Here is a 64,171-nt window from a genome sequence, read left to right on the forward strand (position 1 = left end):
GGTAGAAAAGCCCCTGGTTTCCGCCCCCAGTACCACCAAAAATAAATAAATAAATAAATAAATAAATAAATAAATAAATAAATAAATAAAGTCAAGCCAGAAGAAAATCCCAAATAAAATCAACTAAAATAGAAACAAAGTGGCTGGTGGTAGAGGCCCCTGCCTAGCATGTGTGAGACCCTGGGTTCCATTCCCAGCACCACACACACAAAAGTATAGAATAGAAAAGCAGATTCAAATTAGTGGTCCTTAGCCGGGTGTGGTGGCACACGCTTGTAATCCCCGCGCTTGGGAGGTGGAGACAGGAGGATCGCATAGGTTTGAAGCCAGCCGCGCTGGCTTAAGAGACCCTGTTTCCAAATGAAAATATAAAAAATAGGTCTGGGAGTGCAGCCTGGAGGTAGAAGGGCTTCCAGGAACCCCAGTACCAAAAAAAAAAAAAAAATTAGTGGTCCTTATTGAAAATAAAGTATATGGGGTTTCATTACACTCAACATATGCTTTTCGACTGTTTACACAGAGCATGGAAATAGCTGTGTAAAGAGGCAGTTTCTATAGTTTGAGATTACACAGATCATGACATTTTCATACATTTTATTTTATTACTAAACATTTAAAGTAATCAACATATTATAGAAAATGTTAACACCTAAGTGTATATATTTAATACCCAGTTTAAGAAATATACAATATTACCTCATTGACATCACTAAAATACCCCTCTTGAGAATGACGTGATGTCTCATGTGAGAGCAATAGTCAGGAACCATCTCACCGACCTTGAGGAGACCCGCTGGAGGGAAAGAGCAAAGGGTGAGCGCAAACCTCAGCTGTGACAGAGATGACCTACCTGCTAACTTAGTACTACTTCAGAAAACAAGCTTCTCTTAAGTCGTACTTCTACTTAAAACCAATCCTCTCACCCTTTTTTTTTTGGGGGGGTACTGGGTATTGAACCCAGGGAGGTTTCACCTCTGAGCTACACCCCCAGCTCTATTTTTTTTTAAAACAGGGTCTCACTAAGTAGAAGAGGGCCTCCCTAAGTGGCCAAGGCTAGCCATGAGCCTGTGATCCTCTTGTCTTAGTCTCCCAAGTACTGGGATTACAAGTGTGTGCCACCACTTCCACACTAAACCAAACCCTTTCTCACCTACTTGCCATCTTTTCAGCAATTCTCTGATCTCTCCTACGTTATGCCTTTTATCAAGTACTCAGCACAATAAGTGAATGAAAGGTCTACCCCTATTCCATCACTGAAATTGTAAAACACTTGCAACAAAGAGATTCTAAAAGCTTTCATAGAATGGAACCCAAAATGGCTTACACACAAAGAAAGGGTTTCCAGGAACCTCAGTACCACAAATGAATAAATAAATAAATAAATAAATAAATAAATAAATAAATATAGGTGTCTGGGAGTGTAGCCCAGAGGTAGAAGGGTTTCCAGAAACCCCAGTACAAAAAAAAATGGGCATAAGATAGAGAGAAATACAGCAAGTGATGTGGGCATGTATTTATGTATCACTTTGAATCTCATTATGATGTATAATTGCAATGCACCAATAAAAGTATAAAAATAAATAAAAACTTTGACAACCTAAAAAATTAGGTGTAATCAATGTACATACTCCATGTAGTTTTTGTGTGAAGTTCATATGGTATAATATATACATATGAGACAGATGTGATGGCACACACTTGTATTCTCAGTACTTGGAAGGCTGAGACAGGAGGATCTCAGGTTCTTGGCCGGCTTCAGCTAGTTAATGAGGCCCTCCGAAACTTAGTGACACCCTGTTTCAAAATTAAAAAAATAGTGCCGGGCATGGTGGCACAAACTTGTAATCCCTGTACTTGGGAGGCTGAGACAGGAGGATCACAGGTTCAAAGCCAAACTTGACAACTTAGAGAGGCCCACTGCAACTTAAAGAGACCCTGTTTTGTTTTTTGTTTTTGGTGGTACTGGGGTTCCTGGAAACCCTTCTACCTCCAGGTTATACTCCCAGACATATCATATATATATATATATATATATATATATATATATATACATATATATATATTAAAATATATTTTATATATATATATTTTTATATATAACATATAACATATAATATATATAAATATATATATTTTGGGGGGGGGGAAACAGGGTCTCTTAAGCCAGCAAGGCTGGCTTCGAGCCTGTGTGATCCTCCTGTCTCTGCCTCCCAAGCATGGGGATTACAAGCGTGTGCCACCATGCCCGATGAGACCCTGTTTTGAAATAAGAAATAAAATCAGGCTGGGGGTTTAGCTCAGAGGTAGAATGCTTTAGGGTTTGCCGGAGCCAGCCAGCAAGAGTACGGGTTCTGAAGTGAGGCGTGAGGATGAAGAATTTTAAATTCTAACGTGGGGGAGCCGCCAGCTTACTATCTCTTCTGGTCGACCCCTGTTCGTGGGTCAGTATTTCCTACGGGTCGATGACTATGCCTGGATCAGTATTCTCTATTGCGCGGACACTCCTGGCCAACGCAACTTCTGGGTCAATCTCATCTTTATTGTGCCGACGCTGGGTTTGTTTTTCCAAAGGTATTTATACACAGCTACAGGTCAATCAACATTCTCGTGCTACCACCGCCAGAATACAATAAAGACCAATACAAAACACACATTACAGATAGCCCTATCAGTACCCTCGTGTCATCACCACCTGATCCTCTCTCAGACCTCTTTGAACTCTCCATAACCCCAAACCTTGTTGACTCTGGGCGAAAGACAGTCAGCTGAGTCAGAGACACTAATCTAGGGGAAGGCCTTAATGGCTCCCAACAAGGGTTCAATCCCCAGTATCACATAAAATAAAATTAAAATAAAAAAATAAAAAAGGCTGGAAATGTAGCTCAGAGGTAGAATGCCCCTGGGTTCAATCCCCAGTACCATGAAAGAAAGAAAGAAAGAAAGAGTCAGGGATATCCTTACAAAGAAAAATAAAGAGTAAGACTTGTTGGCCATGGTAATCCCAGTACTTGGGAGGCTGAGACAGGAGGGTTGCACGTTCACAGCCAACCTCAGAAACTAAGCGAGGCCCTCTGCAACTTAGTGAGACTGTTTCAAAATAAAATAGGGCTGGAGATGTATCTCAGATGTAGAAGGCCCCTGGGTTCAATCTTCAGTACCAAGAAAGAAGAAAGAGAAAGAAGAAAGAAAGAAAGAAAGAAAGAAAGAAAGAAAGAAAGAAAGAAAGAAAGAAAGAAAGAAAGAAAGAAAGAAAGGAGAGGGAGGGAGGGAGGGAGGGAGGGGGAGAGAGAGAGAGAGAGAGAGAGAGAGAGAGAGAGAGAGAGAGAGAGTTAGTTTCCAGAATGGAGGAGCCTGGGAGGAGTCTATTGCAGCTTTCTAAGGCCACGGGAATAGAGACATGAAGGCAGATTCCATAGATATCAGAACTAGACTGCACAGGATTTACTGATGACTTAGATGAGGAAGGAAGGAAGGCAGTCAGGCAGGCAGGCAGGCAGGCAGGGGAAGAAGGCTCAGACTGATCCCAAGTTCCTGTCTTGGGCAACTGGGCTGGATAGTGATGGGTCAGTACACAAGATCAGAAACAGGGAGAGAAGCACCTGTTGACTCTGCAGCCTCAGAAAACTGCTTCTGTCCCAGCCATTCTGTAAAACAGACCTGGCACACATCATTATTTCCTAGCCGCCAGATCTGATGAGTTCTTTGACTCTTTCTTAGCTGACTGTAATCCCTCTTTCACAACTCTCCTCTCCTCTCTGGGCTCCTGTGAAACCACTCTCTTCTAACTCCTATACTATGTTTACTATTCGTTTTCTTTGTCCTTTTCTGGTTTCTCTTCCTCTGCCCAATAATTTTTCTTTCATACTGAAAATTTTGCCAGGGGCATTCTACCTCCAAGCTACAGCTCCAACCCTTTATTTTTCTTTTGCTTTTTTTGTGTGTGGTATTGAGGATTAAACCCAGGGGCATTCTTCCTCTCAGCTATAGCCCCAGTCCTATTTAATTTTTTTATTTTGAAACAGGATCTGGCAGGCATGGTGGTGCATGCTTGTGATCCCAGTACTTGGGAGGCTGAGACAGAAGGATAACAGTTTCAAAGTCAAAGTCAGCCCCAGCAACCAGCAACCTAATGAGAACCTGTTTCCAAATAGGAAATAAAATCAGGCTGGTTTCCAGGAACCACAGTACCACCAAAAAAAAAAAAAAAAAAAAGGTCTGGGAGTATAGCCCAGAGGTAGAAAGCGCCTGGGTTCCACCCCCAGTACCACAAAAAAAATTAATAAAATTAAATTAACCATCATACACATGTTCATTTATTGTGGAATAAATGAACGAGTTAAAGAAAGACTTGAATTTACCACATTGATACAGAATAGATTATTCTTGTGTCTGGAGTATGGTACAGGGGATGGAACCCAGGAGCCTTCTACCTCTGGGCTAGACCCCAGCCCTAATTTTTTTTATTTGTTTTTGTTTTTGTTGTCTTGGTGGTACTAGGGGTGGAACCCAGGGGCATTCTACCTCTAAGCTACACCCCAGCCCTATTTTTTATTTTTTATTTTGAAACAGGGTTTCACTAAGTTTCAGAGTCCCTCACTCAGTAGTTGAGGCTGGCCACAGACCAGCACTCAAAAGTACTGGGATTACAAGAGTGTGTAATCCCACCAGGCTTATCCTTTATTTTTTGAAACAGGGTCTCACTAAGTTGTGGAATGCCTAACTATTTGCTGAGGCTGCCCTTGAACCTGTGATCCTCCTGTCTCAGCCTCCTAAATACTGGGATTACACATGCACTGCCACTCTGGATAGACCATCTTTTTAGATGCTAAAAACATCCGGAACTACAATAGGAATTGAAGTGGAAGGGAGGTCCTTAAAGGTAGGTGTCCAAATCTTCAAAGAGCTTGGGGAAAGGAATTTGGGTTGATACACCCCAAAGGGTTGGAGGATGGTCTAGCCAGGTAATAAGGTTTTGAACCTATGAGGATGGAAGCACAATGGGAATCAAACAGAATGGCAACACTGCCCCCCAGTGGCCCTTGCAGCAGAGGCCTCTATGTTGGAGTGCTTACAAAGAATAGCCTTTTCATATTGTGTAGTTCTGGACTATGAACTGTGCCTGCCAGACACACCTTAATTTACCTTATCTAACTCTCACAAAACCTCTTATAAAGATATGCCATATAGTTTAGAGGTTAAACACACAGACTCAACTGGGCATGGTGGCAGAGATCTGATCCAATCCACCCTGATCTATTGAAGAAATCTCCCCAAAGTGTAGAATGCTACCACCGCACATGCTCGGGAATTTGGGACAACATGCTGTGTGAAAAAGGTGCTCGGAAGAGAACTGAGATGGCGGTGGCAGTGGCAGCGGTGGCCAGTATTTGGGAGAGGCAGAGATCCAATCCAATCCACCTTAAAATTTTAAAGAAATCTCCCCAAAGGTAGACCGCTACTGCCGCACATGCTCAGGAATTCTGGAAAACATGCTGTGTGGGAAAGGTGTTCAGGAGAGAATCGAGATGGCGGTGGCGGCAGTGGAGGAAGCAGCGACCAGTATTTGGAGGGGCAGACAGATCCAGTCCAGTCCACTTTGAACTTTTGAGGAAATCTCCCCAAAAGTAGACTGCTCCTGCCACACATGCTCAGGAATTCTGGACAACATGCTAAGTGGTAAAAGGGTCTGGGGCGTATCAGAGGGAGCTCCACATAGCCAGGTTGGGCCAACACGCTGAGTGTTCTGGGAGACATCAGCCCTCATAGCCACCACGCTCCTCTGAGCAGCGTGGAAGGGCAGCGTGTGCATGGGGCAGCAGAGCCTGCTCTCTGAAGTAAAGCTGTGGACCTCTGCCTTCGGAGGGGAGACAAAAATTCATTGCCACTAGGTATTCGGGGTCCCAGTTTTTGCAAAAGACATGTACTTCTTTCTCATATTAAAAAAAAAAAAAAAAGCTGGGCGTGGTGGCGCACGCTTGTAATCCCCACGCTTGGGAAGCTGAGACAGGAGGATCGCACAGGTTCGAAGCCAGCCTCAGCTACTTAGTTTGGCTTTCAGCAACTTAGTGAGACCCTGTTTCCAAATAAAATATTTTTAAAAAAAGGGTCTGGGAGTATAGTCCGGAGGTAGAAAGCCTCTGGTTCCACCCCCAGTACCACCAAAATAAATAAATTAATTAATTAATAATAAAAAAAGAAGAAGAACGCTGGGCATGGTGGCACACGCTTGTAATTCCCCAGCTTGGGATGCAGAGACAGTAGGATCACGGAGGTTTGAAGCCAGCCTCGCTGGCTTAAGAGACCCTGTGTCCAAATAAAAATATATTTAAAAAAATAAGTCTCTGAGAGTATAGCCCGGAGGTAGAAGAGTTTCCAGGAACCCCAGTACCACCAAAAAAAAAAAAAAAAAAAAAGGAAGAAAAAAGGAAACATCTGTAGACGACCTGCTCACAGTGACAGAGACCAGAGCCCACTACACAGCAAGGCTGGTGCCAGGGCCTCTGAGGCCAGGATAAGAGCCTGCCAGGCGGTTAAGTACTGGGGCCAGTGAGGCCAGGATCAGAGCCTGCCATGCAGGGAGGCCAGTGCTGGGCCAGCAAGGCCGGGATAGGACCCTGCCTTAAGATAAGGCCAGTGGCGGGGCCAGCAAGGCCAAGATCGGAGCCTGCCATGAGGCAAGTTCCGTGCTAAGGCCACCGAGGCCAAGATTGGAGCCTACCACATGTTATGGCCAGTGCTGGGGCCTTAGAGGCCGGATCAGAGCCTCTCATGAGGCAAGGCCAGTGCGGGGACCACTGAGGCCGGGATTAGAGCCTGCGGAGCAGCGAGGCTGGTACCGGGGCCTTCGAGAGTGGGATTGGAGCTTGCAATGCGGCATCAACATAGAAATATCACAGAAAATAAAAACTCAGATCCTTTCCCTAATATGCAAAAACTAGAAAGAAATGGTTAATAGGAGAAAATCTAGTTGAAGAAAGAGCCTATGTAGGAGCAATTAAGGTGACCTATCACAGGGGATGGAATAGAGGAAGATGGAATCTCTTTAAAGCACATGATGTACTTGAACAAATCTATCAAAGTCATTCACTAAATCAACATGGGATCGAGGGAGGGGGAGGGAATGGGATGGGGATTTAATAAAAGCTAATTGGATGATGTGTGCTTGTATATCCTCACAAGTCTTGTATTCCATTGAGATGTTTGACTATAATGCACCAATAAAAATATATTAAATTTAAAAAACCCAGAATCTCACTAAGTAGCTGAGTCTGGCCGTGAACATTCGATCCTCTTGTCTCAGCCTCCCAAACACTGGGATTATAAGCATGAGTCACATGCCTGGCTATGATGAATAAATTCTTAAAACAATACTTAATGGCAGAGAAAAAGTTTTACAGATGTTAGCCATAATTATTCCCTTTTCCCAGATAAGAAAACTGCTAGGTAAATAAAGCATTGTCTTAAGTCTATTGAGACTACTGTAAGAAAATATCATAAACAAGTTGACTTACAAAGAGCAAAAATTTATTTCTCACAGTTCTGGAGGCTAGAAATCCAAGATCATGGCATCCACAGAGTCAGTGTCTGTTAATGTGTATAGATGGTGCCTTCTAGCTGTGTTCTCATGTGATGAAAGGGAAAGGTAACTCTCTGGAGCCCCCTCTTTGTTTTTACAGTACTGGGGATGGAACCCAGGGATATTCTACCTCCAAACTACATCCCCAGCCCTATTTTTTTTCCAGGTCTGAGGATGGAACCCAGGGGCATTTGACCTCCAAGCTATACCTGCCCTATTTTTTATTCTTTAATTTGAAACAGGGTCTCACTGAGTTGAGGAGGGCCTCATTAAGTAGCCAAGGCTGTCTGCGAACTGCGATCCTCCAGTCTCAGCCTCCCAAATACTGGTAATACAAGCGTGAACCACCACGCCTAGCTCCCTAGCTCTATTTTTTATTCTTTATTTTGAAACAGGGTCTCACTAAGTTGCAGAAGGCCTCACTGAGTAGCTGAGGCTGGCCTCAAACCTACAATCCTCCTATCTCAATCTTCCAAGTAATGGGATTACAACATGTGCCACTATGCCCAGCTCTTCACTTGCTTTGAGTTAGTTGCTTTTATCATCAATTTTAGAAGTCACATAGCTAAGCAATATATTTTTATTAATAGTGCTATAGAGCCGGGCGTGGTGGCACACGCTTGTAATCCCTGCGCTTGGGAGGCAGAGACAGGAGGATCGCGCAGGTTCGAAGCCAGCCACACGCGCTGGCTTAGGAGACCCTGTTTCCAAAAAAAAAAAAAAAAAAAAATGTAAAAATAGGTCTGGGAGTGTAACCCAGAGGTAGAAGGGCTTCCAGGAACCCCAGTACCACCAAAAAAAAAAAAAAATAGTGCTATAGATACCCTCTCTTACCTTACATATAAGTCACAATGGTAATGATTGCCTATGTTGTTTTCAAGGAACTTAAAAATAGTTTCTAAGGAGGATCGCGCAGGTTCGAAGCCAGCCGCGTGCGCTGCCTTAGGAGACCCTGTTTCCAAATAAAAATGTAAAAATAGGTCTGGGAGTATAGCCCAGAGGTAGAAGGGCTTCCAGGAACCCCAGTACCACAAAAAAAAATAGTTTCTAAAAAATTTTTGGTTGCCCAGCATGGTGGCACAGGCTTGTTATCCCAGTACCTGGGAAGCAGAGAGAGGAGGATGCAGCCTCAACTACTTAGTGAGGCCCTTCGCAACTCAGTGAGGCACTCAAAAAGCAAAAAGAGCCGGGCGTGGTGGCGCAGGCTTGTAATCCCCGCGCTTGGGAGGCAGAGACAGGAGGATGGCACAGGTTCGAAGCCAGCCTCACTGGCTTAAAAGACCCTGTTTCCAAATCAAAATATATTTAAAAAAAAAAATAGGTCTGGGAATGTAGCCCGGAGGTAGAAGGGTTTTCAGGAATCCCAGTACCACCAAAAAATAAAAATAAAAAAATAAAAAGACTAAACACTAGTACTGGGGGTGCAGTTTGGAGGTAAAATACCCCTGCGTTCCATCTCTGGTACTCAGGGATGGGGGTAAAAGTCTTGGGGAGTGGGGGTGGGGTAAAGTTCCAGGAAAGAACATTATGAAGCACTCCTGTTACTATTGTTGAAAAAAAACTCCTCACAAGGAAATTCACCAAGCAGGGCACATGTGTACCCAGTATTTGGGAAGCTGGGACAGGAGCATCACATGTTCGAAGCCAGCCTTGGCAACTTAGCAAAGCTTTCAGTGACTTTGTGAAACTCTGTTTTCCAAATAAAAATAAAAAATAGAATAGAGAAAAGAGCCGGGCATGGTGGTGCACGCTTGTAATCTCCGTGCTTGGGAGGCTGAGACAGGAGGATCGCACAGGTTCAAAGCCAGCCTCAGCTGGCTTAAGAGACCCTTTTTCCAAATAAAATATAAAATAGGTCTGAGAGTGTAGCCCAGGGGTAAAAGGCCCCTGGGGTCCATCCCCAGTACCACCAAAAAAAAAAAAAAAAAAGGAAAAAAAAAATCACCCTACCCAAACAGGATGCGTAAGGGCTGGGAAAAATTAACTAAGTTTTGTGGAGGAAGCCAGATCTCTAGAAATACTCAAGTAAGTATGCTCTGCCCAGAGCCCATTTTGAACACTTTGCCCACAGAGGTTGGGAGATCGTGGACATTTTCAGGAGACTCTAGTCTCTTCTTGCTCTTTTACTATTACTTTTTCTGTAACAAATAAAATTCTTTAAAATAACAGTTTTCAAGTAACACAACACTGATGTGATTTTCAGACTGCCCATCCCAGTCTACAGTTACAATGAGATGTATCTTTACATAGTAAGACTGATTGGCAGAATGGGCTTTCTTCAAGTTTTATTGCAGGGTGTTGTCACACACACACACACACACACACACACACACACAGACCCATAGGTGGGTTAACTAGGAGTGGGACATCCTATGTGATTGGTTAAGGGGAAACATAATTACTTTTCTCTGGTTTGACCGAAATTATAAAGCTCCCCATGATTCTGCAAGCTTTCTCTAACTCATATTTTAGTATTACTGGATATTCTGTTTGAGAGACTAAAAATAAGTAGACAATGTCCAGACCACATATAAAAATAGAACTCTAAATTGAATGGAATAGAGAACCCAGAAATAAACTCATGTATTTACAGCCAATTGATTTTTGACAAAGGTGCCAAGAACATATATTGGACAAAGGACAAACTCTTCACAATAAATGGTGCTGGGAAAACTATATATCCAAATGCAGAAGAATGAAATGAGACCCCTATCTCTCGCCAAATACAAAAATCAACTCAAGCCAGGCATGGTGGCGCACGCTTGTAATCCCAGCATTTGGGAGGTTGAGACCGGAGGATCGCAGTTCGCGGACAGCCTCAGCTACTTAGTGAGGCCCTCTGCAACTCAGTGAGACCCGGTTTCAAAATAAAGAATAAAAGCTGAGCATGGTGGCACACGCTTGTAATCCCCGCGCTTGGGAGGCTGAGACAGGAGGATCGCACAGGTTCGAAGCCAGCCTCAGCTACTTAGTGAGGCTCTCAGCAACTTAGTGAGATCCTGTTTCAAATAAAGTATAAAAAAAATAGGTCTGGGAGTGTAGCCCGGAGGTAGAAAACCCCTGGGTTCCACCCCTAGTACCACAAAAAATAAAGAAAGAATAAAAAAAAAAAATAGGGCAGGGGGTGTAGCTCAGAGGTCGAATGCCCCTGGGTTCCAATCCCAGACCCGCAAAAAAAAAAAAAAAAAAAAAAAAAAAAAAAAAAAATCAATTCAAATCGGGAGGCTAAGAAAAGAAGATCAAAGGTTCAAGGTCAGCCTTCACAATTTAGCCAGACTCTCTGCAGCTTAGAAAAACCCTGTTTCAAAATTAAAAAAAAAAAAAAAAATAGGCCGGGTGTGTTGGCGCACACTTGTAATCCCAGCATTTGAGAGGCTGAGACAGAAGGATCTCAGGTTCTTGGCCAGCCTCAGCTACTCAGTGAGGCCCTTTGCAACTCAGTGAGACCTTGTTTCAAAATGAAGAATTTAAAAAAAATAGGGCTGGGGATATAGCTCGGAAGTAGAATGCCCTGGGTTCCATCTCCAGTACTACAAAATAAAATAAATAAATAAAAATAAATAAATAAAAAATAAAAAGGGACAAGCATGGTGGTACACGCGTGTAATCCCAGTACTTGGGAGGCTGAGACAGAAGGATTGCAGGTTTGCTGCCAGCCTCAGCTACTTAGTGAGGCCCTCCACAACTTACTGAGACCCTATTTCAAAATAAAGAATAAAAATAGGGCTGGAAACTGGGCGTGGTGGTGCACAGTTGTAGTCCCAACACTTGAGAGGCTGAGGCAGGAGAATCGCACAGGTTCGAAGCCGGCCTCAGCTACTTAGTGAGGCTCTCAGCAACTTAGTGAGACCCTGTTTCCAAATAAAGTATAAAAAAGGTCTGGGAGTATAGCCGAGAGGTAAAGGCCCCTAGGTTCCACCCCCAGTATCCGTCTCCCCCCCCAAAAAAAAAATAGGGCTGGAGCCAGGCATGGTGGCACACACTTGTAATCTCAGAGATTCAAAGCCAGCCTCAGCTACTTAGTGAGGTTCTTTGCAACTCATTGAGACTCTGTTTCAAAATAAAGAATAACAAATAGGACTGGGGGTGTTGCTTGGAGGTAGAGTGCCCTTGGGTTCTATCCCCAGTTGTGCAAATAAATAAATAAATAGATAAATAAGGATAGAGGCATAGCTCAGAGGCAAAATGCCCCCGGTTCAAGACTCAGTACAAAAAAAAAAAAAAAATCAACTCAAAATGGATGGAAGTGGCTCATGTTTGTAATCACATTGCCTCAGTTGGGAAACTGAGACAGGAGGATCGGGGATCACAAGCTCAAGACCAACCTCAGCAACTTAGGAAGAACCTGTTTCAAATTTTAAAAACAAAAATAAAAAGGCTGAGGGAAGCTGGTCCTGGTGGCACATGCTTATAATCCCAGTACTTGGGAGGCTGAAACAGGAGGATCACAGGTTCATGGCCAGCCTCAGCTACATAGTGAGGTCCTCTACAACTTAGTGAGATCCTGTTTCAAAATAAAGAATGAAATAGGAGCCAGGTATGGTGGCACATGCTTTTAATCCCCGCATTTGGTAGGCTGAGATGGAAAGATCGCAGGTTCAAGGGCAGCATCGCTACTTAGTGAGGCCCTCTGCAATTTAGTGAGACCCTTTTTCAGAATAGAGAATAAAATATAGGACTGGGGATGCAGCTCTGAGGTAGAATGCCCCTGGGTTTTGTCCCCAGGACCCCGCCCCCCAGAGACATACAAATGGCAAGTAATTATATGAAAAAATGGTGACTAGGAGCCAGGTGTGGTAGTGCACACTTGTAATCCCAATACTTGGGAGAATGAGACAGGAGGATCAGGGTTGGAGGTCGGCCCCAGCTACTTAGTGTTTCAAAAACAAAGAATAAAAAATAGGACTGGAGGTATAGCTCGGGGGTAGAATGTCCCTGGGTTCAATCCCTAGCACCACACACAAACAAAAAAATGCTGAATATGACTAATAATTGGAGATGTGCAAATCAAAACCACAATGAGATATCATCTCACCCCAGTTAGAATGACTAGCATTAGAAAGACAAAAAATAGCCAGCCATGGTGGTGCACACCAGTACTTGGGAGGCTGAGACAGGGGATCGGAGGTTCACAGCCAGCGTCAGCTACTTACAAAATAAATAATAAAAAAATAGGGCTGGAGGTGTAGCACAGAGGTAGAATGGCCCTGGGTTCAATCACCAGTACTAAAATAAATTAATAAATTAATTAATTAATAGAAAAAAAGGGCTGGGGTCATAGCTCAGAGGTAGAAAGCCTCTAGGTTTAATCCCCAGTACCACAAAATAAATAAAAAGACAACAAATAAACGCTAATAAAAGAAAAGTAAGCCGGGCGTGGTGGCGCATGCTTGTAATCCCAGCATTCGGGAGGCTGAGACCGGAGGATCGCGGTTCGCGGACAGCCTCAGCTACTTAGTGAGGCCCTCTGCAACTCAGTGAGACCCGGTTTCAAAATAAAAAGAATAAAAAATAGGGCAGGGGGTGTAGCTCAGAGGTCGAATGCCCCTGGGTTCTACCCCCAGACCCGCAAAAAAAAAAAGAAAGAAAGAAAAGGAAATTGTAATACACTGTTGGTGGGTGTGTAAAATTAGTAGAGCATGGAAAATAGTATGATGGTTCCTCAAAAAACTAAAAATAAGCCAGGCATGGTTGCACTTGCTTGTAATCCCAGTACTTGGAAGGCTGAGATGAGAGAGTCTGGGGTCACAGCCAGTCTCAGCTACTTGGTGATGCCCTCCATAACTTAGTGAAATCCTGTTTCAAAATAAAGAATAAACGGAGACAGGAGGATTGCACAGGTTCAAAGCCAGCTTCAGCTACTTAGGCTCTCAGCAACTTAGTGAGACACTGTTTCTGAATAAAGTATAAAATAGGTCTGAAAGTATAGCCCAGAGGTAGAAAAGCCCCTGGGGTCAACCCCCAGGACCACAAAATAAAATTAATAAAGAATCAATATAGGGCTGAGGGTGTAGTTTGGAGGTAGAATGACCCTGGATTCCATTCCTAGTACTGAAAAAAAAAAACTAAAAATAGATCTACCATGTGACCCAGCAATCTCACTATGTCAAAGAGACATATGCATTCCCATGTTTATTGCAGCACTATTACAATATAAACAATCATTTATACCATATCTCTGTATGTGAGGGGGATTGCTGAGGACAGAACCTTGGAGCATTGTACCTCTGAGCTACACTACCAACCCTTTTCAATTTTTATTTTTGAAACAGGGTCTCACTAAGGCTTGCCTCAAACCTGCAGTCTTTCTGTCTCAGCCTCCCAAGTACTACTATTATTTCAAAATAGCTAGAAGAAAGGATCTTGATTGTTCCCAACAGAAACAAACAATAAATATCTGTGGTAATTGCTGTGCTAATTACCCTGATTTGATCACTATACATTGCATACATGTATCAAATTATCAGAGTGCAGTCCAGAAATGTGTACAGTATTATGAATCAATTAAAAATAAAAATAAAGCCATGTGTGCTGGCCCATGCTTGTAATCCCAGCATTTGGGAGACTGAGACAGGAGGATGGAGGATTGAGGACAGCTTGAGCTACTACTTAGTGAAGCCCTTTGCAACTCAGTGAGACCCTGTTTGTTTCCAAATAAAAGAATGAAAAATAGGGCTGGGGGTGTAGCTCAGAGGAAGAAGGAGAAGAAAGCCGGGCATGGTGGCACTCGCTTGTAATCCCCGCACTTCGGAGGCTGAGACAGGAGGATTTCACAGGTTCGAAGCCAGCCTCAGCTACTTAGTGAGGCTCTCAGCAACTTAGTGAGACCCTGTTTCAAAACTAAAATATAAAATAGGTCTGGGAGTGTACCCTGGAGGTAGGAGGCCCCTGGGTTCCATCCTCAGTACCACCAAAAAAGAAAGAAAGAAAGAATAAAAAATAGGGCAGGGTGTGTAGCTCAGAGGTTGAATACCCCTGAGTTCTATCTCCAGACCCCCCCCCAAAAAAAAAGTAGGGCTGGGAGCTTGGCGTGGTGGCCCACGCTTGTAAACCCAGCATTCCGGAGGCTGAGACAGGAGGATCATGGTTCTCGGACAGCCTCAGCTACTACTTAGTGAGATCCTTTGCAACTCAGTGAGATCCTGTCTCAAAATAAAGAATAAAAAAAATAGGGCTGCGGGTGTAGCTCGAAGGTAGAATGCCCCTGTGTTCAATTCACAGTACAATAAATAAATAAATAAATAAATAAATAAATAAATAAATAAATGGGCTGAGGGTGTAGGTAGGAGGTAGAATGCCCCTGGGTTCCACAACCAGTACCAAAAATAATAATGATAAATAAGACCTCGAAAAGAGCGGGGCATGGAGGCTCACACTTGTAATCCCAGCATTTGGGAGGCTGAGACAGGAGGATCGCAAGTTAGATGCCAGCCTCAGCCGCTTGGTGAGGCCCTCCGCAATTTAGTGAGACCTTGTTTCCAAATAAAGAATAAAACAGGGTTAGGGTGTAGCTTAGAAGTAGAATGCCTCTGGGTTCCATCCCCAGTACCACAAAAAATAAGTAAAATGAAATAAAATCTTCAAAAGATATTGGTGTTATTTCTAAAACATTCACGAAGTTAGCATGAGATAGCTTTTCTACACTATCCCGCTAGCCTGAGTCAATCAATATGCTACAGTCTCGCCTTTCTTAGAAGGCCTTCTTCTTGGAATGCACAGGCCTGCACCTGCGAGCCACAGGTGGGCTCCCCTGAGGGCAGCGGCGCCTGCGAGCTGCGGGAACTACAACTCCCGGCAGCCTCTGCGGCGCCCGCGGCCTCAACGCGCCTGCGCAGTGGCGAGACGCTGGCGGCGCGTTCCCGCCAATTTTTGCAGGGTCCCTGTCGGGATTCAGTTCTGCGTTCCATGGAGTCGTTCGACCCCGCTGAACTGCCGGAGCTGCTCAAGCTGTATTACCGGAGGCTCTTTCCCTACTCCCACTACTATCGCTGGCTCAACTATGGCGGAGGTATGGAGGCTGGGAGCAGCGTGGGTAGCGGGAGCGTGCGTGAGGAGGCCCCGGCCGGGCGGCCTGAGAAGGACAACCTAGTGTCTCCTCTAAGTCGCGCCTTGTGTCGGGCGCCTTTGAGTAGTATCTTTCTGGTGAGAGTGGGTCTAATGACCAACCTGAGACCACACGGTAAAAAAAAAAACTGCCGCCAAGGGGATACTAGGTTAAAGCACGAAGCTGCAGAGCCTTGATCTGCACCGAGGTCTCCCAGAAAAGAGGTACTTTCTTCCTCACAGCCCGTCTGTTAGTGCCCACCGAGGGGAGAGAGGCGGCAGTACTTATTTAAAATGACTCTGCACCTCAGTTTTCATTGTTTCCAAAACATCCCTTTAAACGACGTGTTACAAATGTTCAAATAGTCGAAGTCATTCACTAAGGCTCAAGAGAGGAGAGGAAATGTGGTGGAAATTGGGTAAGGGCTAATTGGGTGATGTGTGCTTGTATGCCTGTACCATCTTGTATTCCATTAAGATGTACGACTACAATGCACCAATTAAAAAAAATTTTTAAACAGACCATCGTGTCTTTCCTGGCATGTCCAGGTCTTTCCCACGCGTAAGGGGAAAAAAATGTTCAAATAAGGTTAAAATTAATCACCAAAAATGGCTTAAATGTCTATTTAATTTTTACATGATAAAATAAAAATATTGCTTATATGAGGTTTCTTTTTGGTGGTGGTACTGAGGATTGAACCCAGGGGCATTCTACCTCTGAGCTACACCCTCTGCCCTATTTTTTATTTATTTATTTTACTTATTTGTGGTACTGGGGATGGAACCCAGGGGCTTTCTACCCCTGGGCTACACTTCCAGACCTATTTTATACTTTATTTGGAAACAGGGTCTCACTAAGTTGCTGAGAGCCTCACTAAGTAGCTGAGGCTGGCTTCGAACCTGTGCGATCCTCCTGTCTCAGCCTCCCAAGCGCTGGGATTACAAGCATGCCCATAAATAAAAAATAAATAAAAAGCTTTGTTATTTATTTTGAAACAGAGTCTCCCTAAGTAGCTGGGGCTAGGCCGAGAACCTGTGATCCTCCTGTCTCACCCTCCCAACTACTGAGTTTAAAAGCTGCACCACCACACCCTGCTTGTATGAATATTTGAAATAAATGTATCGTATATAAGTTACCTTTTCACAAAATTTAAAGGAGTGCACTATTAGGTTCAGAGTTTTTACCCAACTTTTTTAATGTTGTATCCCAGCACTCAGCAGTTCTGACTGTATTATTTTTTAAATAAATATGTTTGAAGCCGGGCATGGTGGCACAGGCTTGTAACCCTAGCATTTGGGAGGCAGAGACAGGAGGATCGTGGTTCGCAGACAGCCTCAGCTATTACTTAGTGAGGCCCTTTGCAACTCAGTGAGACCCTGTTTCAAAATAAAGAATAAAAAATAGGGCTTGGGGGTGTAGCTCGGAGGTAGAATGCCCCTGGGTTTCATCCCCAATACTGCAAAATAAATAAATAATAAATAAATAAATAAATAAATAAATATGTTTGAATGGGTATATAAATAAAATATCTCTGTTCTTTTTCCTCTGTGTTTTGCTGTTTCCTAGCAAAATCAGATAGGAAATCCCTTCAGATCAGGAACAAGGACCTTTGTTTTCACATCCATAACAGTATTCGACACAAGGACCTCATCAAAGAGATCATTTTACTGGCTAATGTTATATAAATGCCCTGAGCTGAGTATACTACCAAATTAACTTTAAAATTTACTCTTATTTTGTAGTAGTAAAGAATTATTTTCAACACCGTGAATTTTCATTCACATTGAAAGATGATATTTACATTCGCTACCAGTCCTTCAGTAACCAAAGTGATCTGGAAAAGGAGATGCAGAAAATGAATCCATACAAGATTGATATAGGTGCAGTATATTCCCACAGAGTAAGAAACCTTTTTCTTTTTAATGTACTTTCTCTTGTTTTGTAAACTAAGAATGGGAGAGTTTTGAAAATAAAGTTTTAGAGTTCAGCTGGTGTGGTGGTGCTTACCTGTAATTCCGGTACTTGGGATGTTAAGACAGGAGGATCTCAGGTTCTAAGCCAGCCTCAGCAATTTAGTGAGACCTGTTTGAAAATAAAAAAGGCTTGAGGATATAGCTCAGAAGTAGAATGCTCAGTGTTCAATCCCCAGTACCAAATGAATGAATTAATGATAATAAATAAATAGGGTTGGGGTTGTAGCTCAGAGGTAGAATGCCCTGGGTTCAATCTCTAGTGCCACAAAAACATATTAAAAACTAAAAAAAAAAAAAAAAAATAGCTTTATTATTTCTGTCAGTCAAAAATATTTACAGTAGATATGTAGTCATCAAACCCTTTTTTGTGTGGAAGGGGTAATACTGGAAATTGAACCCAGGGGCATTCTACCTCTGAGCTATACCTCCAGCCCTTTCTTTTATTTTTTTTATTTCCAAACAGAGTCTTGCTAGGTTGCTGAAGCTGTCTTTGAACCTTTGATCCTCCTGTCTCAGCCTCCCATGTACTGAGATTACAGGCATGTGCCACCATGCCCAGAAAACCCTATTTTATTTTATTTCATTTTATTTTATTTTATGTGTGTGTGTGTTACAGGGGATTTAACCTAGAGGCATTCTACCTTTGAGCTGCACCCCCAGCCTGATTTTATTTCTTATTTGGAAACAAGGTCTCACTAAGTTGATGAGTCTCACTGCTTATTGAGGCTGTCCTTGAACCTGCAATCCTCCTATCTCAGCCTTCCAAGTATTGGGATTACAGGTATGCTCCACCATGCTCAGCACATCCTATTTTAAGTAGATAAAAATTAAAACTTTCATCAGCTCTAAATATGTGGGATTGCCGGGCGTGGTGGCGCATGCTTGTAATCTCTGCGCTTGGGAGGCAGAGACAGGAGGATCGCACAGGTTCAAAGCCAGCTGTGCTGGCTTAAGAGACCCTGTTTCCAAAAATAAAAAAGTATAAAATAGGTCTGGGAGTGTAGCCCGGAGGTAGAAGGGCTTCTAGGAACCCCAGTACCACCAAAATAAATAAATAAATAAATAAATAAATAAATAAATAAATAAATAAATAAATAAGTGGGATCTAATGTAATGAACTTTGCTGGGCTTGGTGACACATGCCTGTAATCCCAGTACTTGGGAGTGTAAACCAGGAGGATTGCAGGTTCATGGCCTGCCTCAGGCAGTTAAGAGTTCCTGTTTCAAAACAAAAAACTAAAATAAGGCTGGGGTATAACTTAGAGGTAGAATGTCCCTGTGTTCAAATTTCAGTCACATACACAAAAGAAGTAATAAACTTTAACTGATGCAGGCCTTTTGTTATATAGTTTCTTTGTTTCTCTTTGACAACTTTTTCCTTATGGATAAAAATAGGCAGGCTTAACAACATGTGGGCTCTTCTAGAACTGAACTGGTTGACATTTTGTATTTCTAGCCCAGTCAACACAATACAGTGAAGCTGGGAGCTTTCCAGGCTCAGGAAAAAGAGCTGGTGTTTGATATTGACATGACAGACTATGATGATGTGAGGAGGTGCTGTAGGTAAGTGCCGTCGGACTTGCCCTTAGGTCGGATGGCATCACTGACAGTGAATAATGATGACTCTGCTCCAGTTCTGCAGACATTTGTTCCAAGTGCTGGACCCTCATGACAATGGCCATGCGCATCATCGACCGAGCCTTGAAGGGTAAGTGTCAGTAGCATCTGAGTGGCGTCAAATGCAAGAGTCTGTTTTCCTCTGAATATTAGTCTCTATAAGTTTCTGGTATATCTCATATCTCCTTGAAATGTACAAGAAGAAAAAAGAAAAGAATAAAGTTGGCCAGGTACAGTGCACACACCTGTAATCCCAGCTATGCAGGATGCAGAGGCAAGAGGATCATAAGTTTGAGGCTAGCCTGAGCATCAGAGTTCAATCCAAAGTACTGCAAAAAAAAAAAAAAAAGAAGAAGAAGAAAAAGAAAAGAAAAGTAAAAACTTTAATACAGCTATTAAACAAATCGGTGTAATTGTTTTTCCAATTCAGTACTCTTTTGAGTAACTCTGTGCTTGGTACTATTCTAGCTGAAGGAAATGTAAAGATGACAGTTCTTGCCAGATATGGTAGTATATACCTGTAATCCCAGTACCTGAGAGACTGAGATAGGAAGATCACAGGTTTGAGGCCAGCCTCAGGAACTTAGTGAGACCCTATTTCAAAAGCTCGAGGTAAAATGCCCTGAGTTTAATCCACCATACCTCAAACAGGAAAAAAAGAAAGAAATAGGAACTTACAGATTTGTCTTAAAACCTATTATTTCTCCTTTCCTCAGAGGACTTTGGATTTGAGCATCGTCTCTGGGTATATTCTGGAAGGAGGGGTGTTCATTGTTGGGTCTGTGATGAATCAGTTAGAAAACTGTCCTCTGCAGTCCGTTCTGGGATAGTTGAGTATTTGAGTCTTGTAAAGGTAAGATGCTCTTAATTATGATTTACATCTTTTTGTTTACTAGATGTTTCCAAGCCTGGTATGTTTAATAACAGAAAATTTAACTATTTTTATAGTGTTCACATTCCAGAGTAGATGATCTTACCAATGGTTACTTCAAGTCATAATAGCTACATTTTAAAAGATATTTCATTTTATGCTCTACCTTTGTGGCAAAAAGATTATCTCTCTATTCAATTATGTCAGGTAAAGTTAACCTAGAAATTACAGGTATTGAGATGATATAAAATAGTAGCTAAGCTTCTGTACTTTGATAAAATTTAGCCAATATCTTTGAATTTTTATTTAAAATGTAATAATAGAACACATTAAAGAAATTTTAATTATTTCATATGTGTTATATAATATACATAAAGTTCTTTTTGATCATTTCTTTTTTAGGGTGGTCAAGATGTTAAAAAGAAAGTTCACCTAAGTGAAAAAATTCACCCTTTTGTCAGGTCTGTTGGAAAAGACTTCATGCAGTTTAAGTAGTGTCTGATTTACTCCTGTATGCTTCTAGAATTATTTTGCTATCAATTTCCACAGCTAGATAGCATTTTATAGTAATCATAGCTACAGTTAATTGACTGCCCATTTTATGGTTCTGTATTCCTGAAAGATAGTACAGTTGTTTTCATCTATCTTCAACAGCTGCTTGAGAGATAGGGCAGTGTCTGTTTACAGCTGAGGAAAGTGAGTTCTAGAGGTTATATATTAGCATCACCCAACACTTGTTACTTTTTATTTATTTATTTACTAATTTTTTGTGGGTCTGGGGGTGGAATACTGAGGCATTAAACAAAGCTACACCCCTCTGCCCTATTTTTATTCTTTATTTTGAAATAGGGTCTCACTAAGTTGCGGGGGACTGTCTGTGAACCATGATCCTCCAGTCTCAGCTTCCCAAATGCTGGGATTGCAAGCGTGCACCACCATGTTCTGCTTCACTTGTTACATTTAACATTCAATCCTTGTATGCCTAACTCCAAAGCCCATGCTCTTTACATTGAATTCACTAATTCTCTAGGATAGTGGAAATAGCATTATATTATGAGTAAGAATCCTTGTTCTTTAGCCAGCCCTGGTGGCGCACACTTGTAATCTCAGCATTTGAGAGGCTGAGATAGAAGGATCATGGTTCGACCACTTAATATGACCTTAGAAATATCTTGGAGCCAGGTGTGGTGGTGCACATCTGTCATCCCAGTATTTGGGAGGCTGAGACAGGAAGATCACAGGTTCAAGGGTGGCCTCAGCAAGTAGTGAGACTCTTATCAGAAATCCTATTTCAAAATAAAAATTAAAATATAGGGCTGGCAGCTGGGCGTGGTGGCGCATACTTGTAATCCCAGCGCTTGGGAGGCTGAGACAGGAGGATCACACAGGTGCGAAGCCAGCCTCAGCTACTTAGTGAGGCTCTCAGCAACTGAGACCCTGTTTCCAAATAAAGTATAAAATAGATCTGAGAGTATAACCCAGAGGTAGAAAAACCCCTGGGTTCTACCCCCAGTACCACAAAAAAATAATAATAAAATAAAAAAATAGGGCTGGGGGTGTAGCTCAGAGATAGAATGTCCATGAGTTCAATCCCTATTAGTGAGTGTGTGTGCGCTCACACACACATCTTGGAAGCTGGGCTTGGTAGTGCATGCCTGTAATTCCAGTACTTGGGAGGCTGAGACAGGAAGATTGCAGGTTTATGGCCAGCCCTGGCAACTTAGTAAGTTCCTCCACAAATAGTGAGACCCTGTTTCAAAATAAGAAAATAAAATAGGGCAGGGGGTGTAGGGTTACGGGTGTAGCTCTGAGGTAGAATGCCCCTGGATTCAGTCCCCAGCACCACACACACAGAAAAAAAATCTTGGGTCTTCCATTTTCTTATATGTGATAAGAACAACATCTGTTCCACTTGTTTCAGGGTGATGGCAAAGATTAAATGAAATCATAGATGTGAAGTTCGTTTGCAAACTGCAAATACGATATACTTAATTTTAAAAAAGGGATGAGGATGGTAAAGTGTTTACCTATTAGGCAGGAGACCCTGGGTTCGATTCCTAATACTGGGGGGAAAAAAGAGGCTAATATATATTCTGTGCCAAGTATTATGCTAGGTTCTTTCCCCTTAGTGTCTTACTTTAAGTCTCAGAAACTAGAGCCAGGAGTGGTGGTGCACGCTTGCAATCCTAGTACTTGGGAGGCTGAGACAGGATCGTGCAGGTTCAAATCCAGCCTAAACTTAGTGAGGCTCTCAGCAACTTAGTAAGACCCTATTTCCAAATAAAAAATGTAAAATAGGTCTGGGAATATAGCCCAGAGGTAGAAGGCCCCTGGGTTCCATCCCCAGTACCACGATAAATAAATAAATAAATTATCAAAGAGGTATTATTCCCATCTTACCTACTTAAGTTCTGAAAACTAAGCAGTAGCCTCCCACTGAGGCACAACAGTACCTGTATGACTTGCGTGTTTTTAATTGTAATGGGATTTTGTTGTTGCTATTCTTCCTACAGAAGATCTATAAATATAATTCAGAAATACTTTGAAGAATATGCCTTGGTTGATCAAGATATTCTTGAAAATAAAGAAAGCTGGGATAAGATTTTAGCCCTTGTTCCTGAGAATATCCTTTCCTGACAGCATTTCTATGTGAACTAGTTGTATTGATCTGTGATAGTATGTGTTCTGCTTGTATATTTTCTTCTATTTACTGGTAAAAGTTTAATTTTTTATTTATTTATTTATTTATTTATTTATTTATTTATTTATTTTTTGGTAGTACTGAGGTTCCTGGAAGCCCTTCTACCTCCGGGCTACACTCCCAGACCTATTTTATATTTTTTTAAATTTGGAAACAGGGTCTCTTAAGCCAGCAAAGCTGGCTTCGAACCTGCGCAATTCTCCTGTCTCCACTTCCCAAGCGTGGGGATTATAAGCATGCACCACCACGCCCAGCTAAGTTTAATATTTTTTTACACAAATATTTCCTGTATTTCTGTTTTTTGTATCTCTAGTCTGAAATACAATAGAAATGGAGTCATTTTGTAAGTGAGTTTCCTCATTTTGGAAGTTGGTCCTAGAATTAATGGCTAAAGAATGCTGAATCATTTTGTCTAAATGTGTGCACACCAAGGAGAGCTTTTATATTATACCTTATAATTATTTTGCATTCCTTTTTGTTATATTTGTATTGTATTTGTGTGTGTGTGTGTGTGTGTGTGTGTAATACTGGGGACTAAACCCAAGGCTATTCTACCTCCAAACTACACCTCCAGCCCTATTTTTTATTCTTTATTTGGAAACAGGGTCTCTTAAGTTGCAGAGGGCCTCACTGTGTAGCTGAGGGTAGCCACAAACCTTCAATTCTCCTGTCTTAGCCTCCCAAGTATTAGGATTACTAGCATGTGCCACCATGCCCATTTTGTACTTTTTTTGTTTGTTTTGCAATACTGGGGATGGAACCCAGGGTCACTCTGAGCTATACCCTTGCCCCTTTTTTTTTTTTTTCTTCATTTTGAAATAGGGCCTAAGTTGTGGAAGGACTCACTAAGTACCTGAGGCTATCTGCAAACTGCAATCTCCCAGTCTCAGCCTCCCGAATGCTGGGATTACAAGAGTGCACCACCACACCAAACTGTACCCTTTTTTTTTTTTTCCTATCTCTGAACTATACCCCCAGCCTACTAAAAAGTTTTTTTTTTTTTTTTTTTGGTAGGTCTGGGGATGGAACCCAGGGGCATTCACGCTCCAAGCTACATCTCCTGCCCTATTTAATTTTTTATTCTTTATTTTGAAACAGGGTCTCACTAAGTTGCGGAGTGCTTCAGTAAGTAGCTAAGGCTGTCTGCGAACTGCGATCCTCCTGTCTCAGCCTCCCGAATTCTGGGATTACAAGCATGTACCACCATGCCCGGCTCCTATTTTTTATTTTTATTTTGAAATACTGAGTTTCACCGAGTTGCAGAGTGCCTCACTAAGTAGCTGAGGCTGTTCGTGAAACCATGATCCTCCTATCTCAGCCTCCCAAATGCTAGGATTACAAGTATGCACCACTATGCCCTGCTGTATTGTATTTTTATAGGAGAATTTTTTTTTCTTTCTTTTGTTTTTTGATTTTGGGTTTTTTTTTTTTTTTTTTTGTATTGGGGGTGGAACCCAGGAGCATTCTACCTCTGAGCTACACCCCCTAGTTCTATTTTTATTCTTTATTTTGAAACAGGGTCTCACTGAGTTGCAAAGGACCTCACTAAGTAGCTGAAGCTGGCTGCGAAACATGATCCTCTGGTCTCTACCTCCCAAATGCTGAGATTACAAACATGTGCCACCATGCCCGGCCTTATAGGAGAATTTTTAAAAGTGTTTAACAATGTTTTAGAAGACATTAATAGTACTTTCTAAATATGTGCGAACTTTAGATAGCCTTGTGACAATACATACTAAAAAGTAAGCTGTGCCAGGCATGGTGGCACTTGCCTATAGCCCCAGCACTTAGGAGGCTAAGACAGAAGGATCACAGGTCTGTGAACAGCCTCACCAAGTTATTGATAGGGAGGCTCTCTGAAACTTAGTTTCAAAATAACTAAAATAGAGCTGAATAGCTTAGAGGTATAGCTTAGAGGTAGAATTCCCCTGTGTTAGATCTCAATGCCACAAAACAAAACAAAGTTGATCGTGATGAGTGTGTTCTTTAATTACGCATCACCAATTCATGAAGATCTTCAAAAAGGCTTTCAAAAGTCTCACAGTTCGCTTCAGAGATGGGAATATTTGAAGAAAGTAATCAGTTCAAGTCAGGTATGTTCCACTAAAATCTATATTTATAAATATTATACTGCAATTCTTAATCAAGTTCTGATTGTTTGGCTTGGTTAGTTAAAGAGGATGGCCATTTCTTTTAACCTTTAAAGAAATACTGAAAGTTTCTACTGCTTCTCATGCTAGCCTTGCATCTGCTTTTAGCATATAAAAAATGACAAATGTGGACCCTTGCTGGAGTGGGAGATTATGCTCCAGTACTGTTTTCCACGGCTGGATATCAACGTTAGCAAAGGAATCAATCATTTACTGAAGAGCCCTTTTAGTGTTCATCCTAAAACAGGTACAATGTAAAAAAAAGTAAGGGAAATAAAAAGAAAAAGTAGTTATTTGGTTTAGCAGGCATGGCATTAGATACAAATGCCTGTGTCTGTGATATTAAAGGTTGAAGAATTGTCTACTAGTAACTTATTTATTTGTTTATTGCTTATCAATTGAATAGCTACCATAAGAGTTTCTATTATGTAAATGTTTTTCTTTTTTTTTTTTTGGTGGTGGTGGTGGTGGTATTGGGGGTGGAACCCAGAGGCTTTCTACCTCTGGGCTATACTCCCAGACATATTTTTTCTTATACATTTTTATTTGGAAACATGGTCTTATTAAGTTGCTGAGAGCCTCACTAAGTAGCTGAGGCTGGCTTCGAACCTGTGCGATCCTCCTGTTTCAGCCTCTCAAGCACAGAGATTACAAGCATGCACCACCACACCTGGCTCGTAAATGTTTTTCAATTGGATTTCTGATGCTCAGTATTAGAATTAGTTTGTGGGGTCCTTCAGAATTACTGGACAACAAGGTAGGCACAGTCTTCTGTAATCCCAGGAGGCTAAGAAAGGAGGCTCCCAAGGTCAAGGGCAGAATGTGAAAACTATGCTTGTACTTGAGAGGTTAAGACAGGAGGATTACAAGTTCACTGCCAGCCTCAGCTACTCAGTGAGGCCCTCCACAACTTAGTGAGACCCTGTTTCAAAATAGAGAGTTGCTGAGAGCTTTACTAAGTAGCCGAGGCTGGCTTCGAACCTGTGCCATCCTCCTGTTTCAGCCTCCCAAGTACTGGGATTACAAGCGTGTGCCACCATGCCTGTCTTTTAGAGTTTATTTTGCAACAGTCTCACTAAGTTGCCGAGGCTGGCCACAAACCTGTGATCCTCCTGTTTCAGCCTCCCAAGTACTGGGATTAAAAGTGTGCACCACCATGCCCAGCTTTATATTTTTTATTTTGAAACAGTCTCACTAAGTTGGGTACCTCACTAAGTTGCTGGTTTCAAAACTGCGATCCTCCTATCTTAGCCTCCCAAGTATTGGGATTACAAGCCTGAACCACCACTCCCACTACCCTGAGTCCTTTTTTTTTGGGGGGGGGGTGTGCAATACTGGGGATTGAACCCAGGGATGCTCTACCTCCAAGGTATAACTCCAGCCCTATTTTTTATTCTTTTTTTTTTTTTTTTTTTTTTTTTCAGTACTGGGGATGGAAGCCAGGGGCATTCTACCTCCAAGCTACACCCCAGCCCTATTTTTTATTCTTTATTTTGAAACAGGGTCTCACTGAGTTGCAAAGGGCCTCACTAAGTAACTGAAGCTGTCCACGAACTGCGATCCACCTGTCTCAGCCTCTCAAGTGCTGGGATTACAAGCTTGTGCTACCACACCCAGTTTATTCTTTATTTTTGAAACAGGGACTCACAAAATTACAGAGGGCCTCACTAAGTGGCTAAGGCTGGCGGCAAACCTGCGGTCCTCTGTCTCAGCTTCCCAAATACTGGGATTACAAGTGTGTACCACCACACCCAGCACCACCAGCCCTTTTAATTTTTGTTTCTGAAATAGGCTCACTAGGTTGTTGAGCTTCACTATGTTGAGTCTGTTCTGCAATCTGTGATCCTCCTGTCTCAGACTCCCAAGTACTGGGATTACAGGTGTGTGCCACCACTCCCAATGGTTTTTTAATTTTTCAAGGCAGGGTCTCACTAAATTACCATGGTAGGCCTTAAACTTGTGATCCTCCTGCCTTAGCCTCCCAAGTAGGTGGGATTACAAGCACCACCCTATTAAACATTTTACTTCGAAGTATAGATGTAACTGGAATAAGAGTAACTGGAAAATAACGCAACATTCTTCATACCTGTTTTTTTGTTGTTACTGCCTTTTAAGAGAAGAGCCACAATCAATTTGAAAGTAATTTATATTTCTAAATATTGTTCTTAAAAGATAAACCTAACCCCTTGTAAAATGTTAGCCAAAAAGTGACTTATAGAAGACAGTCTGTAATGATTTGTATTCCACACTCATCAGTTTCTAATCTCTGGTTCTTACAGGTCGCATTTCTGTGCCTATTGATTTACAGAAGGTGGATCAGTTTGATCCGTTTAGTGTCCCAACTATAAGGTATGTTCCAGATCACTGATCACTCCTTATTTGTCTATGAACATTGTTCTGAATTTTAAGTAGATTTTATTAGATCCCTTCTTACATAGGTAGTAGCCACACTGGAATGGTATATTTTGTTATAGAAACACTTGGCTCAAAGAATAAATGGTGATTCCCTAAGAGAGCAATTAAAAGTTCTTCAATGAGCCGGGCGTGGTGGCCCACGCTTGTAATCCCGGCATTTGGGAGGTTGAGACAGGAGGATTGCGGTTCATGGATGCCTCAGCTACTTAGTGAGGCCCCTTGCAACTCAGATCCTGTTTCAAAATAAAAACAATGAAAAATGTCACTTGGAGGTAGGATGTCCCTTGGTTCCATCTCCAATACTACAAAGGAAAAAAAAGTTCTTAAGCTATTTTGGAAGAAAAATATTCTAAGGTCAAATAAGTCATGGGGGTCAGACTTGGTGGCACATGCTTATAATCCCAGTACTTAGGAGCCTGAGACAACACATTTGCAGGTTTGTGGCCTGCCTCAGCAACTTAGCAAGACTTTGTTTCAAAAAAATTTTTTTTTTTTTTTTTTTTTTTTTTTTGGTGGTACTGGGGTTCCTAGAAGCCCTTCTACCTCTGGGCTACACTCCCAGACCTATTTTATATTTTTGAAACAGGGTCTCTTACGCCAGTAAGGCTGGCTTCGAACCTGCGCGATCCTCCTGTCTCCGCCTCCCAAGTGCGGGGATTACAAGCGTGCGCCACCACGCCTGGCTCTTTGTTTCAAAATTTTAAAAAGGCAGCATTTGAGAGGCTGAGACTGGAGGATCGCAGTTTGCAAATAGCCTCAGCTACTTAGCAAGGCCCTTTACAACTCAGTGTTACTCCGTTTCAAAAATAAAAAGACTGAAAAATAGGGCTGGGGGTATAGCTCAGAGGTAGAATGCCTGGGTTCCATCCCCAATACTGCAAAATTTTTAAAAGGGCTGAGAGTATAGGTTGGAAGTGAAATGCTGCTGGGTTCAATCCCTAGTACAAAAAAATAAGTCTGGAGCCAGTCATGATGGTGCATGCTTGTAATACCAGCATTTGGGAGGCTGAAACCGGAGGATCAGGATTCGCGAACAGCCTCACCTACTTAGTGAGGCCCACCACAACTTAGTGAGACCCTGTTACAAAATAAAGAATTATAAAATAGGGGAGGGATGCCGGGCATGGTGGCACACGCTTGTAATCCCAGTGCTTGGAAGGCTGAGACAGGAGGATCGCACAGGTTCAAAGCCAACCTCAGCTACTGAATGAGACCCTGTTTCCAAATAAGTATAAAATAGGTCTGGGAGTATAGCCTGGAGGTAGAAAGCCCCTGGGTTCCACCCCCAGTACCACAAAAAAAAAAAGTCTGGGAGAGCTAAGTGTGCGGCTCAGTTGTAGGGCTCTGCACTTAATTCCCAGTACCAAAAAGAATAAGCTAAGCATGGTGGTATATGCCTACAATACCAGTACTTAGGAGGCTGAGATGGGAGGATTGCAATTTCACGGATAACCTCAGCAAGTAGCAAAAGTCTCAGTAATCTAGGGAAGCCCTGTTTCAAAAAAATTTTTTTGCCAGGTGTGGTGGCACATGCCTGTAATCACAGTACTTAGGAGACTAAGACAAGAGAATCACAGATTTGAAGCCAGGGTCAGTAACTTGGCAAGACCTTGTTACAAAATGAAAAGGGATGGGGATGTACTTCAGAGGTAGGATGCCTCTGGGTTCAATCTCCAGTACAAAAAAATAAAAAATATTTTTTTCCTTGCAGTACTGAGGATGGAGCCCAGGGGCATTGTACCTCCAAACTACATCCTCAGCTCTATTTTTTAGTCTTTTTATAATTTTTATTTATTTATTTTGTGGTACTGAGGATGGAACCCAGGGGCATTTTACCTCTGAGCTACACCCCCAGCCCTAGTTTTTTTTTTTTTTTTTTTTTTTTCTTTATTTATTTATTTTGAAACAGGGTTCGAGTTGCAAAGGGCCTTGCTAAGTAGCTGAGGCTGTCCATGAACTCCGATCCTCCGGTCTCAGCCTCTCAAATGCTAGTCTTTTTATTTTTGAAACAAGGTCTCACTGAGTTGCAAAGGACTTTGCTAAGTAGCTGAGGTTGTCCATGAACCACGATCCTCTGGTCTCAGTCTCCCGAATGCTGGGACTACAAATGTGTGCCACCATGCCTAGCCCAAAAAAATTTTTTTATAAATGACCAGAGGTGTAGCTCAGAGGTAAAATGCCCCTGGGTTCAATCCCTAGTACCACAAATAATAATGATAATGATAATATCTGGAAATGCCAACTGTAAAGTATTACAAATGTCTCTAAGGGTAAAGATGTAAGTCAGCATTAGAACACTTGTCTAGCATATGTGAGGCCCTGGTTCGATAGCTGGACCTGTAAAAAAAATTTTTTTTAAGCTTTTTACTACATGATTTCCCATTCTTATGTTTTTCTGGTTTTGTTGTTTTGGGTTTTTTTTTCTGGGGATTGAACCCAGAAAAAAATTCACCTTCCAAGCTACACCCCCAGACCAACTTTTTATATCTTATTTGGAAACAGGGTCTCACTAGATTGCTGAGAGCCTTGCTAAATTACCAAGGCAGGCTTTGAAACTGGAATCTTCCTGTCTCAGCTTTCTAAGTACTGGGATTACAATCATACACCACCATGCCCAGCTATGATATTCTGTTCTTTAATATGATAATGTACATGAAAAATTCCAAGATCAGATCATGGTATTTAGAAGATGACAAATTTGGTTGGCCACCTGTTTTCATTGCTAGGATTCAAATTCAGGGTCTTTCTTACACATGCGTAGCAAGTTAGTGCTTCACTGCTGAACTATGCCTTGTGTCCTGCCAAATAATTTTTCATAAAAATCTTAATTGGATTTGTGTGCTACCAAATGCTGGGTAATGCTTACCTGGAACCAACTTCAAATTTTTCTTATTCTGTAACTTGTAGTTTCATCTGCCATGAATTGGATGTTATTTCCACCAATGAAACAGAAAAAGAGGATACTGAAGCTGAATCTGATATCAAACATAGAACCAGAGGTATGCAAATATATTAAAGCTTCACTTTATTTTGTTGATTATAATTGTGGGTTGTTTTTTTTTTTTTTTTTTTTGGTACTAGGGATTAAACCCAGGGGCGTTCTACCTCCTACATACACCTTCAGACCCATTTTTTTCCCCTGCATTACTGGAGTTAGAACCTCCAAGCTACTCCCCCAGCCCTCTTTTTTATTCTTTATTGAAGTTTTTTTCTTTTTTTAAATTAATTAATTAATTTATTTATTTATTTATTTTAGTGGTACTGGGGGGCGGGGAGAAGAAGGAATTTGAATGAACTGAGGATTTTTTTTTTTTTTTTTTGTGGTACTGGGGATGAAACATAGGGACATTCTACCTCTGAGCAGCACCCCCTCAGGCTTATTTTATTCTTTATTTTGAAACAGGTTTTCACTAAGTTGCAGAGAGCCTCACAAATTGATGAGGCTAACCACAAACCTGTTATCCTCCTGTCTCAGCCTCTCAAATACTGTGATTACAAGCATGTGCCACCAAGCCCAGCTTTGAGATCCTATTTCAAAACAAAAATAAAAAGGGGTAGAGGTATAACTCAGAGGTAGAATGCCTCTGGGTTCAAAACCCAGTACCACAAAAAATAAAATCCAAGTTCAAATATTGCTTCATCTATATCAGCTCCAACATAATATCAAGTAATAGTATATTCCAGTACTAATGTCTGTGGAGTGGTTATAAATATTCTGTTTAAAATATGTGGAAAAAAGTCTCCAACGTGAAATACAACAATAAACTGGAAAAAGGAACTCAGGGAAAACAGTATAAGGAATCAATAAAGCCAGCTACTTCGGGAGGCTGAGACAAGAGGATTGCAAGTTCAAGGTCAGCCTGGCAACTTAGCATGACGCTGCCTCAAAGTAATTTTTTGGATTTTCTTTTTTTTTTTGTGTGTGTGTGGGGGGGGATGGAAGCCAGGGGCATTTGACCTCTGAGCTACACCCCCAGCCCTATTTTTTTTATTTATTATTTATTTTGAAACAGGGTCTCACTGAGTTGCAAAGGGCTTCACTAAGTAGTAGCTGAGGCTGTCCACAACCGTGATCCTTCTGTCTCAGCCTCCCAAATGCTGGGATTACAAGCCTGTGCCACCACACCCAGCTTGTGAACTTTTGTTAAAATAATGAACCTTAGGTATGCTATATACTCTGTCACTAAACTATAACCCCAGTCCTAGAAAATTCTGTGTGTGTGTGTGTGTGTGTGTGTGTGTGTGTGTGTGTGTGTGTGTGTGTGTTACTGGGGGTGGAACCCAGAGCATTCTACCTCTGAGCCATATCCTCACCCCTATTTTTTATTCTTTATCTTGAAACAGAGTCTCACTGAGTTGCAAAGAGCCTCACTAAGTAGCTGAGGCTGTCCTCAAACTGCAATCCTCCTGTCTCAGCCTCCCAAATGCTGGGATTACAAGCATGTGCCACCAGGCCCGGGTCCTAGAAAATTCTTAATGAAACTTAAAGTTAGCCTGGCATGGTGGCACACGCTTGTAGTCCCAGATTTTGGAAGGCTGAGACAGAAGGATCATAGGTTTGATGATAACTTCAGCAAACAGTAAGACTCTCACCAACCTAGGGAGACATTGTTGCAAAGTAAAAATTTAAAATAGGGCTGGAGGTGTATCTCAGAGATAGAATGCCTCTGAGTTCAATATCCAGTAACCAAAAAAAAAAAAAAAATACACTTATCAAGTTATAGTTTCATGTTATTCTTACTGACAACATACTAATTTTCTTTTCTTTTTTTTTTCTTTCTTTTTTTTACAGTACTAGGTATTGAACCCAGAGGCATTCTGCCTCCAGGCTACACTCCCAGCCATATTTTTTATTCTTTATTTTAAAACAGGGTCTCACTAATTGTGGAGGGCCTCACTAAGTAGCTGAGGCTGGCCAAGAATCTGCGATCCTCCTCTCTCAGCCTCCCAATTACTGAGATTACAAGTGTATACCACCAAACCCAGTGATAACGTACTAATTATAATGTACTTGCTTCATAATTTAGATTATAAGAAGACCAGTCTAGCCCCTTATGTGAAAATATTTGAGCAGTTTATTGAAAACCTGGAGAAATCACGAAAAGGAGAACTTCTCAAGAAGAGTGGTAAAATTCCTTTTCTCTTTCATCTGATTTGATGTTAGTGTGAGTAGTTTATTTTTTTGTGTGGTGCATTGGGGATTGAACCCAGGGGCATTCAACCTCCAAGCTACACCCCAGCCCAATTGGGATTTCCAGAAAGAGATCTGATGAGGTAAGGGTACATCATTGGAAAAAGGAAAAGGACTATTTGTTGTGTGTGTGCCTTGGGAATTAACCATGCAAATATTTTTGCAGTTCTGAGGATGAAACTCAGGCATTTTACCTCTGAGCTACACCCGCAGCCCTATTTTTTATTCTTTATTTGGAATCAAGGTCTCACTGAGTTGCCAAGGGCCTAAGTAGTAGCTGAGGCTGTCCTTGAACATTGATCTTCCTGTCTCAGCCTCCCAAATGCTGGGATTATAAGCATGTGCCACAACTCTCAGCTTATTTTATTTATTTATTTATTTTGTGTGTGTGGTGCGGGAGATGGAACACAGGGGCTTTCTACTGCTGGGCTACATTCCCAGACCTATTTTTTTATATATATATTTATTTGGAAACAAGGTCTCACTAAGTTGCTGAGAGCCTCACTAAGTAGCTGAGGCTGGCATAGAACCTGTGCAGTCCTCCTGTCTCAGCCTCCCAAGAAGTGCTGGGATTACAAGTGTGTGCCACCACACCCGGCTCAGGGTTTTTTTTGTGTGTGTGCATGGTACTGGGGATGGACCCCAGGGGCATTCTACCTCCTGGCTATACTCCCAGATCTATTTTGTACTTTACTTGGAAACAGGGACTCACCAAGTTGCTGAGAGCCTCAATAAGTAGCTGAGGCTGCCGGTCGTGGTGGCGCACGCTTGTAATCCCCCCACCCCCCGCTTGGGAAGCAGAGACAGGAGGATCATGCAGGTTCGAAGCCAGCCGCACTGGCTTAAGAGACCCTGTTTCCAAATAAAAAAGTATAAAAATAGGTCTGGGAGTGTAGCCCAGACGTAGAAGGGTTTCCAGGAACTCCAGTACCACCAAAAAAAAAAAAAAAAAAAAGTAAAGTAGCTGAGGCTGGCTTGGAACCCGTGCGATCCTCCTGTCTCAGCCTCCCAAGCATGGGGATTACAAGCGTGCGCCACCACTCCCAGCCTTTATTTTTTTAAACTTTGGTGGTACTGGAATTGAACCCAGGGCCATTCTACCCTAGCCTTTTTTTTTTTTTTTTTTTTTTTTTTGGTTGTTGTTGCTGCTGGGGCTGGAACCCAGGGGCATTCTACTTCTGAGCTACATCTCCAGCTCTATCTCTATTTTTTATTCTTTAAAAATGGGGTCTCATGGGTTGCAAAGAGTTATACTAAGTAGATGAGACTGTCCACGAACCTGTGATCCTCCCATCTCAGCCTCCCAAATGCTGGGATATAAGCGGGCACCACCATGCCTGGCTTTCTTTTTTTTAATTACTAAAGCTAGCCACAAAAGTACTAGAATTGCAGGCATGTGCCACCACACCCAGCTTTTTATTTTTTATTTTGAAATGGGGACTCGCTAAGTTGCTGAGGCTGGCCTCGACTCTGTTATCCTTTTATCTCAGCCTCCAAAAGTACTGGGACTATAGGCATACACCACTGTGCCCAGTTCTTTATTTAGAGAGAAGGTGCCACTGAATTGCTTTGTGCTAGTCTCAAACTCGTGATGCTCCCTTCCTGGCCTCCCCAGTAACACTATATCCTTCCTTCATTCTTGAAGAAACATGAGCAAAGGTAGAGGTCGGAAAATATCAGGCCACTCTGGAGGTTATCAGATAATAGTAATAGCTAATACTGGAAATAGTATTCAAAAATATCTTGAGTCAGGGTGTCACTGTGTTGTCCAGCCTGGCCCTAAACTCGTGATCCTCCTGCCTCAGCCTCCTGAGTTGCTTGGATTTTACGCATGTGCTACTGCACTTGGTTTATAGCTTTTGAGATCTGCTGTTCTAGCTACAAAAAGTAAGTCTAGGCAGATAACCGGACTAGAACAGAGCTCAAGAGTCCAGTTGGGGTATTGCCATTAGGACAGCACTGGAGATCTTCAAAAGGTACAAATTTGCCTGGTGTGGTGGCACACAAGATCCCAGGTTTGAAGCTAGCCTCAGCAACTTAGCGAGACTCTTATTTTTAAATAAAAAATAAAATAGGGCTGAGGGTGTACCTCAGAGGTAGAATGCCCCTGGGTCTAATCCTCAGCACAAAAAAGGTACAAATTCTGGAACCATCCTTGAAACTTCATAATGATTTGGAAGTGGAGAGATGAAATATGGAAGGGAAGCAACCCAGAAGCCAGTAAAAAGTTTCAAGGAGATTATCAGGCTTCAGACTCTGTAGGGAACTGATAAAATCCTGTTGGATACAGTAACGAGAAGGAGGTACAAAGAGGACAGCAGTATTAAATGAAGAATGCTTAGCCAGGCACAGTGGCACACGCCTCTAATCTAGTACTTAGGAGACTGAGGCAGGATTGCAGGTTCAAGGCCCTAGCAACTTAGCATCCTGTTTCAAAATAAAAAATTTCTTAGCCAGGTATGATGGCACATATTGTAATCTTAGCACTTAGGAGGCTAAAACAGGAAGATCGCAGGTCTGATGACAGTCTCAACAAATAGTGAGACTTTTGTTAACCTAGCAAGACCCTGTTTCAAAATAAAAATAAAAGCCGGCCATGGTGTCACACGCAATCCCAGCATTCGGGAGGTGGAGACTAGAGGATCAGGGTTCAAGGACAGCCTCAGCTATTTAGCGAGGCCCTTCACAACTCAGTGAGACCTTGTTTCAAAAATAATAAAGACTAAAAAATAGGGCTGTGTTACGTGTAGCTTGGAGGTAGAATGCCCCTGGGTTCCGTCCTCAGTATCACAAAAACAAAACAAAATAAAGAATAAAAAATGGGTTTGGGGTAGCCGGGCGTGGTGGCGCATGCTTGTAATCCCAGCATTTGGGAGGCTGAGACTGGAGGATCGCGGTTCGTGGACAGCCTCAGCTACTTAGTGAGCCCCTCTGCAACTCAGTGAGACCTTGTTTCAAAATAAAGAATAAGGCGGGCGTGGTGGCACACACTTGTAATCCCCGCGCTTGGGAGGCAGAAACAGGAGGATCGCGCAGGTTCGAAGCCAGCCGCGTGCGCTGGCTTAGGAGACCCTGTTTCCAAATAAAAATGTAAAAATAGGTCTGGAAGTGTAGCCTGGAGGTAGAAGGGCTTCCAGGAACCCCAGTACCACCCGAAAGAAAGAAAGAAAGAAAGAAAGAAAGAAAGAAAGAAAGAAAGAAAGAAAGAAAGAAAGAAAGAAAATTAAAAATTGGGCAGGGAGTGTAGCTCGGAGGTCAGATGCCTCTAGGTTCCATCCCCGGACCTGCAAAAAAAAAAAAAAAAAATAGGGTTGGGGTACATGTAGCTCAGAGGTGGAATGCCTCTGGGTTCAAACCCCAGCACCAAGAAAATAAATCCCTAGTAACACACACAAAAATTTTAAGGCAGGAGACTGAGAGTGCAGCTCAGAGGTAGCCGCTGAGTTTAATCCCCAGTACCAGTTTTAAAAAGAAGAATGCTTTGCTGGCCATGGTGGCACACACTTGTAATCCCCACGCTTGGGAGGCGGAGACAGGAGGATCATGCAGGTTCCTAGCTTATGAGATCCTGTTTCCAAATAAAATATAAAATAGATCTGGGAGTGTAGCCCAGAGGCAGAAGGGTTCCATCCCCAGTACACCAAAAAGAAGAAGAAAAAGAATGCTTTGAAACCGAGAGACCTCACAGTGTGTAAGCCTGACGAAAATAAAAGAACTTAAGAGACTGACGGTCACTCTAGAAATCTATTCCAATGTTACAGAAGTGCAAAGTCCTCCTGTTTTGTGGAGGGAGGTGTTGCTGGGAATCAAACTGAAGACCCAGACAAGCACTCTACAACTGAGCTACACCCACAGCCTGCACCTCGGTTGTTAATTAAATGTATATTGGTTTAAGTGGTGCCTAAGATAATGTCCTGCTCCTAGTAGATACTCAAATATGTGCTTGTTGAATGGACAATGATGACTTTGAACTTGAAAAGCTTTGTTGAAGTTGCCCTTCCAATTGGCTTTGTTAAGTCCTTTGTATTCTTGTTCAGCCTGTAATGTGGACTTCAGCAAATGTAAAAGCAAATCGTTATGCATGAAGTGAATTTAATGGAAGCATTAAGCAATCAAAATGTAAAAATAAATGGGTTTTGTTTTCCTTTACTATTCTATTTTAGATTTACAAAAAGATTTCTGAAGAGAACAGCTTCCTTTAAACCAGTGTGGATATCTTTTTCGTTCCGCAAGGATCAAATACTTCAAGAGCTGTTTAACGCATGTGGCAAAACCATGTATGTGTCTTAATGCTTAAAGCAGAATTTCCTTTTCTAGAGTTTTTTTTTTGTTTGTTTGTGGGTTTGTTTGTTTGTTTGTTTTTGTGGTACTGGGATGGAACCCAGGAGCATTCTAACTCCAAGCTACACCCCAGCTCTATTTTTTTGTTTGTTTGTTTGTTTTTTGTTTTTTGTGGTACTGGGGATGGAACCCAGGGGCCTTTTACCTCCAGGCTACACTCCCAGACCTATTTTATATTTTTTATTTGGAAACAGAGTCTCTTAAGCCAGCTGAGGCTGGCTTCAAACCTGCCCCATCCTCCTGTCTCAGTCTCCCAAGCGGGGATTACAAGCATGCACCACCACACCCGGTTTATTCTTTATTTTGAAACACGGTCTCACTGAGTTGCAAAGGGCCTCATTAAGTAGCTGGGGCTGTCCATGAACCACAATCCTCCTGTCTCAGCCTTCCGAATGCTGGGATTACAAGCTTGCAGCACCATGCCCGGCTGAGAAATAATTTTGTAAAGATTTCCTGAGCCGGGCGTGTTGGCACAGGCTTGTAATCCCCGAGCTTGGGAAGCGGAGACAAGAGGATTGCGCAGGTTTGAAGCCAGCCACACTGGCTTAAGAGACCCTGTTTCCAAATTTTAAAAGTATAAAAATGGCTCTGGGAATGTAGCCCGGAGGTAGAAGGGTTTCCAGGAACCCCAGTACCACCAAAAAAAAAAAAAAATTTTTTTTTTCTTAAGACCATCAAGGAGGCCTCTGTCAAGATTCCTGAAAGGAACATAAAGCAGAAATAAGGGAATTGCAGATAACTGTAAAATTTAGTATCGTACAAAGTTAATTCCAAGGTTTGATAAAATACTCAGTTCTCATATTTTCTGAACATAACAAAAAACAAACAAGCATCGTTCTGCCAGCTGCCACCTATAAAAGTGAGCAGTAATATGCCTGAGACTTTCATTTCAGCTTACTGGATATAGTCTCCATATTTTAGAGTAAATGATAGCTTTGTTCTTAAGTCAGACACTTAAGTTAATTAAATCTGAAATGTATATTCAGTCACTTCCTATCTTTGTTCACTGATATTTCATTGGTTAGACCACATCTCACTACCCATCTTTTTAAAGTTGTTTTAAACTGGGCATCTAAACCGATCACAACTTTAATCTAAAAGATAGTTATTAGATGAACAATATTTGGGCTATCTAATAGGGTGTTTCATGCAACTATTGTAATTGTAGCTCCTTTTTCCTTCAGAACAATTGGATTATTCTATCATAAAGAAACAGTTCACGCCGGGCGTGGTGGTGCACGCTTGTAATCCCTGCACTTGGGAGGCAGAGACAGAAGGATCACGCAGGTTCGAAGCCAGCCGCGCTGGCTTTAAGAGACCCTGTTTCCAAATAAAAGTATAAAATAGGTCTGGGAATGTAGCCTGGAGGGAGAAGGGCTTCCAGACACCCCAGTACCACCAAAAAAAAGAAACAGTTCAGAAAAAATAACCAACTTCACCAATATAAAACTTGTAATTGTCAAAATACTTGGATTTTGTACTTACCTAAGTACTTATATTGTAAACATTTTTATTTCCTTCATATTTTGTTTTATGTGATGTATTCTAAAGTGTCAGATTTTTCTTGCCAACCAATCTGAACAAAGTAATTATTCCAGTTTATAGTCTATCTTCTAAGAAACATTGAGAAGCAACCTGTCAGGCTGGTATATTGATTTTATGAAAATATCCTTTCCTTTGTAGTCCCATTAATGGTCTTTCTTTTATAGTCACACTATGTTTTATCTTTTAGTTTGTATAAAACACATTTTAATGCAGTCAACACACTGAAATACTTTGTATATTTTTTCTCTACTTTTTAAGAAAAATATTAAAGGCTATTTTATTAAATTCCTCATTACTTGAATTTCTTTGTACTATGGATTATTCAGTCTTGAGATACTAAAAACAATAGGTCAATTAAAACAAGAGTATAAGCCAGGCATGATGGCTCACACTTGTAATTCCAGCATTTGGGAGGCGGAGACAGGAGGATCCCGGTTCACTGGACAGCCTCAGCTACTTAGTGAGGCCCTCTGCAACTCAGTGAGACTCTGTTTCAAAATATAGAGTAAAAAATTGGATGCCTCTGAGTTCAACCCTTAACACAACACACAAAAGCAGAATGCCCAAAATAGTAGGCAAAATAAATTGCCCCTGAGTTCAGTCCCCAGTACCACAAAAAAAAAAAAAAAGAAAAGAATAAATGTTTGGTTCTTGAAGGGTACAGAAACATACTAATATGAAACCTCATGTCATTTTGATAAAGATCTCGCAAATTTGAGGCCAACCTGACGCGCAATTTAGCGAGACCCTATTTGAAAAAAAAAGGCGGAGACAGGAGGATCACGCTGGTTCAAAGTCAGTCTCTCTCTGGCTCAAGAGACCCTGTTTCCAAATAAAAAAGTATAAAATAGGTCTGGGAGTGTAGCCCAGAGGTAGAAGGGTTTCCAGGAACCCCAGTACCACAAAAAAAGAAAGAAAAGGAAAAGGAAAAAAGGTCTGAGTGTAGTTCAGAGGGTAGGGTGATCCTGAGTTCAATACCTCCATTCAAAAAAAAAAAAAAAAAAAAAAAGGAAGCCTGGCATGGTGGCGCTTAGTGAGAACCTGTTTCAGAATAAAGAATTTTAAGCCGGGCGTGGTGGCGCGCACTTGTAATCCCAGCGTTTGGGAGGCTGAGACTGGAGGATCGTGGTTTGCAGACAGCCCCAGCTACTTAGTGAGGCCCTGTCTCAGAATAAAGAAAAAGCCGGGTGTGGTGGCGCATGCTTGTACTCCCCGCGCTTGGGAGGCTAAGACAGGAGGATCGCGCAGGTTTAAAGCCAGCCTCAGCTGGTTTAAGAGACCCTGTTTACAAATAAAATATAATATAGGGCTGGGAGTGTAGCCCGTAGGTAGAAAGCCCTTGGGTTGCATCCCCAATACCACCAAATAATAATAATTAATAATAATAATGAAAAAATAATAGGGCAGGGGGTGTAACTCGGTGGTCGAATACCCCTGAGTTCCATCCCCACCCGCAAAAAAAATAAAAATAAAAATAAATTTTTAAAGGGCTAGGGGTGTAGCTCGGATGTAGACTGTCTGTGGGTTCAATATTCAATACTGCAAATCAAAGGGGTTCTTAATGTGGGAAGGTTCTGGACCCCTAGAACGGATACCCAAAATAGAATGCATAAAGTAGAATGCCAAGCTGGGCGTGGTGGCGCAGGCTTGTAATCCCCAGACGGTAAGCTGAGACTGGAGGATCCGGTTTCATGGCCAGCCTCAGCTACTTAGGCCCTTTGCAACTCAATGAGACCCTATTTCAAAATAAAGAATAAAAATAGGGCTGGGGGTGTAGCTTGGAGGTAAAATGTGTCTGCAATGAATAAATAAGAGGATTGACTTTAACCTGAGTCCCTTCTACTTTCCAGGGGTGTGAACACAATTTCTGTGACGTTCTTCGTTACTAATAAATGTCTCCTTTCCCTGCATTGGAGAAGGGGAGTCGGGGGAACGCTGACGCCGCCGCGCTCCGGAGCCAGGGAGCCCGCAGACGCGGTGGGCGGAGCGGGCCGCTCCGGGTCCCCGCGGCGGCCGAGCTCAGGGGCTGCGGCCTGCGGCGCGAGCGGCTCGGCATTCTTACCCTTATTTAGACCTGGCTGCCCGGCGGGGCTGGGGTCACTGGGCGCAGGAAGCGCCGCCCCGGCCCCTGACCCGGAAGCGCATCGTGACCGTGGCCCCGCCCCCGGCGCCCGGCTTCCTTCTTCCCTGACGCGGGTCACGCTCTCGCTCGCTCTCTTTCTGCCGCCATCTTGGTCCTGCGTTCTCCGCTCGGTAAGTGCTGCGTGCGCCGCCGCTCTATCCGCAGCCATCCTCCTTTCTTGCGGGCTGAGCCGCCCCGAGGATCTGGAATTAAGAAAAGTTGGAGGCTCTTTGGAGCCGCAGGGCTTCTACTCGTCCCTGAGTCTCGGGACGAGCTGGGTCTGCGGTTGGTGTCCTGGCCAAAGCAGGCGCGTAAGGGCCTCGCGGACCCGCCGCCGAGCCCGGACAGAAGAACCTGGGAGCCATTGCGGTCGTGGGGGCAGAGGCTGAGTGCGTCTGTCGAGTGGCTTCACTGGAATCCTGACGGAGGTTAAGGGGTCACAGCCTTAGGACCCCAGCTCCGTCCTTGTCGTCACGGGGGTGTTGGGGAGTCCAGGCACCCTCCCAGTTCCTCAGAGTTCTGGGGCCCCGGCCCAGGCAGTGAGTGTAAGGAGGGGAGGGGGCTCAAGGTGGCCGGTGAGGTCTTCCTTGGTCAGGAGCCAGACCCGGATCCTCTCCTTTGAGTTGAGTACGTAGTGCTCATTGCTGGGCTTTGGAAGAGGCAGGATCAAAGAAGATGGATTCGCTCGATGGAGATCTGAGGATCACATTATAATTTTCAATTATCCCCAGCTGCTTTGGGGGAGGGTTGCACTCATGCACTTTAATGATGTGGTTGGTGTTCTTAACAGCTCTCCGCAGTTATTAAAGAGTAGACTCAGTTGTACAGGTGAATGTGTCCCAGTCAATTCAGGCCTCCTTTTTATTCCCTTCCTTCAGAAATGCCCGGTGAAGCCACAGAAACCGTCCCTGCTACAGAGCAGGAGTTGCCACAGCCCCAGGCTGAGACAGGTAGGTTCCTGTAGCCCCCCCCCCCCCCTGTTAACTAAGGTTGGTTCTAAGGCCATTTGGTGGGTAAAGTGACAAAATACACTTCTGCCTTTTATAGTTCCTATCAAAAAGGATGGGGTTGTAACCTTAGCAGGAAGGAGAAGCCACAAAGTGAACTGCTATCCTGCAGGAACTTCTTTATGGGAGTTAGAATAAAAATAATATCTGAAAATTTGTGAGCATTAAGAGTTCCCTAGCCTGCGTTGTGAGTTATGCCTACTGTCTCTGAAGAAGCTCAGCTGCAGAACTGCCATTTCACATAGGAAATTTGAGCAGGGAAGGGGCCCAGTGATTCTTACCTATTGGATCTGGATGACACATCAGCAGGCCAAGGAGACCTGAGCTTTTGTGAAGTTCCAGCCAGCAAGTTGCATCAAGGTTTTAGTTAGCAGAACTTGGCATTGTGCCCTCATCACATGCCTGGATGAGATACGTGCTGGTGGTAAATGTGTCCTAGGAGCCCCAGAGCTTTAGATCGGTTGCCTTATTTCAGGGATTGACGTGATTTCTCTTGTGTTGGAATAGTGCCTGACCATTGTTTGGAACCCACGCCAGAAATAAATCTTTCCTTTAATCAACATTGAAATTATGGTTGCAGAGTCTAGTGTGAAGTTTTGAATTCTGGTTTAAAAATACCTCTGTCAGTCGCGCAGGTTCGAACCCAGCCATGCGCGCTGGCTTAGGAGACCCTGTTTCCAAATAAAAATATAAAAAATAAGTCTGGGAGTGTAGCCCGGAGGTAGAAGGGCTTCCAGGAACCCCAGTACCACCAAAAAAATAAATAAAAATATCTCTGTCAAAAACTTGAGGGAAGTTAGAAAAATGTAAAATGGTAGCCTTGCTGAGTCAGTTGTGCAGAAGTAAGTGAAGAGAATCTTAAAGTTATAACCTCTTTTTTGTAATAGTAAATTTGAGGGTGTTAAGAGTTTTTTGCAGTGCTGAGGATGGAGCTTAGGGGCATTCTACCTCCGATATACACGTCTCTCAAACCCCCCCCCCCCAGGCCTATTTATTATTCTTTATTTTGAAACAGTCTTCCTGAGTTGCAAAGGGCTTCACCAAATAGCTCAAGCTGTTCCCAGACCTCAATCCTCCTGTCTTGGTGTCCCAAATGCTGGGGTTACAAGTGTGCGCCACCATGCCCGGCAATAAATTTGAGGGTTTTGTTGGTTTGTTTTTTGTTTGTTTTTAGCAGGTCTAGAGATAGAACCCAGAGGCATTTGACCTCCGAGCTATACCCCCTGCCCTAATTTTTTATTCTTTATTTTGAAACTGGGTCTGTTGCGAGGGGCCTCACTAGGATCTGAACTAGGATCCTCCGGTCTCAGCCTCTCAAATGCTGGGATTACAAGCATGCGCCACCACGCCCAGCTTAAATTTGAGTTTTTAATACATTCCACCTGTAGCTTGAGGGCAATTTGTGTCCATTTAGAGTTGTTTATAGTGGAAAACATTAAAGTGCTTCCTCCCCACCTGTCAGGTTTTCACAGCTGCAGGGATTAGTACAGCTGCTAGGAAGGGGAGGGCCTCTGAGTTGGGAAATGGGCTATATGAAATTCTTGAGCTACAAGAAACTTGAGAGGGATGATAAAGGATTGGTCTCTAAAGAACCTATAGTCTGAGACTAATGATTTTTAGAGTTTGTTGTTGTTTTGTAGTAGGGGGGGTTGAACCCACTGGCACTCTGCCTTCCCAAGCTATACCTCCCAGCCCTATTTTTTATTCTTTATTTGGAAAAAGGGGCTCACTGAATTGCTGAGGCTGGCTGCAAACTGCGATCCTTCTGTCCTAGCCTGCCAAATACTGGGATTACAAGCGTAAGCCACAGTGCCCAGTGGGGGGGGGGGGGTTACTGGGGTTCCTGGAAACCCTTCTACCTCCAGGCTACACTCCCAGACCTATTTTATATTTTTATTTGGAAACAGGGTCTCACACCAGAGAGGCTGGCTTCGAACCTGCAGGATCCTCCTATCTCTGCCTCACAAGCGCGGGGATTACAAGCATGTGCCACCACTCTCGGCTTCCAGCTTTATTCTTTATTTTGAAACAGGGTCTCATTAAGTTGCAGAGGACCTAAGTAGCTGAGGCTGTTACATGAACTGGGATTCTCCTGTCTCAGCTTTCCAAGTACTGGGATTACAGGCATACACCACATTTCATGTTCAACAACTTAATTTACAAATGTGATGGCTGAAATTCAAATCAGTTTAGAATAATCTGGCTCCAAGCTAATAGTATTTACTTCTGAAGCAATCTTTAGACTGTGGTGTTAATATTAGTCTGAGGTTGAATAAAAAGTTTATAATAAACCCGGGCATGGTGGCGCCCACTTGTAATCCCAGCATTAGGGAGGCTGAAAAAGTGTATACTATTGGGAGTACCGGTGATAAAGCCTCAAGATTTTGTCTGTAACCATTAACTAGTCTTATTAAGTGAGGCGTGGTGTTGCACACTTGTAATCCCAGCATTTGGGGGGCCTAGACAGAAGGATCGTGGTTCAGTTCATGGACAGCCTCAGCTACTTACTGAGGCCTTTTTGCAACTCAATGAGACCCTATTTCAAAGTAAAGAATAAAAAATAGGTCTGGGGTTTTAGCTCGGAGGTAGAATGCTTCTGGGTTCCATCCCAGTGCTGCAAAAAATAAATGAATGGTCTTATTAAACCTGGTGTGGTGTATACTTTAATCCCAGTACTTGGGAGGCTGAGGCAAGAGGATCACAGATTCTCAGCCAGCCTCAGCTACTTGGGCCCTTTCCAACTTGTACCTTATTTCAAAAGAATGAATAAAAATCTAGAGAGATGGGCGTGCTGGCACACCCTTGTAATCCCAGCATTTTGGAGGCTGAGACAGGAGGATCTCCGTTCGTTGGCAGCTTCAGCTACTTAGGCCTTCTGCAGATTAGGCCTTGTTTCAGAAATAAAGAATAAAAAAATAGGTCTGGGCATGTGGTTCAGAGGTAGAATGCCCCTGGGTTACATCCCCAGTACTGCAACAACCAAAAAAGGTAATCTGAAAATTGTTTATGGTGTCATAGCAAGTTTGGACCTAGTCTAGTTTTGAAATCTAGTGAAGAAAAAACATTCTGTGTTGATTTGTTTTGGAGGTTTTGTTTGTTTTGTTTTGTTCTTTTTTTACTGGGGATTGAACCCAGAGGCATTTCACCTCAAGTTATACCCCAACCCAATTTTATTTCTTATTTGGAAATGGGATCTCTAAATTGCTGAGGCTGGCTTCAAACCTGCAATCCTCCTGTCTCAGCCTTTCGTGTACTGGGATTACAAGTGTATGATGCCAAGCCTGGCTCATATTTAATGTTTTAAATTCTGGTTACTATGTTGAGAGCATTTGCACTGTAATCATAAGACTTTGGCCTACCAATTCTTCAGGAAAAACTGGTTGGGCCACCATAAATAGTCGGTCCTATTTATTCTTTGCAGTATTGGGGGTGGAACCCAGGGACAGTCTATCTCTGAACTATACTCTCAGCCAGCCCCATTTTTTTATTCTATTTGAAAACAGTCTCGCTGAATTGCAAAGGGCCTCAACTAAGTAGAAGCTGAGGCTGTCCACAAACCGTGATCCTCCTGTCTCAGCCTCCCAACTGCTGGGATTACAAGCATGCCCCACCATGCTGGCTGTAGAATTTGGATTTTGTGGGAGATATTTTTGTTTTTGTGGTACTGGGGATTGAACCTAGGGGCATTCTGCCTCTGAGCTACACCCCCAGCCCTATCTTTATTATTCTTTATTTTGAGACAGGTTCTCACTGAGTTGCAAAGAGCCTAAGTAGCTGAGGCTGTCTCTGAACCGTGATCCTCCTGTCTCACCCTCCCAAATTCCCAAATGTTGAAATTAAAAGTGTGCTCCACCACGCCCGCCTGAACTTTTTTTAACACTTCTTTCTAGGCATTGAGCATTTGTTATCTCCTGAATATGTGGCATTATTATCCCTCATTCAGAAATTTAGTTTTATCATAGTGCCAAGTATTGGTCTATTTTGACAATGAAATCCTTATCCAGATTAAAGTGTTTGGGATTCATTATATTTTCATTCTATTTCCAAAACAGAACCACAGTCTGGTTTAATGAATCGGGTTAGAGTTAAATAATATAATCCTTGCCCTTGTATTTAAGCTTTCTCCCTGAAGATGTGAATCATCTTGGATTAGTGTCTGAAGAGCTTAGAAAATGGAGCCCAGTCTATCTGTGATTGGGTTTTTGTTTTTCTGGTTGTGCTGAATAAGTAAACTGAGTCTAATGATTTAGTAGTAAATGCTTATAACAGTCATATTTTTCCTGGCCTAATTGGAAGCCTGAGTTTGTTTGTTTGACTTTTTTGTGGTGGTTTGGTTTGGTTTGCAGTGCTGGGGATTAAACCCAGGGGCGTTCTACCTCTGAATGCTCTTTGGTTTTCAGAGCCCCCCCCCCTTTTTTTTTTTAAGTTTCGGAAGTGTGTGTCACCACGCCCAGCTCTCAGAATATTTTACAAACCTATTCTTGTTCATCTCTGATTTCTCATAATTATCACTGCTCACTACCTTTCTTATTCCAGTTTCCAATATATCTTTCAGTTATCACAATATTTGGATAGGGTAATACGGCTCTTCAAGTGGTAATTCTTTTGGCTGTAAAAAGACTTGGGAATGGGGTCCCATTTCAGGAGGGAAGGTAAGGGCACAACTGGGAGAAGGTAGAAAGCTTTTTCATCTCACTCCTGAACCTGTGCTCCCCATTTAGAGATAGGCAGCTCTTAGATTGTTTCCCCATCCTGAAATAGTTGATTTATTTGGGTAGAACTTCACATTTTGGGGGGAAGAGAAGAATGTCTCTTTTTCCCATTGAAATGTGTTTGGGGAAAGTTGGTATTGCTTATCACTTTTGCCTAATCCTGTGTGATAACCTTCATTCTCAGATTTAAAACTCCATTGTTCCCTGTGAGGCATGTTGTACCAGGTTGGGCTGCATAACTCACCTTTTTTTCTCCCCCCTTCTTTATTTCTGTTTTTGCTTTTCTCCTCCAGCTGTGCTTCCTATGTCTTCAGCCTTGACTGTCACTGCTGCCTTAGGGCAGCCTCCACCTACCCTATCTCCTCCTTGCTCCTTGGCCCCCCAACAATGCCCTCCAGGGATTGTTAAACAGCCTTCCCCATTCCCTTCTCCCCCTATTGTTACTTCAACCCCTTTTGAGGTTCCTTTTACCCAGTCATCCTCTGGAACAACCATACCTTTGGAAACGGCCCTTGATACCCCAACTTTCCTGCCACACGTAATAGGACCTCCCATCTCCCCAGCTGCTTTAGCTCTGGCCTCTCCCATGATAGGGCCGAGTTTGAAAGGTGCCCATTCCCCTTCAGCTCCCTTGGCTTTGGTTGCATTGGCTCCCCACTCAGTTCATAAGAGTTCTGCTTTTCCACCTAATGCTCCTGCCTCACCTCTGTCAGTTACCGTGACTGAGTCAGCATCAGTAACATCTCTCACAGCTCCCATTGCTCCCTCCGAACCAAAGACCTCTTCTATTCAAGTTCCCTCTCAGGTAGTCCCTAATCTAAAAAGTACTGCCCCAGGTATAATCAGTGCTATTCCTTCCCACCTCATAACCCCTGTGGCCTCTGTTCAATCTGGAGTAACCTGTCCTCAGGCACCACCTGTCACTCCCCCCACCATTACTTCTCAAGACAAAGGCATCCCTATTTCTTCAGCTCTAATCTCACAAAACCCATTAAGCCTCAGCCTAAAAGAGCCTGTTAGTTCACCTGCTGCCTTATCTCTTTCAACAGAGTCTATTCCTGAAGTGACCTTTTCTCAAAAGACTGTGACTCCCAGTATCTCCCCAGTTTTTCCTACTTCTCTGACCTCTCATCTTGTGCCTTTACATCAAAGTTCTTTGGGTTCTCCTATCCATCCTTTAAGTCAAACAGGTCCTACTACTCTATCAGATTCCACAGTGAACACCATTTCTGTAGATCATTCTTCCATGGGACCCTCTTACCCATATCAGAGATCTGTGATTCCTCCCCTTTCTTCTAGAAATGAGCTGGCTGCTGGTGTTGCTCTTCCTGTGGGAGCTCTATCTGTTAACAAAGGCCCTGCTACCATTACTAGCATAACCTCCTACCCTTCTGACTCCCCAAACGTAGCTGCAACTTCTTCGATATCTCCTAGAGCCCCTCTCATTCTCAAAGACTCTCCTAATATCACTCATCAGTCTTCAGGGACCCAGATTTCTGGCTCTCCAGGAACAGACTTGAGGGAAACTCCGGTGTCTTCTGTTGGAACCCCCCCACTTCTGATGACCAACCCCTCTACAATTTCTGCATCACCTAGTATCTTTGAGGTATCTACTTGTGCATCTCCTTCACTTTCATCAGGTCCCATAAATAGTAAAGAACCAACTTGCCCTACTGCCATGATTTTGGCACCTGTGGCTAGCAAGCTTCCTCTTCAAACATCACCTACTCTAGGGATACCAGTCCCTCCTCTGCCAGCCCCTGCAGACCTAAAAAATCTCCCCACCTCAGCATTGGTAAACGTAGGAGCCTCTGATTCTCCAGCACAGGCAGGACTTCCTATCAGGCAAGACCCTACTCTGTTACCTTTGGCCCTGGCACCCACTAAAAGTTCCCCCTCTTCCCAAAGTATATCCTCTTTGGAGAGAGCATCTCCTGAAGCCACTCTAGCAAAGAAAAACCTTGTAGATCCTCTAGTGGTAGCTCAGTCAGCCAGTGATGCCCCCTCTTCTCTGGGTATTAATTCCCCAGCCTCTGTGGTCAAGACAGATCCTTATGCATGCCCTGACTCTGCTAGTCTTCCTCTCAAAAAAAGTTCTATCACTGCTCCAACAGTGGCTCCATCTCCATTGGAAAGTGCTGGTCCTGTGAGTGTGAATCCTACAACTGCCAAAGTTACTTCCACTAATACAGCTACTGCCATCCCTCTTCTAGAAGGACCTGTTATTTTAGCTCCTAAAAACTACCCAGCTGAAAAGGATACTTTCTCTCTCCCTACTTTACCTTTGGTTCCTGCAGTCTCTGAGAGTTGCCCTGTGGCTCCTGCTATGACTCTATCTACCCAGAACCTTTCTCTTTCTACAGCAACATTGGCACTGGCCTCTGAAATTCCCAGCTCTTTGCCCCTTCCCACTCTTCCCTCAGCTGGGATTTCCCCTTCAGGTGCAGATAAAGTTGATAATATTTTTCATACCTCAGCATTGATACCCTTGGCTTCCTCTCATGAAATGTGCTCACATCAGGATTCTGTTGCTTCTGTTGCTGCAGCTTCCAAAGAAACTCTGACTTTTGTAGCTGACTCCCCATCTCCTTTAGGGACTGATATGTCTCCTCAGACTAAAAGACCTCTGATCAAGAATGGTTCTCCTGTCCTTGTTGCTCCTGCTGGAAATGTCTCATCTGTTTCTCCAGTTGAAGCTTCCTTTATTCCAGAGGCCAGTCTTTCTTTTCAGTGCTCTAAAGACTCATTAAACAAGAAGTATTCTCCCACTGTTCCATCCCCCACAGAGGCCCCTACAACTGTTGCCAGGAAAGAGACCTCCACAGTTCCATCATCCAAAGGTCCAGCCTTGGGTCTTCCTTCTCCTAAAAACCCACAAGTAACTCTGGCCCCCAAAGAAGCCCTAGCAACCTCATCCCCCACAAGGGTCCCCATCTCCCATAATGAGACTCCCCCCTCTCCCAAAAAGGCCCCAGCATCTTCAACCCCCAAAGGGACTTCTGCTGCACCAGCAAAGATTCCTACCTCCCCAAAAGGTGCCCCAAGAATTCTAGAGCCCAGAGAGGCGCCAGCAATCCCATCCCCCAAAGGGACCCCCAGTCTACCAGCTGAGTGCCCATCTTCTCCTAAAAAGGCTCCAGTAACCCCACCCTCCAAAGGGGCCCCTACTCCCCCAGCTGAGACTCCACCCTCTCCCAAAAAGGCCCCAGTAACCCCAGCCTCCAAAGGTATTCCAACTGCCTCAGCTGTGGCTCCTACCTCCCCCCAGAAGGGCCCAGCAATCCCATCTCCCAAAGGGGCCCCCACTGCCCCAGTTGAGACTCCTTCCTCTCACAAAAAGACTCCAGCAGCTGCAACCCCCAAAGAAACCTCAGCAACCCGGTCTCCCAAAGGGGCCCCCACTGCTCCAGCTGAGACTCCTTCCTCTCCCCAAAAGGTCCCGGCAACCTCATCCCCTAAAGGGGCCCCCACTGTCCCAGTTGAAACTCCTACATCTACTAAAGAGTCTCCAGCAACTCCATCCCCCAAAGGGGCTCCATCTGAGACTCCTTCCTCCCACAAAAAGGCTCCAGCAGCTGCAGCCCCCAAACAAACTTCAGCAGCTCCATCTCCTAAAGGGGGCCCCACTGTCCCAGTTGAGACTCCTACATCTACTAAAGAGTCTCCAGCAACTCCATCCCCCAAAGGGGCCCCAACTGAGACTCCTTCCTCCCACAAAAAGGCTTCAGCAGCCCCATCTCCCAAAGGGGCCCCCACTGCTCCATCTGAGACTACTTCCTCTCCCAAAAAGGTCCCGGCAACCCCATCTCCTAAAGGGGGCCCCACTGTCCCAGTTGAGACTCCTACATCTACTAAAGAGTCTCCAGCAACTCCATCCCCCAAAGGGGCCCCAACTGAGACTCCTTCCTCCCACAAAAAGGCTCCAGCAGCTGCAGCCCCCAAAGAAACCTCAGCAGCCCCATCTCCCAAAGGGGCCCCCGCTGCTCCAGCTGAGACTCCTTCCTCTCCCAAAAAGGCCCCGGCAACCTCATCTCCCAAAGGGGCCCCCGCTGTCCCAGTGGAAACTCCTACTAAACAGTCTCCAGCAACTCCATCCTCCAAAAGGGCTCCATCTGAGACTCCTTCCTCTCACAAAAAGGCTCCAGCAGCCACAACCCCCAAACAAACTTCAGCAGCCCCATCATCTCCCAAAGGGGCCCCTACTATTCCAGCCGAAACTCTTTCCTCTCTCAAAAAAGTCCCAGCAACCCCATCCCCTAAAGGGGGCCCCACACCCCCAGCCAAGACTCCTCCCCCTACCAAAAAAGCTACAGCAGCTGCAACCCCCAAAGAGGCCCCAGCAACTGCCTCTCCCAAGGGGGCCCCCACTACCCCAGCTGAGACTCCTCCCTGTCAGACAAAGGCACCAGCAACTGCAGTACCCAAAGAGACCCCATTCCCTAAGGGAACTGTAACAACCCCAGCTGAAACTCCTTCCTCTCTCAAAAAGTCACCAGCAACCCCATCCCCCAAAGAGGGCTCCACTCCCCCAGCCAGGACTACTGCCTCTCCCAAAAAGGCTCCAGCAACTGCAACCCCTGAAGAGGCCTCAGCAAACCCATGTCCCAAAGGGACCCCCACTACCCTAGCTGAGACTCCTTCCTCTTCCAAAAAGGCCCCAGCAACCCCACCCCCTAAAGGGGGCCCCAGTCCACCAGGTGAGACTCTTCCTTCTCCCAAAAAGGCCCCATCATCCTCCTCCCAGAAAGGGGCTACTCCCCCAACTGAAACTCCTCCCTCCCTTAAAAAGGCCCCAGGAACCTCATCTCCCAAGGGGGGCACCACTCCCTCTAGTGAGACTCCTCCCTCTCCCAAAAAGATTCCAGCAACTGCAGCCACCCCATCCACCAAGGGGGCTATCACTCTCCCGGCCGAGACTCTGCCCTCTCCCAAAAAGGCTCCAGCAACCCCATCTCCCAAAGGAGCTCCCACTCTCCCAACTGAAACTCCTCCCTCTACTAAAAAGTCCCTAGGCACCCCACCCCCCAAAGAGGGCTCCACTCCCCCAGTCCAGACTCCTCTCTCTCCCAAAAAGGTTCCAACAATTGCAGTCTCCAAAGAGGTCCCAGCCACCCCATCCCTCAAGGGGGCTCTCGTTTCCCCAGCTGAGATTTCTCCCTCTCCCAAAAAAGCTCCAACAACTGCAGCCACCAAAGAAACCCCAGCAACTGTATCTCTAAAAGAGTCCCAGTCACCCCCCTCCCCTAAAGGGATCCCTAGTGCCCCAGCTGTGGCTCCTACCTCTCCCAAAAAGGCCCGATCTCCCAAGAAAGCTCTAACAACTGCAGTCTCCAAAGAGGCCCAAGCAACCCCATTCCCCAAAGGAGCCCCAACTCCCCTAGCTGTGACTCCTACCTCTCCCAAAAAGCCCTCAGCAAGCCAATCCCCCAAAGGGGCCCCCACTCCCCCAGCTGTGGCTCCTCTCTCTCCCAAAAAGGTTCTAACTACAGCTCCCAAAGAGATCCCAGCAATCTCGTCTCCTAAAGGAGCCCCAAACATGACTCCTATCTCCCCTAAAGCCTCCCTAGCAACCACCTCTCCCAAAGGGGCCCCCAACCCCCCAGCTGACACTCTTCCCTCTCCCAAAAAGGCTATAGCAACCGTAGCCCCCAAAGAGGCCCTCATTCCACCAATTGTGACCCCTCCCTCTCACAGAAAGGCCTCAGAAACTGCAGCTCCCAAAGAAACCCCCACTGTCCAGGCTGTGGCTTCTACCTCCCCCAAAGAGGCCCCAGCAGTCCCATCCACTAAAAAGGGTTCAGCACCTACAGCCCCTAAAGAGGCCTCAGCAACTCCATCTTCCAGAGGAACTCCCAGTACTCCCATCATTACTCCTCCTGCTCCTAAAGAGGCACCAGCGATCCCATCCTCCAAAGGCACTCTCACTCCTGCAGCTGTGACTCTTCCTTCACATAAAAAGCCTCCATCTCCTAAAGAGACAGCTATTCTCCCAGCCATTACTCCTCCAGCACCTAAAGGGGCTCCTATGCCCCCAGCTATGTCATCTCCTTCTCTGAAAGGCTCTCCTACTTCCCCATTATCAGTCACATGTACCATGGGAGCCATTGCCACTCAGACATCTGAAGGGTTCCCAGAAAGGAAAGACCCCATGACTCTCAAAGAAGTAGTTACTACTCCGGCTCCAGAAAGTGTACCAGTCATCATGGTCCCCGCTCAGAAAGGTCCTGGGACCAAGAAGAATTCTGCTATTTCACCACCTAAGTGCTCAGATTCCTCAGCTAAGAATGATACTAAAGGACCCCTTTCTACAATGGATCCAGCCCCTCTATTGACAGTCCCCATTCTGAAAGATTCTTCAAAGACTACAAAGCCCCTCCCTATTTCTCCTGCAAAAAGCAAAGATACTTTTCATTCTCCAAAGGGTTTCTCCACTGCTTCTACAGAGTCTGAGACACCTCCAACAGCAGTTGCCTCTGAGAAGGTCCTCCCTAAAGCTGGATCAGCATCTGTCTTTCCAGCTCCCACTCCACCAGTTTCCCTGCCTCTTGCTCCCTCTGCAGTTCCCCCTCTGCTTCCTAAACAGCAGTTTCTGCCGTCCTCACCTGGGCTGGTGCTGGAATCACCCTGTAAATCCCCAGCCCCCGCTGATGAGGATGAGCTGCCGCCTCTGATTCCCCCGGAACCAGTCTCTGGGGGAGTGCCTTTCCAGTCCGTCCTCGTCGACATGCCCACCCCCAGATCTGCCGTGATCCCTGCCCCAACCCCCCCTGGCAAGCAGCCTGTTCTGAAGAACAACAAGGGTATTTGCCTTGGTTTGCCGTGTGCATGGTGTGTTGCCCACACCCCTCTTGGGGGCTGCCCACCAATACTAACCCCAGGATGCGCCGCATATCTGCTTGACTTTGGATGTAGTACATAGAATGATAGTTTTTTAATACAAAAGCTGAAGGAATACATAACTAAATCTTGGTTTTTATCACCTCAGATACTACTTTGTGTCTTTTCTAAAATGGTTCAGTCTGAACCCAGAATTTGCCATCCTTTTTACTAATCTGATGTTGGAAACCAAGACCTCCCAGTCCTTTAATTTGCTCTAAGTCCTTACCACATCACTAACCTTGTCCCTGGGCCTGGGATTTGCTAAAATATTGGGGAATCTGGAGCTGTTTGTATTTTTTTCTTTTAGACTTAGTAATGACCAGTTGCCCAGGGATTCCCTTAAAAATGTAGAGGCCTGTTTTTCCTAGCCTGAGAATGGTGCAAATACCATGCTTTTTATCTCGATGGTCTTTATTGATGCTTGGCCTTTCAAGATGTGAATTACGTTTGGGAGAAATGGGGAAGTCACAGGACAATATCTAGTAGAGACGGTGACTGTTGGCACTAAGCATCACAAGATGAGAGGGAAGCGCTTGTGCCTTCTCTGCCACCACAATGTGATTGCATTCTTTATTCACTTAAGAATGTCTGGAGATACTTTTGCCAGAACCTTTCTGGTATGGGTGCGCTGTGAGGTAAAAATTTGAAGTTCCATGGATGCTTGGTGTTTGTCTGTGCCAAGACTATCCCTGATTTCCGATTATGAGTCTTTAATAATTGTACTCACTAGCTTTTGACTAAGTTGGAGACTCTCAAACTGACTTCACACCATCTAGTTGTTACACACTTTGTAAGGCCTAGCATGAAGAAAGCAGTGACCTCTAATCCAGGCCAGCTATGGTGAGGCACCTCCTTAAAATCTATACAAAAGTAAGTATTGTTTTTTGTCATTGTAGGGTCCGGAACAGAATCTGACAGTGATGAATCAGTACCAGAGCTTGAGGAACAAGATTCCACCCAAACAGCCACACAACAAGCCCAGGTGAGTATTTTAACTAGTGTAAGTACTTGGGCCAAAAAAGCACTAGAGAACTAGAGTTGATCAGAGATGACCTTTGTGTTTGGAACTACAAATCTTAATAAAGGAGAAACCACATGGAGATTATGATATCCATAGTTTAGGTTCCTTTTAACTTAGAGCCATTTTATTTTTTTAGCTGGCAGCAGCAGCTGAAATCGATGAAGAACCAGTCAGTAAAGCAAAACAAAGTAGGAGTGAAAAGAAGGCACGAAAGGTAAGTTGTTGAGTTGCAAACAAGAGTTAGCAGGTGGGGTGTCAGGCCTGTAATCCTAGTACTTGGGAGGTTAAGAGGGTAGGATCACAATTCAAGGCCAGCCTCAGCAATTTAGTAAGACCCAGTTTAGCTGGGCGTGGCGGCGGCACACACTTGTAATCCCAGTTCTTGGGAAGCCAAGACAGGAGGATCACAAGTTCACAGCAGCTTTGGCCACTTGGGCCCTCCACAGCTTAATGAGACCCTTTTTCAAAATAATTAAAAAGTAGCCGGCATGGTAGTGCATGCTTGTAATCCCAGTGGGATTACTTGGGAGGCTGAGATAGGATGCGGTTTGCAGACAGCCTCAGCTACTTAGACCCTCTGCAACTTAGTGAGACCCTGTTTCAAAATAAAAAGTAGGGCTGGGGATGGAGCTTGGAGGTAGAATGCCCCTGGGTTCCATCCCCAGTGCTGCAGAAAAATATTTGTAAAGTAGGTCTGAGGGTGAGCTTGAGGTAGAGTGCCTCTGAGTTCAATCTCTGGTCCCACAAAAATGGTGAAGCCAAAAGTTCTGATGTCATTTTAGAGGAGAACTATAGGGAAACTCTCGATATTGGTAAAGTACTGTTTTGTTTTTTGTTTTGTTTTGTTTTGCAGGTCTGGGGATGGAACCCAGGGGCATTTGACCTCTGAGCTACACCCCCTGCCCTATTTTTTATTCTTTATTTTGAAACCGGGTCTCACTGAGTTGCAGAGGGCCTCACTAAGTAGCTGAGGCTGTCTGCGAACTGGGATCATCCAGGTCTCAGCCTCCCGAATGCTGGGATTACAAGCGTGCGCCACCACGCCCAGCTGAAGTACTGTTTAGTAACAAATTTTTGTGGCAGAGAATCTGGAATCCTTAAAACCAATTATCAATGTGAATAACCAATGAAACTGTTCCTCACTCTGTGTGTGGGGGGGGTGGTGGTGGTGGTACTGGGATTCCTGGGAACCTAGCTTTTCTACCTCCGGGCTACACTCCCAGACCTATTTTATATTTTTTATATGGAAACAGGGTCTCTTAGGCCAGTGAGGCTGGCTTCAGACCAGTGCGATCCTCCTGTCTGCCCAGGGATTACAAACGTGTGCCACCACGCCCAGCTCTCACTTTCTGAAACTGTTTCTAAAGTTGAAAGCCTGAAATTGGGCATGGTGGTGCACACTTGTAATCTCAGGATATAGGAGGCTGAGACAGGAAGATCTGGGTTTGCGGATAGCCTCAGCTGCTTAGTTAGGTTCTTTACAATTCATTGGGACCCTTTTTCAAAGTAAAGAAAAAAATTAGGGCTGGGGGTGTAGCTCAGAGGTAGAATGCCCCTGGCTCCCATTCCCTGTACTGCAAAAATAAAAATAAAGTTGAAAGCCTGGATTTTTTTTCTATTTTTTAGGCCATGTCAAAACTGGGTCTTCGGCAGGTTACAGGGGTCACTAGAGTCACTATCCGGAAATCTAAGAATATCCTGTTTGTCATCACAAAACCAGATGTCTACAAGAGCCCAGCTTCAGATACTTACATAGTGTTTGGGGAAGCCAAGGTAAGTAAAGTTTTGGAGGATATGCTCTAGAAGAGCACCACTGACATTTTTGGTCAGATATTCTTTGTTATAGATGGGCTGTCGTATAGAGTAGATTTTTAGCAACTTTACATACAGTGTGATGACAAAAGAAAAGGATCTCTAAAAGAGAAGATCTCTGACTAGGTGTGGTGACGCGTGCATGCTTATAATTCTAGTACTTCGGAGACTGGTTGACAGGAAGATACCAGATTCGAGGCCAGCCTCAGCAATATAGCAAAACCCTGTTTCAAAATGAAAAAAAAAGGAATAAGAGCCAGGCATGGTGGTACACCCCTGTAATCCCAGCATTCAGGAGGCAGAGATCACGGGTTTGTGGACAGCCTCAGCTCTTCAAAACACAGGCCCTGTTTCAAAAATTAAAAAAAAAAAGACTAAAAAATGAGGCTTGGAATATAGCTTGGAGGTAGAATAAATATCCCTGGGTTCCTTTCCCAGTACTGAAAATTTAATAAAAAGACTAAAAAATAGGGCTTGGGGTATAGCTCAGAGATACAGTGCCCCCTGGGTTCTATCCCTGGTATTGCAAAAAAAAAAAAAAAAGGAAATAGGACTGAGCTGGGTATGGTGGTGCACGCTTATAATCCCCGCGCTTGGGAGGCTGAGACAGGAGGATCACACAGGTTTGAAGCCAGCCTCAGCTACTTAGGCTCCCAGCAACTTAGTGAGACCCTGTATCCAAATAAAATATAAAATAGGTCTAGAGGTAGACAGCCCCTGAGTTCCATCCCCAGTACCACAAGAAAAAGAAAGAAAGAAAGAAAGAAAGAAAGAAAGAAAGAAAGAAAGAAAGAAAGAAAGAAAGAAAGAGGACCTGGAGTGTAACTTGGGAAGAATGCCCATGGGTTACAGCCTCAGCACCCAAAAAAAGAACTGTAAGCATTGCCAAATGTGCCCTGGGGGATATAATTATCCTGAGTTGGGAACCTAGACCTATACTATGTTTAACAGTTATAGTCTAAGTGAGAAAAAGCAGTTAGAACAGTATAGTAAATTACCTTTTAAAAAAAAATTTTTTTTTCCGGGACTGGGGATGGAACCCAGGTACATTCTACCTCTGAGCAACACTGCCAGCCCTATTATTTTGAAACAGGGTCTGACTGAATTGCAGAGCACCTCACTGAGTAGCTGAGGCTATCTGTGAACTGCAGTCCTCCTGTCTCCACCTCCCAGATGCTGGGATTACAGGCATACACCATCATCCCCAGCTCAAACACTGTTTCCAAATAAAAAATAGAACTGACACACACCTTAAGGGAGAATGTCCCTGGGCTCAGTCTCCAGTGTCACACCAAAAAAAAAAAGTCATATTTACACCTTTATGTAGAAAGACCAAAGCCAGGCATGGTGGTGTGTGCTTGTAATCCCAGCATTTGGGGGGCTGAGACAGGAGGATCACATAAAAAATGTAGTAAAAACAAAGCCCAGCCGGGCATGGTAGTGCACACTTATTATAATCCCAGCATTCAGGAGGCTGAGACTGGAGGATCGCGGTTCACAGACAGCCTTAGCTACTTGGTGAGGCCCTGTTTCAAAGTAAAGAATACAAAATAGAGCAGGTGTAGCTCGGAGGTCAAATGCTTCTGGGTTCCATCCCCAGACCACAAAAAAGCCCAGAAAAAGCTGAAACGGATTTAGAATACAATTCTTCAAAAGGTATATGTGAAGTCAGAGCTCTTGGCTAGCAGATGTGTGAGAGCCTGGTTCTATCCCCAGCACTCACTGTGTTTTTAAAATGCATTCTTTGACTTCTATTTATGGCAAACTATGCTATTCACATGCATCTATTGTCTGTTTTGTAGATTGAGGATTTATCTCAGCAAGCACAGTTAGCAGCTGCTGAGAAATTCAAAGTTCAAGGTGAAGCTGTCTCAAACATTCAAGAAAACACACAGACTCCAACAGTACAAGAGGAGAGTGAAGAGGAAGAGGTAAACCAGGAAATCTTATACTTTTATTCCTATGTAACATTGTATTTGTAGATTTTTTATTGTCTCAAGTAATAAAACACCTCTAAGTTTTTTTTTAATGTATACTATGAACTAGATTCAGAGACTAAATCAAAGAACCTGTAGTTGAATTCTTCCTTCTGTAATTTATTGTTTTATTTTTTTATCCCCCTCTTTTAGGTTGATGAAACAGGTGTGGAAGTTAAGGACATAGAGCTGGTTATGTCACAAGCAAATGTGTCAAGAGCAAAAGCAGTCCGAGCCCTGAAGAACAACAGTAATGATATTGTAAATGCTATTATGGTAAGTGTTCATTCCTTAGCACGCTCTGTCTTGACCAGTTAGAAATAACTATGTTCTCTGCTTAATATTATATCAGCCAAGTAGGACACCTCAATCCAAAGCATGGTATGAGTTGCCTTAGATCGTAGTTTCTCTCATTTTGCCTATAACCAACCATCTCTGTTTTGTTTTTTTCTTTTATAGGAATTAACAATGTAACCATCTGAAAGCAAGGACTTTTTTTGGTGTTTGAAAAGGGTAACTGAAGCTTGGTTTGAAATTTGTACTGTTTCTATCATTAATAAAGTTATGGCTTCTTGTTGGATGAATCAGTGGGTACTTGGTGTCTTCCAAAACACATTGTGAAGGCTCTAGAAATTCCTTTCAGACCACTTTCAGTTGAAAATAGTGACACAGATTCACCACTTCAAAGCTCAAGACTTGCCTGGTAAGACCTGTTTCAAAATGAATAAAAAGGGCTGGGGAGCTGGGCGTGGTGGCGCACACTTGTAATCCCCGCGCTTGGGAGGCGTAGACAGGAGGATCGCGCAGGTTCGAAGCCAGCCGCGCGCGCTGGCTTAGGAGACCCTGTTTTTAAATAAAAATATATAAATAGGTCTGGGAGTGTAGCCCAGAGGTAGAAGGGCTTCCAGGAACCCCAGTACCACCAAAAAAGGGGGGGGGGGCTGGGGATATAGCTGGGAGATAGAATGCCTCCTGGATTTAATCCCCACTACAATATACAAAAAAAATTTAGACATTTTTTTTTATACCATTGGGACCTTCTTGGTTTTGTTTGGTTTTTGTTTGGTTTTGTTGGTACGGGGGGGGGGGGACCCAGGGGCTTTCTACCTCCGGGCTATACTCCCAGACCTATTTTATATTTATTTGGAAACAGGGTCTCACTAACTTGCGGAGGACCTCACTAGGACCTCACTAAGTAGCTGAGGCTGTCTGCGAACCGGGATCCTCCTGTCTCAGCCTCCTGAATGCTGGGATTACAAGTGTGTGCCACCTCGCCCGGCTTTCTTTTTGTCTTTAGAGAAGACAAGTTTTTCATTTCATTTATTAGTTGTTAATAAATGTTAACCAGATGTTAACCAGAGGTAGCAGATTTTGATTTTGATTCATCTTTATACTCAGTCATATCTAAACTTAAATCCATTTGGATTTGTCAACTTTTAAGATGAAAAGGCAATGTGCAATGTTGCACACCTATAGTCACGTTACTTTGAACGCTGAGACAGGAGGGTCCAAGGTTCAAAAAATCTCAACTTAGACCCTCTTTCAAAATTACAAATAAGGGGTTAAATCAGTGATGTGTACATGTATGTACACACAAGTTTTTTAACCCCAATATGATGTATGAATATAATACACCAATAAAAATTTTAAGAAAAAACAAAAAGAATTAAAAACAAAATGGGGCCAGGTTTAGTGGCTCATGCTTGTAATCCTGTTTGGGAGGCTGAAATGGGAACATCACGGTTCACAGCCATTCTCAGCTACTTAAGCCCTTTGCAACTCAGTGAGACCCTATTTCAAAATAATAAATTGGGCTGGAAGTGTAGCTTGGGAAGCAGAATGCATCCCCAGTACTGCAAATAAAATAAGGCTGGGGATCTAGCTTAGTGGTAGGTTGGTTATTCCTGGGTTTAGTTCCCGATATGCAAGCATAAGTGCATATTTGTACATTGCACTTTATTATAAACATTGTAGAAAACATACTTTGAGGGTTTTTTGTGGTACTGGGGGTGAAACCCAGGGGCTTTTCTACCTCCAGGCTATACTCCCAGACCTATTTTATGCTTTATTTGGAAACAGGGTCTCAGTAGGTTGCTGAGCACCTCACTCAGTAGCTGAGACTGGCTTCAAACCTGTGTTACCCTCCTGTCTCAGCCTCCTATGCGTGGGGATTACAAGCTTGCGCCACCACGCCCGGCTCATACTTTGTTTGAGTCTTGATCTCGTGCCAGAATGGCAGTATGTAGTCCAGTACTCTATGATGGTGCTGGACAGCAACAGCAAAGCAGTCTGCCACAATTACAAGGCTAAATGACCTGTACCCTATACTGTTGCTAAGGTGTATTGTTCTATTGGCTTGGTATATTAAATGTATTTTGAAGTAATGATGGCTTTATTGATAAATAGCCTAATCATGTCTATAAGTTTATTCAACCGGCTATTGAATTGGCTTCTGAGAAATTGACATTGCTTACAAACTGATATGTGAGGGCTTAGTATACAGGGTTTAAGTAGATGCATATGGATGAAAAGACTGCACTTTGGAGATGTAAGCTATCTGGGCATAGCTCACACCTATAATCTGAGTACTTGACAAATGGAGACAAGAAGTTCAACAGGTGAACAGGATCCTCAGCAACCTAGGGAAACAGTATTACAATGCCCCTGGGTTCAGTTCTCAGTGCCACCATAAAACAAATGAAAAGCTACCTCATGGTTTGAAAGATTTTTTCCCCCTCATACATACAGTTGTGTAGATTCAACACAAGGAGTCAGGCATACTAAGCAAGCACTCTGCCACTGAGCTGTAACTCCAACCCAATCTCCAGTACCAAGAGAAAAAAAAATCAAGGTTTTGCAAGGCTGCTCAGTCTTGCTAAATTGCTGAGACTTAAACCTGTGATCCTGTCACAATTTTCCAAGTACTGGGACTACAGGTGCGTAACCACACCTGGTATAGTACATATTTCTTTTTAGATATACAATCTAAAAAGTAAGCATTTAGCTGGGCATGGTAACACATTCTTGTAATCCCCGTACTTGAGAGGTAGAGGCAGGAGGATCACAGGTTCCTGGGCAGCCTCAGGTACTTAGGCCTTCTGCAACTTAGTAAGAACACCCTGTTTCAAAGTAAAGAATAAAAGACGGGCATGGTGGTGCGATGCTTGTAATCCTAGCACTTGGGAGGCTAAGAAAGGAGGATTGCACAGGTTGAAAGCCAGCCTTAGCTACTTAGGCTCTCAGCACCTTAGTGAGACTCTGTTTCCAAATAAAATATAGGTCTGGGAGTATAGCCCAGAGATAGAAAAGCCCCTGGGTTCCACCCCCCAATACCACAATTATAAACGTGGTGGCACACGCTTATAATCCCAGCATTTGGGAGGCTGAGACTAGAGGATCACGTTTCGCAGACAGCCTCAGCTACTTAGGCCTTCTGCAACTCGGCAAGACCCGGTGTCAAAATTAATAAAAAAAATAGGGCAGGGGTTGTATGTAGCTTGAAGGTCGAATGCCCCTGTGTTCCATCCTCAGACCCTCAAAAAAATATATAGGGCTAGGGGTGTAGCTCGAAGGTAAGATGCCCCTGGGTCCATCCCCAGTATCACAAAAAAAGAAGTAGGGCTGGGGGTATAGTTCAAAGATAAAATACACTGGGTAAAATTAATAGTACTGCCAAAAAATAGGCCTTCTGAGCCAGGCATTGTGGAGCACACGTATAATCCCAGTACATGGGAGCCTGAGACAGAAGATCCACAGGTTCGAGATCATACTAGTTTCCTTGACACCATTCTCTTGGTTTCTCTTAAATATGGTTAGTTCTCAGTTTGTTTTTTGTTTTTGCAGTACTGGGGATGGAACCCAGGGGCATTCTACCTCTGAGTGACACACCCAGCCCTAATTTTTAATTCTTTATTTTTGAAACAGGGTCTCACTGAGTTGCAAAGGGCCTCATTAAGTAGCTGGGGCTGTCTGCAAACCATTATCGTCCAGTCTCCATCCTGAATGCTGGGGTTACATGTGCCACCATGGTTGGCCCCTAATCCTCAATTTTTTTTTTTTTTTTTTTTTGCTGGTGGTACTGGGGTTCCTGGAAGCCCTTCTACCTCTGGGCGACACTCCCAAACCTATTTTATACTTTTTATTTGGAAACAGGGTCTCTTAAGGCAGCACGTCTGGCTTCCAACCTGCACGATCCTCCTGTCTCCGCCTCCATGCCCAGCAAATCCTCAGTTTCTAAATGTCCAAAATTAGTTCCAGGATTGAGTGTGCAGGTCATTTCTAGAACACTGGAATTATAAGTATGCACCACGTCCAGTTTAAACCTGTACTTTTTAATAAATGCTAGGAAAACTGGAAATATATATGCAAAATTACACCATATATAAAAATTTGACTCAATAGATCAAAAATTCAAATATGCAAAATTCAAAGTTAGCCTGGGCAACCATGGGGTTTTTTTTTTTTTTTTGGTACTGGGGATGGAACCCAGGAGCATTCTAACTCTGAGCTACAGCCACAGCCCTATTTTTTATTCTTTATTTTAAAACAAGGACTCAATGAGTTGCAAAGAGCCACAGTAAGTAGCTGAGGCTGGCCATGAACCCATCACCCTCCTGTCTCAGCCTCCCAAATGCTAGGATTACAATCATGCGCCACCACACCTGGCTGTTTTAGGATTTTTAAATGAGATGAATATGTAGGTTAGCAGGTACAATCCTCTTCTCCCTCAAAAAAAAAACTAAAAATAAAACAAGTTTCATGATCTAACACTACAGTCAACCAAAGAAATAGAAGTGGGACTAAGGGTTCACGGACAGCCTCAGCTAATTAGGGCCTCAGCAACTTAAACCCTGTTTCAAAATAAAGACTAAAAATTAGGGCTGGGGTGTAGCTGGAAAATAGAATTCCCCTTGGTTCCATCTCCAGTACCACACATACACAAAACATTTTAAGCTTAGCCGAGTGTGTGGTAGTCCCAGTATTTTGGAGGCTGAGACAAGAGGATCCAAGTTCTCGGCCAGCCTCATCTACTTAATGAGGCCCTCTGCAACTTAGTGAGAGCCCATTTCAAATTATAGACTAAAAAATAGGCTGGAGGTATAGCTCAGAGGTAAAATGCACCTGGATTCAATCCCCAGCACCACAAAAAAAAGAACCTGGAGTGCTGGCACACTTGTAATCCCAGCATTTGGGAGACTGGGACAGGATGGTCACGGTTTGCTCCTTAGTGAGGCCTTTGCAACTCAAAGAAGAAGCCGGGCGTGGTAGCGCACGCATTCCGGAGGCTGAGACCTGGAGGATCATGGTTCACAGACAGCCTCAGCTACTTAGTGAGGCCCTTTGCAACTCAGACCCGGTTTCAAAATAAAGAATAAAAAATAGGGCATGGGGTATAGCTCAGAGGTCAAATGCCCCTGGGTTCCATCCCCAGACCCGCAAAAAAGAAAAAAAGCCTAGCCCTGGGTTCCATCCTTAGACACTCAAAAAAATTAAATACAGTCTCACAGACCGTGTAAGTAGCCTTGGCTACTTAGGTTCTCAGCAACTTAGTGAGACCCTGTTTCAAATAAAATAATTAAAAATAGGTCTGGGAGTGTAGCCCGGAGGTAGAAATCTCCTGAATTCCATCCCCAGTACCACCAAAAAAAAAAAAATTGTGGTAAACTTTTTCTTTATACTCCTGTTCTTTTTGGTGTGGTACTAGAGGTAGAACCCAGGGGCTTTCTACCTCCGGGCTATACTCCCAGACCTATTTATACTTTATTTGAAAACAGGGTCTCACTAAATTGCTGAGAGCCTAAGTAGCTGAGGCTGGCTGTGAACCTGTGCCATCCTCCTGTCTCAGCCTCCCAAGCACTGGGATTACGAGCAGTCACCACCACGCCCAGCTATACTCCTACTTCTGCTGATTTAGTTCTGCCTCTAATATCTTGTCTAAATTACTGTAACTGAGCTGAGTGTGGTGGCATAGTTTGTAATCCTTGTACTTACGAGGTTGAAACAGGAGGATCACTGTTCACAGACAGCTTCAGCTACTTAGGCCCTTTGCAACTCAGACCCTGTTTTAAAATAAAGAAAAAATACAAGCCAGGCGTGGTGGTGCACGCTTGTAATCCCAGCGCTTGGGAGGCTGAGACAAGAGGACCACACAGGTTCATACCCAGCCTCAGCTATTTAGTGAGGCTCTCAGCAACTTAGACCACTTCCAAACAAAATGT

At 43.6% G+C, this 64,171-nt stretch overlaps 2 protein-coding genes across 2 annotated transcripts; both read left to right on the plus strand.

Annotated features, from left to right (window-relative positions):
* Positions 1–15,481: 15,481 nt before the first annotated feature.
* On the plus strand, positions 15,482–32,505 carry PRIM1 (DNA primase subunit 1; the record flags this gene model as incomplete). The annotated part of the gene is made up of 12 exons (XM_080704849.1): positions 15,482–15,584; positions 17,363–17,520; positions 19,050–19,156; positions 19,228–19,301; positions 19,927–20,063; positions 20,484–20,542; positions 22,595–22,704; positions 24,784–24,875; positions 25,041–25,179; positions 27,212–27,281; positions 30,255–30,346; positions 32,375–32,505. 12 exons carry the CDS (start codon positions 15,482–15,484, stop codon positions 32,503–32,505), a joined length of 1,272 nt encoding a protein of 423 aa, XP_080560975.1.
* Positions 32,506–41,426: 8,921 nt separating this feature from the next.
* On the plus strand, positions 41,427–58,522 carry NACA (nascent polypeptide associated complex subunit alpha; the record flags this gene model as incomplete). The annotated part of the gene is made up of 7 exons (XM_080705654.1): positions 41,427–41,496; positions 54,041–54,126; positions 54,302–54,379; positions 55,792–55,938; positions 57,780–57,908; positions 58,107–58,229; positions 58,413–58,522. The coding sequence occupies 7 exons, from the start codon at positions 41,427–41,429 to the stop codon at positions 58,425–58,427; spliced, it is 648 nt and encodes a 215-aa protein (XP_080561780.1). The 3' UTR covers positions 58,428–58,522.
* Between the last annotated feature and the right edge of the window lie 5,649 nt (positions 58,523–64,171).

The sequence above is a fragment of the Muscardinus avellanarius genome (assembly GCF_963383645.1).
Source record: "Muscardinus avellanarius genome assembly, chromosome: 11".
Classification (NCBI taxonomy): domain Eukaryota; kingdom Metazoa; phylum Chordata; class Mammalia; order Rodentia; family Gliridae; genus Muscardinus; species Muscardinus avellanarius.